Genomic DNA, 69439 nt, shown 5'->3' on the forward strand with positions numbered 1-69439 from the left:
ATTTTTCCTTAATTCAAACAATTTAACATAGTTTGTTTTATTTTTGCAAAAATATGTATTTTAGCTGGGACAAAAGAAACTCATTTTTATTTCTATCAATAGATTTTTCTTATCTCAATTTGACTTAATATCTATCCACAAAAAATATATATATATAAGGTCATTAGCGAAAACTTGAGGGATAGAAGTCATCAAATCAAACAAGCAATAAATGAAAAAAATATATTTTTTTAATTTAACATCAAACAGTCCAAATCAACATAGAGAGGAGTGTGGTTAGGGTTGTGTGTAGATTTTTTTAAAACAAGATGAGAGGGGTGTGGTTAGGCTTGGGGTAATTTTTTTACAAGATATATATATATTGCCGAGATGAACGGCTAGCCTGCTAAAGAAAGGCAGGGCGTGCACAAACTTTCATCGGGAGCAAATAGGGGTGGGGTGATTTTGTGCACACATGAGCATTAGGATCACTGCACACAACTACTACTCACACTCCAAAAAATATGTTCTCACCCACGATTCGAAACTCTTATTATTTATGAAAAACTCTAATAGAGACCCAACAATCAATAATTGATGACAAGATTTTTTTAAACAAGATGAGAGGAGTGTGGTTAGGCTTGGTCTTGAGAGACACAATAGAAATAAGAAAGGTCAATGTGGAAAATAAGGCCATTTGCAAGTTAAATTTCCTTCTCTTATGCGCATCATAATGTCGACTTTGAAATATACTAATATTATTGTTTGTCCTTATGTTATATAGAAAACAAAAGGGGGGAAAAATCTTGGCTTTCATTATCTTTCAAAATAATTGCTTTTGATTATTCAAGTTATTTTTGGTATCATGTACTACATGAATTAGGAATAAGACCAAATTAAAACAAAACCTTGAAAACCAAGTATTATCAACCACAGGGTTCCGTTTTGAACCCTTTATTTGATTCGTGAAGACTGTAACTCTAGTGCATTGGATGGTTTTGAAGATTTATGGATAAGGTTAAAACTATATTTGAGAAATTAATTTGATTACTTTTAAGAGAAAACCATTCATGTAAATATGTATTTTATTACCATTCCTACTATAGAATAGTTGCCATTTCATTTTTTTTTCTTTTAATAAAAATTTAAAGATTCACACCTGGTTCGACATAAAAAAATATTCCAGTCTGATTGGAATATTTTTTTACACCATATTCTCCCATTATAGCATAATTTTTTAATGTAAAATAAATACTCAAACAACCATTATGTTATAATTTTATAAAAATATTAAAATATACCAGATTGTACAGATTGTATAGATTATGGTATATTTCTGGGATTAGCCAAGCAGGCCCTCAAATTCAACTCATGGTTTGTTCATAATTTTTTTTTAAAAAAATTGTACTTCATTGGAATCTATAAGCAATTATATGATTTTCTAGGGTTATATGTGTAACTCTTCCTTGGTTTTCTAGGGTTGTATGATTTTCTAGAAATACATCCGTGAATATTGACATTTCCATCAATGTCCCTTTCAGTTTCCGTCTGGTTCTTATTTTCCAGTTTTCATTTTTTAAGACATACCTAACGCTAATTGTTATATTGTCAATTATGACTTCTTTGTTTATTTTTTTCCTACATAGTTTCTTTGTTTCTACTGTATCCTCCTTTTATTCCCCTAAATTATTCTAAGACATTATAAATTTCAAAAAATATAAAACTGAAACCTACAAACATTTTCTGCTTCAAAATATTAAAAAGAAAAAAAAGAAAAAATTCCAGTTGGAAAATTCCAATAATTCTACTATAACATACTGTGCTTAACTATTATTACTTAAATCAGACAAGTTTAAAAAAAAGGAAAATGAACCACATAAATGAACATTAGTTTCACCCATCATCAGATGCCTTATGTTTTATTATAACTTGGCATGGAACCATGGAAAATATATAAACAGGTATTTATAAAATTTTATTTTAAAAAAACTTCAATTTATACCTTGCAGTCTATTTAAAACAAGAAGTTATTCAAACAGGTAAAACAGGAAATATACTCACAAAGGGCTCAATGTAGGCCTCTGGAGAAATCCTTCATAAGAATAGCACCATCTCCTCTATTATGCAAACCAACATTCTGATCTAATCCAATTGAGGCTAAATCTGGAGATGAACTTGTATTAGTAGACAATAAATGCAGATGTTTCTTCAAATAGTGAATGATCAATATAGATCCTTCATGTTCAACACCATCTTCAAACTATCATTTTAATATATAAAGATCGAACATAATTACATAATCATGCACAAAAGAACAATTCCAACAGAGTATGGAAAAAAAAAAATGAGGGAAAGGCTTACATTTCAACGCGGATTCATGTTTGCTCTAGCAAGTGATCCCAATGTTTCCTGAGATTATCATATGCTATGGAACATGGTATGGCCTTTAGTTTAATCTTCCCTTGTTCTGAGAATTCCATCACAAGGCCTAATCGCATCACTGTATCCAATGCCTTATCAATAGGCATTTCAATCTGTAGATGGTTGATCTAAAATTTCAATTCACTACATATCAGAATAACTAGGCAAACTTATATTGCGTACCTTTTCCTTGAATTTAGCATACAAAAATTTCTCACATTCGTCTTTCACACCTTTAGCGCAGGATACCTGAAAAGTTTTGGACAGAGCATTACATGATGTGCCTCGATCTAGTAATCGTCAGTAATTAGCCACTAGGTGCATTGCTACAAATGAATTCTTGGATTAAAATCTGGGAAACATATGTTGTCTTTAACTGACTGAAGGCAATTGCTAATGTTCTTGAAGGAAAACACTTATGACCCTTCCATTTCACAGCAAGTGGAGGTGCTTGACTTCTCCCCATATGCGTCGGTCATTTTACAGTAAGTGAGGAAAGTAACACTTTCTCCACTTTTTTCTTCCTTCATTTTATTTAAGAGCCATATCAGTATTTTCATATCTGAGTGGGGGAGAGAGGGCAACATATATAATTTCATTTCCTCTCACTTCACCCAACCATCCCAATCACTTCGGTGATTTTTCACTTCATGTGAAATGATTTACCTGAAGTACAACTTCCCCACCACTTTGAACCACTTCTGCAAAATGGAACTTCCACCCATTCTTTACTTCTTGACACTCTCGAAGAAATGAACGGGCATTTATAGCAGGAAATACTTCAGAAACCTAAACCAAATAGTTGATTTACATCTCTTGATGAAACCTTCACTAGCGCATCAAGAGCAATTACCAATTTTTCTAGTCAAATTTCTATTTAATTTGCCATATGTTTCTTCCCGATAGCTTTCTTTGCCAACTAATAAATGGAAGAGCATAATAAAACTCAACAGGAAAGTCAAAAGGTCAACATTTCTAGAAATTGTTACAAATATTAAAAAACCAGAAAATGAAATACCTGATTGCTCTTAGAATGGAGTAAAACTGCATAAACCAAAATCGCTTCTTTATACTGTCAGGGAACAGAACAATTTTGATAACATCAACAACAAAGTTAAAGACAATCAAAACAAAATGGGGAAGTAACCCTTCATTTTGCATTACCTGTTGCTGTTGGGAAGCATCTAAAAGAAAGTATACTGATCCGAAACCACTTGCTAAAGTTTTTTCATAAAGAGTCCTGTTGACCAAAAGCTGAAGTAGGAGATAAACAATCAGATGATTGGAAGGACATATTCAGCAAACACAATGCATTAGATTTAAGGATAAAAACCTATGACACCAAAGCATAGATATCACACATCACCTATAACAGCAAGAAGATAAAAAGGTTTTTGTATTCTAATAGTCATATTGTGCTGAAGTCTAAAATAGAACTAATGAATCTTCCAACAACCAAGAATGATAATAGCCACCTACACAATAGCTGTCTTAGCCAGCATGAACATTATCTTTAGCTTTTATATGTTGATGCTAACTTACAATTGGCTCTCCATATGATGAGTCCTTCTTTTTTTTAAGACCTAAAAGCAGTCTATATATTATATCTGCTAGGATATTTGAACTTAACTTGATGGCAATGCTCTGAGAACACAAGCTAAAATAGTATTAATAAAATAAGTAGAATACCTCACTAGTTGATCACAAGATTGATTTTTTAAAACTTTTACTAGTTTACCATGGCTTTTGTTGCTTATGTATACATCTAGCAGATATCCAAGGAAAAGGAAAAATCCATAGCTAGGCTACATGCAATGGATGATCTCAAAATTGCCACCGAACTGTGGGAAAAGGAAAAGGTTAACATATTTATAATTAATGTCAGAACAAAATTTGAGTTGCATCATGCCTCCGCTACCACGGAGAATGAAAAAATCATGGTAGGTTATATAATGACAAGAATGAAAGTTTTTATATCAACTTAAAATATTTTGAAAAAGCTTGAATTATGTTGTAGTGTCTCAGTAATTTTTTTGCATTCTTCCTAATGGAAACACCATGCAGACATTAATGCATTTAACCACATTAAAAAAAAAATCAATAATTTCATTTGAAGAAGACAATATCATATCAAATTGGTAAACAACAACAATCTATGTGTACAGGGGAGAAAACCCGTGATTCTCTTGAAAAAGTGATCACTGACCAATATCACACAAAACTGACATGTGAGTAACCTTTTTGCAGAAGAGAATGGGACTATGGGAGGTAATGAAATGGTAATAAAAAATTATGAACTTGATCTTAGTTTGACTCACTTGGTAGCGATCCCAAGTTTGTTTGTAACCCAATGCCACACGAGTAACATAAATTAGAAGGGCACTTGTAGCAATCACATCAAGAAGAATAGCAGATCTGTAGCAACAAATAGCAAACTATGGATAAATTCTAGTAATAATAATATAATAGTGAAAAGAGTACTGCCAGAATCATTGTTAGCAAAAGGTACAAAAAAATAGCAACAAAGTGAGAATGAAGGGAGACAGTATGGCAACATGCATCTACCATATAGTCATGTACAATTAGGGTCATGCAGAGGTACATCTGAACCTCAACTAGTATTTTAGATTACTTTTCCATCAATTACTTTAATGGAATTCTATTTAATTAACAAAAGTGAGAAAATTAAAATTGCTCCAAAGAAAATTATAAATATAAACTAAACAAAATATGTTTCTGGTTGCTGCTAAATTTATCCCAAATTCTTGACGTAACAAAGCATAAGCAGCCATCAAGAGAATACAGTCAACATACTCCATCACTCAATATCGTAAAATATAGACAAACAGAACACATACGGAGATGAGAGAATGTTCTCAAATTTGTAGTTAACAAAGAATGCAAGTAAACCCAATAAGCTTGCAATATCCAACCGCACCTGTGTTCAGAGATTGATTAAGTCAGCAAAACTGTCAAACCATGCAAACAATGTTACCTCATAAAGGGACGATTGATCATAAAGGAAAAACTCTATGAACAAGTTTCAAGTATCCTTGTCAATATAGAGTTCTGTCTAGCAACCATCACATCTTTGCCTTCAGTGATTCTATGATGGACATGTGATGGCTAGATGCACCCATGAGACAAAGTTGCATTCCAAAGATTTGAGGTGCTAACTTCCAATTGATTAATTTACAAAATCTCTCCACAGAGGACTTCAAATAGAAAGGACCAATCACTACCCTTGAATTAAAATACATGATTTGATAATATAACAAAAAATAGTGACTATTGTTCTTGTAGAATTGTGATAGTATGTGCATTCTCCTATAGAGATGACAACATAGAAAGAAGAACATACAAAGCTACAAAAGGTTACCAGGTTTTCCCCCAAGACAATTTACATTTTCATTTCTTTTTTTCTTTTAGTGATGAGAGGAAACTGTCTTCTCTTATTTTTCCAAGCAAGAATACTCATGTGATGTCTCATGTCCAACAAGGCTCATTTAAATACAGAAAATTATGTCTGCATAATCCATGCTTGATTATAGTTTCTATTCTAGAGAGTAAAGTATGAGAGAAGAAATTAGTAGATTAGAAAATCACCCCATAGCAAAATAAAAATAAAAGCACAAACATAAAATATTGAGACATTAGTCTTTTAATGTATAAGACAATGTATATTAACAAGAACACGGAAAAAATCAAACAGAAACCATTATACTGGAAAATAAAAAGAACATACTGTATCTAGGATCCTGAAAGACAACTTTTTGTGAGGAAAAATGACCTGCAGAAGAATAATTTGAAGGAAAAATTTACATTGTAATTTAAAGTACTTAATCCATCCATTTAGCAAACAAAAAACAACAACAACAACAACATCAATAATATTAATAAATAACCAGCCTGCCATAGAATATTGAAATAAGACAGAAAAAAGATTTGTACAAGACCCAAATTCAAACGTACTTACCTGCAGCTCTGGAATAGGTATTCTCTCATATATCTTCATTTGCAACGGCAGACCCTCTAGTTGCCCGTTGTATTCATTTTGACTTGTTTCTTCAGTATAAAGAAGGATCAGTTCTTGAAAAGCAGGCTCCTGATTTATTACTAAAGTTGAAAGTCAAGAAATATGTGAATATATATGTCTAAAATGTTTAAATTAGCAGGAATAAGCAGAAAGAACACACTTCCTTGATACAAGGCAACTCTGAACAAAAGAAACTAATCAATAAATGAATGGAAGTAATTCAAGACAATATGCACACAAAGGGGTAAAAGAGAAGACTGTTTGCAAGAGATGAGTGAAAAGTAAAACTCACAGAAAACTAATAGAATGATCAAACATATATTTTCAATAAGAATCCACATAACCAACTTCATCAAATGTTGGATTATGGCTGGGTTCTTAATTTTGTTGTAGCAGGCATACATTTCATGCGGAACATAACTACCAAAACTAGTGTATAAAAAGCATGTTAAGTAAATCGGTAAGACATGCAGTACATACTATTCAAAAGAATAGGTGCTCTGATTTCTCAAAAAAAAAAAAAGACAACCAATAGATGCTCTCAAATTATTATCACAACCATAGTCAAACATTCACAGCTAAGACGAATTATATTTGTTAACAACTAAACAATAAATGAAGGCAAAAAATTCAAACAAGAGAAGGATGTCGAAGGAGTCTTACTTGAAGGATTGACTTGGAAAAGAGAATAGAAACAGCATTTTGGAACATTTTCCAAACATTTCCGCCACATGATTCTCTTGAAGCTGGTTCCCAAATGTTGCTAAGCGTTATTCTTGGCAAGAAAGTTTGCCTGATGACAACAACAACATAACCGTCCCAGTAACTATCAACATGTAAATACTTCGTTTGAACTAAACCCATCTAAGGAAAACAATATATAGATATATAATTATATAGATAGCACGCTTTAGCAACTAAATAGTTATCTTAATGAACAAAATTGTTGAACCCCAGAATTTTCCTGACAAACAAAATCAATAATATATATGCTGATAGGAGATTGAATTAAGAAAGAGAACAATTTGCTTATTTGGTATCGCAAATTGCTAATATAAAATCTTATCATAAACGATAAATTAGCATCATCAATCAGCATTTATCAGGTTAAATCTCTTTAATAAAAAAATTAAAAACTAACACCATGCCCAATGAGTGGTTGATCCCATAGTTATCAGACCCGGCCCGGGCATTGACCCGGTCAAGACTCTGGGTCATGGGTCAATTGGTTCAACCGTCGGGTCATTTGGGTCAATGCTGGGTTGATAAAAATATTTTAAAATATTATTTTTAAAATTATAAATTAGTTTTTAATTATATAATAATATATCATAATAATATCCATGAATTATTAGTTATCAAATAAACAATTTAATGGAAAAAATACAAAATAATTGTTAATCTTTGATTTGGAAGTAGTAGAAAAGAGGAAAAAAGCTCAAACTTCACATAATATCAATACATAACAATACTAATTCACAATAAAAGTTTAAATTTATCATCAAACTATCAAACCAAACTCAATCCAATATATAACCAAAGTTCAAAATTGAAATTACAAATCAAACTGGGTCAATTGGTCTGACCGCCGGGTCAATCAGTCCGACCGCTGGGTCAACCGGTCTAACCACCGGGTCAAAGCGGGTCAATGCGGGTCAGAACGGGTTGATTGCATAACCGGTCTAATTAAAGACCCGGACCGGTTGAAGCACCGGGTCACCGGGTCAACCGGTCCGACCGCCGGGCCGGTCCGGGTTTGATAACTATGGTTGATCCAAACCGCACCTGTCTTTCTACTGGTTAGAATTAAGGAATGTTGAGGCTGTGTTTGGTTGGTAAGTAAAGGTGCATGTCGTAAGTACTTTTGATTTAAAACAAAAGGTTAAGAGTGAAAGCTTTTATATAAGCTAACTCAATTAATATTATTCAAAATTAATATTTTAAAATAGTTGGTGGAATAAGTTAGAGGTGCTTGCTTGGAGAGAATAACTCACCAACCAAACCTTCCCTGAGGCTCAAAACACTACTAGTCCTGAAACAAGCTGGAAGCCCAGCTTGGCCCAAACTCCATCTGACTACACCCAGGTCCAATCCCAGCCAGAAATTTCAGTTTAAATTTCTTGGTCCTTGGAAAATAACAGAGAATGGAATTTTAAATGCATAATAATTACACGATGGAATGCAGAACTAACCTAAGATATGCTTCTGAATAGCTTGTTTCCTTTTTTAGATCAAGTGATGCCTCTGGCATTGAAGGAATAATTTCCATCCATGTAAGCAATTTCCTTATGAGTCTCCCACGAGGTCCAACAGATGACAAAAATCCTTCATAGCGGGCCACTGCCCTTTGTGCAGCAAGCCATATAGGAAGCTTACCATCTCCTATCTGCTCGGAATTCAGTTGATTTTTGGACCTACTTTCAACCATGAACTGAGTTCTCTCTAGTGAATACCGCTCTTTAAGCCAAAGCTTCACTTTGTCAATCCAGATTTGCATATCAGCCGCTTCACTAGAGCTTTTTAGTGCCTGTTGACATGTAATTAAATAAAAAATACTAAACCAAAAATGAAAAACCCTGCAGCACAAATTCGACATCTTCGATGACTCATCAAATTTGCTTTATCCGATTTATGCAATTCAAATAAATCATTAGATATGGGGAGAGTAATGGACCTCATTTATCCAACCTCCAATCTTTTTCAATGGCCTTGACAAACTGAAGAAGATACCTTGCAGAAGTTTTGATTGCAGAAAATCTAGTTTCTCAACAAGAAGCAAACCTTTTTGCCTTTCAGTGGCGTATCCACGTCTGATATATGAAACATTGATGTTAATAAAAACTATGCAAAACAAAGATGACTAAAATATGTTTGTCTGCATAGCTCTGAAACTTTAACGAGAATGATTGAATAACTTTTAGCAAACGACCAAATTAACAGCAGTTCACAACAGATCAAAGCAGCATATTCAAGCACAACAATAATCCTGGTCAAGAATTTTGTGATTGCAATATATCACAAAGATCCTTAACAGGCCTTATTAGAACTACTATAGATTAGGATTGTAAAAGTCAACCCTTTTTAACAATTTGAAAGCCTGTACTGCAATGTCTCCCACAGTCCTATTTTAATGCAATCGGAGAAACAAACTAGATATGTAGTTTAAGGAAAATTAGAAGTTTATCTTAACTTACATTTCCAATCTTATCCTTTCATGTGCTTGTTTTAGGAATAATTAGATCTGTATAAACATCATGTTGGAGTAAATAGAGGTCTTTTGATGAACAAAACTTCAGTTTATTACAATACTGACACGTATGTCTATTAAAAAGTGGGAGTGAGTAGTTGCCACCGTTGGCTATACATGACAAAGAGTTCAGCACAAAAACTAACCTGAAGATTATTGCATTAGATTTAGATGCTTTCTTCCAGTCAACATATATTGGCAATGTCAAGAGATAATCATTGTTTAGTGCATACGTCAACATCAAATCCTGAGCTGAGAGCTCTTCAAATTCAGCATCCTGTAGAAGTTTCATAAAAGCCTGCTGAAAGTCTGTGGCAAGTCTGCATGAATTAGCCACTGTGAGATTGAAGTGGCCAGCAGTGAAGTTGGAAAAATAACATAAAATTTCTATATATATAAAAAAAAATCTCATATTCACATATAAAAAGAACAAACATGATGGTTGTAGCAAAGTTAACAACAGATTAGGAAAAATTCTGTAAAAGATGTATTTCATTAAACATAGCAAATACAATTGGTTTGGATTAGGAAGTGTGTCTAAGATTTATTAAATAAATTATACTTGCATGACTACACAACAACAAAACCAACAAACCTGGATTCTGACAAAGTGGTATTGATCTCAGGGGGCTTTTTCGAAACAGTTTTTTCAATTCCAGGACATTACCCAAATATAGAGGCCTAAAATATTCCTCATTTCTTTGGCCATCCATTTTTTGATTTTCAGTACCCAGGGGAAAATACTGATTTACAGGCAATGATTCTTCTAATCCTGAAGAAGATAATCCAGCTGTGTCCTGCTTTTTAGTATCACTGAATGAGTAGTATGCTCGCATCTCCTCTAAGATAGCTTTATGCTCAGCATGAAGAATGGCATCCAAGCACCTGAACAACATTATTTAACTTTTGAGTTGTCGTAACAGACTGACATCAGCAGAAAGAAAGAGCACTAAATGATGGATGAAGGAGATGAAAATATTCTCTGAGGAAGCACACTATTTGCACATTAATGTCTCACTAAAATTAAGAATCAAGTAGAAAAATTCAAAAGTTCAACACTGATAGTTGGGGTTTCAGACTGTTATTAAAGAATATTAGAGCAGGACGTAAAGAATTTGTTTTTATAATTATTCACAGCCCTGCAACTCCAAGAACATCAAATCCTTTGTTTAAATCTTCAAGGAAGTATGCAATATGCAAGTTACCATTTCAATTAGAACAAAGAATCAAGCGGAAAAATCCATGACATCAATCCCAATAGCTTGGATTTCAGATTGAAGAACACATCTTCTTATCAAGAAATTCCTAATCATTCATAGTGCCCTGGAATTCCTAGAACATCAAATCTCTATTCATGATAAAAAGGTGAATAAATATAACTCACGAGGAGAGGCGAGCGAACTCATCGGCATCTTCCTTCGAATCAAACATCGAGAGAATGGAATCAAGAAGCTCGACCTTGGGAACAGAGATATACCTCTGTCTAGGCACATGGATTCCCGATATCCCCTTCTCCTCATCCGGCTTCCCTTCCTCTGTGGCAAGTCCCTGAGAATCCTTAATCGGAGTGAAACCCTCACTATCGTCCAGAGAAATCTGGCTCTGGGTCTCGTACCTAAGAGAACAAGGAAGAGTGGATGCGCGAGAAGGGGAGACGACGAGCAAGGGCTTGTTGAGACGGGCGAAGGAGGGGAAGCCATTGCTGGGAAGGATCTTGAAGGAAAGCATGGCCATGGTGGGCGAGGTCGTGGAGAGTGAGGAGCAACGAGGAATCAGAGATGAAGGAGTGGATCCCAAGCATCCAGCGCGCGCTCAGCGCTGAGAAAAGAGCCATAGATTTTTTTTTTATTTTTAAATTTTATTTATTTATATATATAAATTAGAAAAATATATATATAACGAGTGCTATACGATGAGTGTGCATAGATGAGTGTGCATAGAGACAGACGATCTGCATTCAGCGAGTCTTGAATTTGAAACTTTTGTATATACGCACACTGCACTGATGATCTGTATCTAATAAATCTTGAACTCGAGACTTATGTATATATCACTTTTGTTTTAAAAGTACCGCTGAGATATTAGTCGTCTAATAACGAGCGAAACGTCAACTGCGGAAGTTCCTAATTAGGGAGCACAGTGAGTATTAATTGGATTTTGTTTTGGGTTGATTAGTTATAATTTTGTTTATCAAGGTTATTATAGGCCTAATAAAAATATAGTTGAACGGTTAAAATTTGTTGAACTATTTGATTGAACGATTTCAGATTAAAATACTACGTATCTCACTTTTCACTAGCACAAGATATTCGTAGAAGATTGCTCCTCTTGATCTTAATAATATTTTTCAACTCCTTTCAAATCATGGTTGAGCCTTTAAGTCCACTCCATTCCGTCACTTTATTAAAAAAAACAAACAAACAATATAAAATTATATTTATAAGTTATTTTAAATTTAAAGGCTATTAATATCAATCAATATTTAATATTAATAAAAAAATAATTATTTTTAATTACTATTAATTGAATAAAATATCAAAATTTTCCTTCACCGATTCGCAAAATAATTTATTTTAACTAGAATAATAAATCCGTTGAAGAAAGAGCCAAATTTATATTTTCAAGGTAAATATTTGTAATTGATCGATAAAAATAATATTTCTTACTTTTATGTATTTTTTTTTTCAAAATTTATATTTCTTATCAAATAATAATAATAATAACAATATAAACAAAATGCTTTCTGGTCAAGCACACCGAGGTTGTTTCTCGTTGACAGTAAAAATAATGTAACAATGTTTTACATGTAAATGAAGAAATTCTATGTTTGGTTTAGTTGTCATAAGTGTGAAAGTTAGGCTTATAGAAGTGGTCCTAAGCATTTTCACCCACAAAATGATGTAAAACATATCCACGTTGTTGCACTTCTCCAAATCTTGGACTTTGTTTTACAACAGATTGGGCAGTAAAACCGAATCATGCATTTCTAGTCAATCAAAGAGTTGGTTGGTCAAAATAAAAATTAAAAATTTTAAAACAAATAAGGGATTTTAATTAATAATATATTCAAAATTACATGTAACTCTAAAATTCTAAATACAACAAAACAAACACCATTTAAATTGAAATACTGTAAATAATTTAGGTAAATAATAGATTAATAGATAATGAGGGTAATTTCACTATCTCACTTATATGGCAATTATATTTCTCCACTTATATCAAATCAAACAATAATGTGTATATATATATATATATATAAAAGGTACAACAAATTAAACAATAGTGTTATAATTTAGGATTTTATTAAAATCTTATATATGAAATATATGACTTTCATATATGTTGTAATTTCACTTATATTATACTTTATCCGATCTTAATTATCTGTTATTTTAAATATTTTGTTTTTATTTAAATTAGTCATGACTTTTAACAATTCTATAAACATTAATTATGATTTTTTCAACTTTACCATTTTATTTGACAAAGTTTCTTTAGGAAAAAATGTATATCATTGAGAACAAATAATCAAACATAAGTATAAAATATTCCCACCATATTATTTTTTTATTTAAATTTAAAAAATTTTAATAGCATTTTCTATTTGAGTTGAGGTTCAAAGCTGAGCCTTCACAAAAAAAACATTATTTTTATTTTTATTTAAATTTTATGAATTTTAATAGCACTTTCTATTTTAGTTAAGGTTTGAATCTGAGTTTTCACGAAGGACATGAATAATGTACACATAGATCGATATTAATAAATTAAGAAGTTGTTGGGTTTAAATTTTTCACTAAACTTTAATAAAAATGTCCTCATTTGATGGTGCAATTTGACAAGAAGATGTACTCATCCAACTTATTTTGGGTAGCACTTTTACCGGTAAACATGAGCGCTCTCACCAATTTCAAAAACTATACTTGGGATATTCAATTTTCACTGTATTTTGGAAGCATGATTCACATTTTGATTTTACTAAATTTTCAACCACCCACTTAAAACAAATATTATTGTACAATAATAAAGAAGAAATCATGGAAAAATATACAATAAAGTTATCATTTTAATTTATCTAATTGCAATATGCATGAAAGTGCAATAACTCAATTACAAAACATTTGTTCATTATAAAACATTTGTTCTTTTAATTGCTATTCACATTGAGGGTTGAAGACTCAAGATAAAAAATATATATATTGTTTGACAAGTGATATGTCATATTTAAATTTATTTATTTATCAAATTTTTTTAATTCACTTAACAGTAAATAATACTCCATAATAGCCTATTTGTCTATTGGCACGGGATCATTTGTGTAAAGATGCTTATCGCCTACTTGTAATAAAAAAAAACTAAAAGATTTTCATAAAAATCATATATATATATATATATATAGTCTTATATAACTTCATAATTAAAAATTATATAACTTCATAATTAAAAATCATTTTCCTTATTAATTTTATCAAAGTACAAATTTTTTTATTTTATAAATTTTCGTTTCTTTAAATGGAAAAATAGTTTAATTTTTAATAAATCGTTTAACCAACTTATATAAGTAAATAAAACCTATTAATAGGTAAATAAAAAATGAATATCATTTTTGTAAAGATATATAAATAATTTCTATTTTTTTCAGGATACTTAAGAAAAATAAAATTTGTTTTCAAGAGCTTATTTAGATTCTTCATCTAGTACTACCAATTTACACATATTAAAAAAATTAGGTGATAATGTCAATTAAAAAAAATTGTATGGACATTTCAAAATTATCCTTATTAAAAATCCATTAATATTCTAATAGTCTTTTTTTATCTATAGACTTTAACTATTATCTTTTATTCCCTCTTTCAAAAGTATCCTTATTAAAAATCCATTAATATTCTCTTAAAAAATATTTCCTCTTTCATTATTTTTTTGAAAACTATAAAAATATATTAAGAGTAAATTTGGAAAAAAAAAAATTAATCCTCTCTCCTCATTTTTACTTGTACAATTTAACAAAATTCATATGGATTAAAAAACTAGTTAAAATTAGTTAATAATCTAAAAATTTATAAAAAAATATAATTAATTTTCTAAAATTATTTTTATTTAAAATATAATTTAATATTATATGTAGTCGAATATAATTTATTGCAAAATAGAGAAGTACATAGAAATATAAAAATAAATTTTAAAAAATAATATTTAATACTTCATAAATTTTTTAAATAGATGGATTAAATAAAAAAGATAGGAAGCAATACTTCACAAATTTTTATGTGACGGTAAATTTAGAAAAAAAATAATAATACTAATTTACAATTTTTTTAAATAGACATATAAAAATAAAATGTAAATATGACAAGTGTAATTTCTAAAAACTATTTATTTGCATAGCTTTAATTCTAATTTAAAAAAAAAGTCAAAATATCAAAATGGTCCCTTTATTTTGTGTTTTTCATATTTTTAGCCCATCCAATATAAAAATCTATTTTTTTGGTCCTCGTATTTTTTATATTTTTGTCTTTTTGGTCTCTATAATTGATGAATCTGTCTTTATGGATTTGCATGGAAGTAAAAATGATGAAAATTAGAGGACTCAAAAAAAGAATGAAAAAATTATAAATACTAAAAATTAAAAAGCGGATTTTTATATTATAGATTAAAAAGACTGAAAAACAAAAAAATACAGGGATGATTTTAATATTTAAACCCTAAGAAAAACACCAAAAGCGGCGCCAAAGTTTGACTTTTCAACCCCATTAAAGCACTTCTCCTCTTTCCAAAGCAAAAATTAGTAAATTAATAAATTATCAATTTAATTAATTAATTAACTAATTAATTAAAAAAACACTTTTTTTTTCCCTATAAATAGCGCACCATGCTTCTCCAAAATACCTCCCACTTTTCATCTCGTGAGAACTCCACTTGGCTTGCACCCCACGCTTCTCCCTCTCCCTCTCTCTTTCTCTGCGATCTCTTTAGCAAACCCTAGAAATCTCTTGATCTATCAATGGAGAACCAACTCCTGGATTTCGTCTTAGTTCCCTTAGGGCTCATCGTCATGGCCGTCTACCACGCCTGGCTCCTCCACCGCATCATCCGCCATCCCATGAGAACCGTCATCGGGATCAACTCCATCAATCGCCGTCTTTGGGTTGAATCCATGATGCAGGTCTTGGATTTTTTGAATTTATTTGTTTTCTGTTTTTCTAATCTCTGTTTGTTTAGAGAATGATCTTTAGAAACTGAACATTTTTCTTCATGTTTTTTTGTGTTTTTTTAATCTTATTTTTTTTTTTTCCGCCATTTTCCACCGGTTTTTCTCTATTTTTCCTCAATCCCAACAAATTTCAATGGAGATAATTTCCAGCTTTTTTTCTCTATTTTCTGCGAAAATTATAAAAAATAAAAGGAAAAAAAAACAGAATAAATTTCTTATTTTTAAGGACTTTTTTGCAACTACCTTAAATATTTTTTTGGTACTTGTGAAAACCCTCTGAAAGTAACATTTCAGTCCCTGAATTGTCCAACATTTCAACAAAAAAAAAGTTTGCTTTAATTGCCATTTCTTAGCTTTATTTTGTAATTCAACTGTAAAAATTCCTATTGATCTTTTCTTTTCATCTTTTTTTTTTCTTATTGCTTAGAGTCTTGAATTCGAGATTTTTTAATTATTTTATATTTATTTTTATAATAACTTTAAATACAGCTAAATTATGAGCTCTTTGGTATTTTCTTTCAATTTTTCTAATTTTTAAATAAAATTTTATATTTTTTTAATCATATATACTGTATTCATAATTTTGTATGACTTCCTATTTTTATAGGTATTTTTCCCTCTATTTTAGAAATTTAGCAAATTATTTTTAAAATAATTCATGTTCGATAGCTACAAAGCAGCTCCTTTTCTTCATAATAATAATAATAATAATTATTATTATAATTCATTTTTTTTATATAAACATCACAAAAAAACCTATAAAAATATTCTCTATTTCTAGAAAACTCCCTGTATTTTCAAAAATTACAGAAACCGCCTTGAATTCCCAGTATATTTCATTACACTATTACATTCATTTCTATTACCTTTCTCAAAAAAGCTTTTATTAATTTTTTTTTATTTTTTTCTCTAAAGGACCAAGTGAAGAACGGCGTGCTCGCAGTGCAAACCCTAAGAAACAACATAATGGCATCAACGCTGCTCGCCTCCACAGCCATCATGTTAAGCTCGCTCATCGCCGTGCTGATGACCAGCGGCGTCACCGGCGGCAGTTGGCACGCGCAAGGCGACTTCGTGCTGGGCGAAGAATCCAGCTCTTTAGAGATCTCGATTAAGTTTTTCTCCATTCTTGTGTGCTTTCTTCTCGCTTTTCTCCTCAATGTTCAATCGATTAGGTATTACAGCCATGCGAGCATCCTCATCAACGTTCCAGCGAAGAATCGGCTGTCGAGCTCGGAGTACGTGAGCGCGGCGTTGAATCGGGGGAGCTATTTCTGGTCGCTGGGGCTGAGAGCTTTCTATTTCTCGTTTCCTCTTGTGCTGTGGATCTTCGGGCCGATTCCAATGGCGGCGTCGAGCTTCGTTCTCGTGGGTTTGCTCTACTTTTTGGATGTGTCTTCTGGCTGGGGAGAAGACGAAGATGGGGAGGTGTTTATGGTTGGAGGAGACTGCTGATCTTGACACGTGGCGTTTGATCGATCTTGAGATTCGGATTCAACTCTCGTTGAATTTTAACAAGTTTTTATGGTTTTAACTTTTATTAGTAATAATGTTTAATTTTGAAATTTAAAAAGAAAGAATTAAGTTTGGTATATATAAAAAAACCGTTTTCGTGATTTTTAAATGGGGTTTAATATAAAAAAATGTTTTATTTTGACACTCATTAATTTATTTTGTTGTGATTTTTTTTTTATAAATTGATGAAAAATATTTTTTTTTATTTTTTTTATTGTGCTTCAGAGATTTTAAATTTGAGTTAGATTATCATTTAGTTATGATTTGGTTCTTTTTTTGTTTGTGATTTTTATAAAAATAATTATTTATTGTTAAAGTCGGTAATACTCATTAGAGAACATTATACATACATATATATATATAATTAAATATGGTAAAAAATCAATTCATTGAGGTTTGGAATAAGTTGCCTATTATGAAAATGCTGGAAGGTACCAGAGAACAAAATAAAATGTAAATGAGTATGGAAGGCAAATTACACCACAATAATTTAAATATTTGTGACAGAAAAAGAGTGCAAAAAATATAATGGCAACACTGAAATCACTAGATACATAGTAACATAGTAATAAACCAAAAATCCAATCTTGATTATAAAGTAAATAATCATAAGATAAATAGAAAAAGTCAAAACAACATTTGATTGTAAATGCTGGAGCTTCCATATTGTTCCTCCTCGAGTATTAAAAATATATACATTATATATAAACATGCTCTTCTAAATTTTTTCAAAGTTCGTTTAAATAGAAAAACATTTTGTGATTTTTTTTTAAAGAATAGATTAACAAACATATTTTTCAATAAATTTTTATTAATAAGATGGAAGGGAAATATATATATATATATATATATATATAATAACCGAATTCATCCATCTAATTTTCTCTTCTTTTTTTTTTCTACTTAGAAATACTCCCAATTAGTCTCTCTATTTTTTGAAAATGAGCAAATCTAGTCCTTCTACTTTTAATCTTTCCAGAACGAAAAAAAATACAGAGATTAGTTGGGTTATTTTCAAATGTCAAAAGATTAAGTTGGCCCATTTCAAAAATTTGAAAGACTAATTTAGCACATTTTTGAGTAAAGAGACCAAAAAAGTTAATAGTCCCGTCGGTGACTACAACTATCACTTATCACTACTCCCCTCAGTTTCTTTTTATCTGTCGAATCTCACATACCAAAAAAAGTTAGTTATTTCACATAATTTAATAAAAAATTAGTTATCTTTCCGAAATTACCTCTAAATTATATTTTCACATCTCTCTCATATTAAATTTCAAAAAAAAGAATTGAATAGAGTGTTAGGGTAATTTTGGAAAAAAAAATAAATATTTTTTAATATTAAAAAATGACAGATAAAAGAGAAAATGGGTTTATCATAGATAAAAAGAAACATATGGATTTATGACAGATAAAAAGGAACGGAGGGAGTACTAATTTAGGCCAAAGGGCTTGAACCTGGTTTTTTGTTTGATTCGAACCGAACCGAACCGAACCGAACCCGGCCCGGCGCAAGAGACGCTGTATAAAAATAGGAAAGCGATAGCGATAGCATCATCTCCGAATCATCGAAGCTCTCGGGCAATGCGCGGCATCGCCTCCTTCCAGCGCTTCACGAGCCCTCGAGCTCTCCTCTTTCGACCTCCTTCTCCTCCTCCTCCTTATCATCATTCCCCATCGAAACCCTACTCTCCTCTCCTCGCCCAATCGTTGCTACCAAGTATCACTCGATTCAGAAGCTTGCAGACTGATGCCTCTCCAGTCATCGTCTCCGAGGACGATAGCTTCGGAAAGAAGCAGGTCATCAGTCTCACGCCGCAGCTCTATGACTACATCTTGTCCAATGTTCGCGAGCCTCCGGTAAACTCTGATTGTTTGGTTTTCTAGTGTTGGTTTTTTATGAGGGTTTTGGTTTTGGTTTTGTGCTCAAGAATTTGAGTCTCAGATCCTTCGTGAGCTCCGGGAAGAGACGGCGACCTTGAAAGGAAGCCAGATGCTGGTAATTTTGATCTTTTACTAGGTTTGTAGGGTTTTGGATTTGTTTGGATTGGAAATGATAAGAAAATGGTAGAATTTTGTTTGCTTATGTTTGGTTGAATTTTAAAAGAAAATGACAAATTGAGGAATTATGTGTTGTGGAATTGTGTTTTTTTCTTCCTTTTTTTTTGTGTGTCTTGTGTTTGCTTTGTTTTTAATCCAAACATTCTCACGTACATTCTTTGAGGGATCCAGATTGATGTAATCCTTTCTTTGTTTATTGTGCATTGTGCCCTCTTTAGTACTCTCTCCATTTCAAAAATACATATGTAAGTTTTAATAAAAAAATTTATTTGCAAAATAGTTGTCATTTTACAATATTAAAATAATATTTATTTATTTATTTATTTTTCAATTTTACTCATCTTTAATTTCTTAAATTATATAAATTAAGAGAGTAATATTTATAGTTCTAAGAATAAATACATGGTTTCAAGAGAGGGATAGTTTAGTAATTTGGTTGTTTTTTATATTAAAATTTAAATAATTTAATACTATCTTTAATTCTTGGGAGTACCAGACTACCGGTAGTTGATGCATAGTAAATACTCTCTTTGCTCCATTTTATATCTTATTTTAGAGAACTTATCAATTTAGAAAATTATAAAGTTTTAAATATTGTTTTTCTAAATTTAATGTACTTCTACAACTTTCAATAAATCCTTTTCAAATACACATTTTATTAAATTATATTTTAAATAAAGATATTCTTGAGAAATTAATGTTAATTTTATTTTATAAATTTTATATTACCAACTAATTTTAACCGATTTTCTTAATCCATAGTTAAAATGGATGAGTAAAAAAGATTTGAGGGAGTATTGTTTGCACAAAACTTGAATTTGTATTTCAAGAATGTAGACAGATTTTCTTGGAAATGTTTTCCTTATCAAAAACTAGCATGTGAACCCTCAACTATTTGAATTGCAGTTATGAACCTTGAAATTTATGTGTTTTTGCTATTAAAATGTTCTTCTAGTTTCTGAACCACACTGTAATTTATTCCTGAAACCGAACAGTAGTTCACTTTGGTACTTAAAGTAAGAGGAAAGCAAGCACTTTTAGTGCCTATTTAGTTTTTTTCTTTTAAACCAAAATGAGCAATTTTTGGGTTTAGTGATAAAAATGACTGGAGACTATAATTCATTAATATATGTACCAAAAGTGCACTTTCTTCTTGAGCTTTTATGTTATGTCCAACATGTAAAGCTTCTAGAGTCAACATTAGTAATGGGAAGAAATATCTGTAAGAAACGTACGCCAATCAAAATTTGATCCTTATAAATAAAATGTTATACTCTAGGAAATATCAACTAATATATGGACCCAAGATATCATATATTGCTGCACTGTATCTCTAGGAGTTGGAAACTGGAATTTTACATTGCTAGAGCTCCTTTTATTGCTATATAATTTTCTGGTGCAAGTGTAATTTAATCAAGAGCTATTTTATGTTAGGTTTCTCCTGATCAGGCCCAGCTGCTAGCAATGCTTGTTCAGATCCTTGGAGCAAATCGTTGCATTGAAGTTGGTGTTTTTACTGTAAGTGCTTTGTGAACTATGTTGACTGAATTTTTATTTCATGGATATGATAAATTTATTTCTAATTATTGAATTTTGTGTACTTAGGCACTGAATGTTTATCTCAGGAAATGAGGGGCATGGGGGGCCGAGTAATGATTTCTTATTCTGTTGATTTCATACCTTTATATGGAGTTTAATCTGACACAGATTATTAATCAGATGATTATGGTGCTGGTTTGTTTAATTGGCTTTGAATTAACATCAGTTTTTCTGTTGAAGCATTGGTAAAAATGTTTACTTATATGACATCCTTTTTACATTGAAAGCATGCCTCTTTCCAATTCTCTATTTTAATGTACCAAGGTTTGTATTTCCTACTTCAAGCTCTTGTTTTAATAATCAAAATGCGCACTAGAAGGTTTGTTAAGTTTGGATTATAAAACAGAATGACAAAAATTATCAATGTTGATAACTGAAATGTTGGCCTGCATAGGTTTTTAAGTCTGAAACTGATATTATGGATGATTTTTGACATAGTCTATGTTATATTATTTAATTTCATCTTACTTTTATGGCTTACTATTAAATTCGTCTGCACGTAATCTTTCTGAGAAGCTTGCTAAGATTAAGTTGTGTTGGTGAATACTTCTCATTACATCTATTTATCTGTCTGGCTTCCATCTAGGGGTACTCGTCTTTAGCTGTTGCACTAGTACTGCCGGAATCAGGTTATTTGGTTGCCTGTGAAAAAGACGCAAAATGTCTTGAAATTGCAAAGAAGTATTATGAGCTTGCTGCCGTGGCTCACAAGGTGAGATCTTGAATCACCTAAAGTTTTTAGGTTGGCCTTGATTTACTTTATGGTGCATTAATATTTATGAGTTACTGTGGTTAATTTCTCCCATATACTTTTCTATAAGACATATGTTGTAGCCGATACCTTGTTTCCTTTGTCCATTTCTTGAGTTTAAAAGGTGAATTACAAGAACATGATATTTCTTTAAATGTGCCGTCTCAGAAATGGTTAATATTGAATTGAGATACCTGCCTGTCACTTCACTCTTTGTAGTATGTCTCTTTTTATTTCCTTATCTTCCTTCTGCGTAGATTATAGCTTCTTGTTGACCTGCTTCTGTCACATGGCTATTGGAATAGGTGGATGTAAAACAGGCACTGGCAGCCGATACTCTACAATCTTTACTTGATAAAGGTGAAGGTTGCAGGTACTTCCAGTATATCACTGGTGGATTTGAGGATGATTGGATTATTTGTATTCATGCTTGCTAGCCATTTGTTTCTCATCTCTAAGTTAGATTTTCTCGACATTTGCATTTATCAATCTTTGCTTCTTAGAAAAAAACAGTTTGTAGTTTGACTAAGTTCTTCTCTATTCTTATGCATTTATTCAGCTATTTTGATGTATTCACATGAAGTATTGAAGTGAAAAATTGTTATATCTTTATCATATTATATTTAAAGTAGATGGCTGGCTATTGTTTTGAGATAGAGCTAGTATTGTTGTGTGTGTGCTCTTTCTTTAAGCATCAAAAAAGGTTGGGATATGATTCATTTTAAAGTAGACTGAAAAAGTGCATCCTTGAACCCTATTAAAAGCTATAGGACAGAGAATGACGTTAAATTTCACTATGATAGAATTCTGTTACTGAGACCGTGTGAACAGGTTTTGTGATTGCCATTTTTGTCAGAGAAGTTCCAATGGCTAGTCTGCAATTCTAGTATTTCAATTTAGGAAATGCTAATGAATCTATTTTGATGTTGTGCACTTCTTGATTAAACAAACCTGCCACTGTTACAGTGTAAAATGATACAGTTTTGCGAGTTCTGTCTATGCAACTAATTATGCTTCTTGACTACATAAAGCTTAGTTGGTCTGCTTTAAATTATTATCTGCTAGCTTAATTTCATAATCATACCTTTTTTTTTCAGTTATGATTTTGCATTCCTTGATGCTGACAAGCGAAAGTATGATGAATACTTCGAATATCTATTTCAACTGGTATGATCCAAACTCAGTCTAATTTTTTATTCTTTGCTATAGAAACTGATAAATCCTTTATATCCTTATGTTGCTTTCATGTCTTCAAGATGCATCTAATGTGTTTTGGAGTAAAATCAAGCAAATTCCTTCCTAGTTAACCTTTGTCTGATTTATGTGTCCATATGGTTAAAATTTTGATTCTTGTAATAAGAAAGCTGTCAGATATGATGTTGCTGTTTAAGACAGTAGCTTGCATGCAATCCACTTAGCTTAACCAGAACCCTGACTTTGCTTCACTTAGATCAGTGTTTTTATATTACATCTCTAAGGTTAATTTCCCTATTTGTAAATTTGGTTTAGCTTCTTTTACATATAATCATAAATGTTTTCTAATATTCTTATCCAAATTTAATTCTAGGTGAGAGTGGGTGGCGTAATTGTCATCGATAATGTTCTTTGGCATGGGAAAGTTGCCAACCCTAATGTAAGTAAGCCAGTGTTCTTTCATATTTGAGTGTTACAATGATCCATGCCCTGGGACTGACAATAGATAGTTCTTGTTTTTTTTTTTTAATCTTTAAATTTATTCATCAGGAAACAGACAAGAAGACCAATTCCTTGAGAAAGTTCAATCGGAAAATTTTCAAGGACGAACGCATAAGTACAAGTGTGGTATGAAATATCTATAATCATTCAGTAAACTTCCTTTGCGATATACATATTTAATCAGCGCATATATTTGTCATTGCAAAATATTACACAGGTACCAGTTGGTGATGGCATGACAATATGCCGTAAAAAATAATAGCACAAACTTAAATGAGCATTGCAGAGGCCAAACTGCTGATTGATATGGAACTAACAAGTGGTAAGAGAAATTATGAGCACAGAGGCAGGGTTTAAGGTCTGATAATGCTCACTGGTTTCTGGGCTTTTTCAGATTATTTGGTTTGTTATTATTACCTGAAGAGTTTTTTCAGGTTCGGAAAGGATTTATAAAGGATTTTGTTCTCTTGATTTTTTTTTTTTGGTTGGATTTGTGCATCCCAGCAGTACCGAATGGGGGATTTTTGGGATCTTTGTACTATGAAATGTAAAATTAGATTAAGAAAACAATTTTTTCAAGAATATGAAGTGGATTATGTGTGTGTGTGTGTATATATATATATATATTTTTAAGGTTATATGGAAACTAAAATATATAAATAAATTAGATTATAGAAAATGTATAAGATTCAAAAACAATATTTTTGGTTGAATTTCTATTATTTCAAAATAAATGTAAATATATATATCTGTTAATTAAAGATGACTTAATTGAGCGTTCTTCGAGTCCGCTGCATTTTTTTTAAAATAATAAGTTTTTAAATATTTAAATAAATATTATAAATAATTAATTCTTAAAAAAAAATCAATATAAACAAAAATTATATAGTTATAATTTCAAAACATTTATTATAATTAATATTTAGTTAAATTAACTTCAAATAAAACTCTTAAACAAATTCAAACCACAAGCACCTGACACCCATTATCTGACTGACCAACCAAACAATTCCAATCCAATAAAAAAACCCCATGCAAAATCATATTTCTATAACAAAGAACTAAGATAAATTGAGAAACACAACGGAATGCAATCCATTAAGTTTATTTCACCTCCGAATTGGCTGGGATGATACCAGTGTGCAAAAAACCAAAAAGAAAAAAAAGAGCAGAATACCCCTCCGTGTATCTTTACATTACATAACCACACCTCTCTGAATGTTTCTTTAACTGTTCTTATTGATACACAAGCATTAAATTGGTTGTTACAGTGGGAAACTTTTACAATGGCCATGATGCAAAGTGCTGAAGCTAAAAATACCACAAAATCATCATCAAATAACAAGAACTCAACCAACAACCCCAACAGAAATAAATAGAAAGACAAAAAAACAAAAGTGAGGTAAAGGAATCAGAATAGCACACTACCTCAAGGGGCTTTGAGCAAAGACCCCAAAGAATTTGGAAGCTCATTATGGAAAATTGTAATCAGATATCTTGCTGATCGTCTAATACAAGCTTCGTTCGTTCTGCCTGCAAGCCCCTCTGCTTCAAGAATACTCACTCCTTCCATGTTTCCAGTTCTTTAAAGTAAATACCTGGGCTTTGCTTGGGGTCAAGGCAGAATAAGGGTTGAAAATCAAATATATCAATGTGTAAATCATTTCAAAGCAGTCCAGCGAGCATGGCACCGGGATCGTTTGGATCAGCAACAGGTGGTGATTGTGGCTGTAATGGTGCTGGCGATGGTGTGGGTACCGGAGATGCTGTCGGAACACTGATCATGTATTCTTTGATCAACTCCTTCAACCTGTTTCAAACACATGTTTAGATTAGAGGTTTTCCTTTTCCTTCTTTTTTTGGGTTAAAAAGACTTACTCAAAAGTTAGAGCTGGATCCCCTGAGGCAATTGTTAACCGTAACTGACTTCTGTCGGATGGATCTGTTTCTATTCTAATCTGAATAATGGATTGAGTAAAAATACGTTAAGAGATGCAAAATGAACTATGACATATAAAATTGTTTGAGCAATAAAATAGAATATCTGGTATAGGAATTGTTGCGGTTTAAAGGAATTAAACTGCTTAAGCGCGTAAAGCCTTGGAATTAAAAACTCAATACCACTGATGAAACAAAATTATACTGCATAGAGAGTGATTACTAAACACACCTGTGAAACAATGTGTACGAGTGTATATAACATACACAGGGAATTATGACTGACAGACAATAAAATATTATGGAATATATATACACTTAAAACAAGTGTAAGTTGTAACATATTCACATCTAGACTTACCACCTGTATTAAAAGTAATTTTATACTTGATTTTGAATGTTAGCTTTCATGAACTTAGAGTTGTCAATTTTGCTTACCAAGCAAAGCATGGCTTTTGTACTATCTGAGAAGAAGGTTGTGCTTGCAACCAGGTTGTTGGGGTTTGTATCCTGTGATGGAAAATAAAATATGATAACCTTCATGAAAATCTGGGGAAAAATAAATGAGTAGAAGAAGAATTGCAAATTACCAGTCCTGAAGTAACAGCTAGTTGAAGGTTGGTGAACAAGTTGGCCAGTTCAGGAATAGGCATTGGTTTAACTCCCCTGACCTGCACAGAATCAACATGGTAAAGCCTTCACCGTATTCATTCCTTACCAATAAAATTCCCTATATATCACAATCACTGGCAAACATAAATCTTGTTCGCTAAGACAGTACAAAGATTATAAAAATTATTTATTTATTTATTTATTTAAGTATGGAATCTGATCTCTCCCTGCCATTCACAAATGAAGAGATAACGCAAAGAGCTTCTTGCCAGTTGGAGGTTCCCAACCATTCAATCTAGTTTTATAAACCTCCACACATGATATTTAGATAAGCTATTTCAATTTTCAAGTGCACAAGATAACTAGAACCACAACTTTTCCACTATGTCAGCAACTGTGCTACCAGAGAAGCTAGAATTATTGATAGACTTCAACTACTAATCCTGATCTTTAAAGGGGTTTTGACATAAGTAATATCTTACAATAACCACAATCCACATGCCATCAAAACAAACCAGTAAATTGAATGGCATCACTTCCATGATTTAAGGTAAGAGCGAATTATTGGCACATGATGGCCCACAATCTCTCCAGAAACTATCTGCCATGTCATGACCAACAACGCGGGTATGTTTAGAAAATGATGGGCCTGATATATCATAGGCAGCTTAAATATTTTCATCAAACTTTAGCTACTAAGTACAACCTATACAAGGCAATTGCTGGATCCCTAACCATAATCATCATCCAAGTCTCATGAAACATAAATCCAATAAGGTTCCACAGAGGCAAGAGAAAAAAGATTCTTATATCTATCAGTTTGACACAAAAAAGAAAGAAATGCAGAATTGGTTATTTCAATTTCATGAATCCTTAAACATCAGATATAAGAGAGCTAGTCCTGTTACACTCAAAGCAAAATCACAAGTACACAGATCTATTCTTTTCTTAGTTGTTTGATTGAAGCTCAATGAAAACAGATCCCATCTTTAGCTCAACCTAGATCAATATGCATTTGTCAGTGGATTAAAAATAATGGCTTTCAAGGAACAATGAGTAGCTTTAAGGACCACAGAAAAACTTTTCACAGTAAAACAAAATCACCATATCCTTCAAAATTTGTTTCCAAGTATAACCAAACAGGAAGGAAGCAGCAATTACCACTTCTTGAAGTTTCAAAGGTGGTCCAGACAATGACTTCCACTGGGGAAAAAATTCTTCAGCTGAGACTGATATTGGTTGTAGGAACTTGTTTAAGACAGCTGGTAAGCGTAACTTGATATTAACCTATACGTTGAACAGAGTGAACAAACATAAACAACTTGATGAGAAAAACCGCACTTGGAAAAAAAAGGAAATGCCAAAAGTGGAGTAACTACCGCTATAGTTCCAAATTTATAGGAGAAATCAAGAACAGCAACATCTCTGCTTGCTCGAAGATTTACAACTTCAAGTGGGCATTGCACCTAGACCATATCAGTAATGACTAAGATGAATTGGACCAAATTTGAAATCAATAACACTACCAGTTGGATAAATCAAAACCCAACCTGTGCTCTTGGAGGAATGGTTTCAGGTAGCATTGATAATTCCATTTTCAAATGCGCTGGTGGCAATATTAAAGCTCGCACTGAAACAAGCGGTGAAGTATTCTTGTTCCCTAAGAAAAGAACAAGTCGCCCATGATGTGCTCGCCATTCTGCTTTTAAGCCAATCTGGAAAGAAACCCATAAAAGAAACATAATAATTATAAAAAGGAAATGGAATGGCAAAAGTTATTCTGTTAATAACCAGCCACACCAAGAACAATCATATATAATCCCAGCAAGCATTACACTTCAACCAAATCAGAACAGATAAAAGTACACTCAGTAGCGAACCTGAATATATGGGTCCTCATAAAGCACCCCACTGTCTTTCAGGCACAGAGCATGAAACCTATCTGCAACATTGCCGATTGGCTGCAATAAATGAAACATAATTTCAACAAAGAACCTAAAATAAAACAAATAACTTCTAGACGGTCTAAACCAAAAGATGCTAAGATGGATGCAAGTTGTCCATGATTTCTCATGAAAATATAGCCAAACAAATCAAAATAAAATATAAACAAAACAACTGCAAATGGCTAGAAAACCAACACGCATATGGTATCAAGTACCAGGAGCTACGAAGAGAATTCAGTTTTAACATTAGTACCTGAACTGCATCTGAATCTTCAGTAGTACTCAAAGCCAAGGCATCTGCTGAATTTGGAGCAGCCTCATATCCAGAAATTGGATTTTGCTCTTCTGAAGGAGTTGGTCCTGGGGGACCTTCAATAGCAAGTGGTCCCAATAAATCACCAAGGAGGTCAGCAGATGGAACAGGTTGTGTATCAATTTTGTCAACAGTCCCATTAACTTTGGCCATTCCTTGATCAGGAGAACTTCCATCCTGCACATAATATTTAATTCTTCAGGTAAGAACCCAATAAGAATTTGCATCTACGATATTAAAAATCAGAGAAGTGCAAGTAACTTCACCAAATTTTGACTTGGCACTTTTACAGGTCCAGGTTGGCTGACTGGTACAGAGGCACTGGGAGGGTGTTGATCAGTTACTACCAGTGCATTTGACATCTGCTGTTGACTACGTAGCTTTATAGCACTTTGTTCTGCAGAGTCCACTTCAGTGTCTTCAGCTTTCTTCAGCAAAGCCGACTAGTTTTGGTAAACAGTAAATAAAGGTAGATTTAGTATGCATTTTAAAGAAAGTGATTGCAGACCATCAGAAATAAGCATAGACTATGTTCTTTTAGTGATTGTCAACTTCCTCTTTAAAATAATCAATGTGTAGTTATGCATAAAGATTTCATTGCAGGCTATGTACCTGCCGCTCTGGGAATTTGGGCATTTCAGCCAATATGTCCACCAAAGATGCGCCTTTCCTACTCAATGCAAAATATTCAACAGCTCTTTGTTGTATCTCAACATCAATATAGCTCTCATATCTGAGGAATATGTCAAATTACAGTCAAGAGTTATCAAATATGGCACAAATATCGAGACAATGAAAAGATATATATATATATATATATAGGGTGAACAGAAGTGAACAAGAGAATATCATCTCACTTCCTAAATATCGCCCAGACTTGTTCTTGTAATTCTGAATCTGGAGGCTGTGTATGCATCAAAATCTTCGCATATGTTGAAAGGAGAATAGCAACAGTAGGTGGCCTGGAAGCAGTTGTATTTATCCAAATAAAAATGAGAAATTAAGAAGAAACACACAGAAATGAGCAGAGATACACTAAAGCCTTTGATCTTACGATACTGTGGAGAGCTTGTCATTAATGATAGCAAATATTTCTTTTGGACTACACCCAGGTCTTCTGGCCAAAAGGTGGCTGTATTCTCCAAGAATATAAGCACTAACCTGTCAAACACGTTAAACATATAAGGTCAACATACAAAAGTAAGGCCGCAAAATACCACCAACTAGCAAGCAATGTAATCTAGAATGGAAGTTAGAGGACCCCATTGTATACTTCTAAAGATATAAAAGTTAAAAATAGAATCACACAAGGTGTGTCAAATCCAAAACTTTCACAAACAGGTAATGAACAAGAATGGGAAGTGGGTAGAATGAATTGTGTCAATTCTCAAGCAAATCATGGATTACGGATTGCATATCAAACCATTTCTTTCGTAAAAGTAATAAATGGCAACAGCAACAAATAAGGGGCAGCATTAAGGCCCTTTAGCATGTAGAAAAATCTCAAACCTGTAATTATGGGTTCAGATGTCCAAAAGGAACCAATGGAAGTATCAGAATAAAGATCTTGAATATCATATCGATCATCTGAACCAATTCAGTTCAGAATTGTCATATATATCCAGACCCCACAGCCCTACATACATTATTATCATCACTCCCAATAGTCCATTACAAAACGCACAATATCTTAAAACACTTCTATAGAACAAAAGAAAAGGTCTGCCTTCCTGTATATTGTTCTCATGCACTAACTATGACTCATATCGTATATATCACCTCCGTAGCATGCCCACGACAATTCAAACTCCAGAAAGTGAGGGGGAGATACAAGTTAAGCAAACTCTCGGGTTACCAAAAAATGCAAAGTGCCATGAAAGGTTCATAATCCTTGCAAATTAGAAAATCACAAGAACGATGTTGCGCTATGTTAAGATTAACATGAGATCAAGTTAGCATGCCATAAAAGCCAGGATATAGACATTCCCAGCAGTGTAACATATCAAAATATCAAAGAGAAAAGGGGGAAAATATGAGATTCAGATGAACACCTTGACCATGGTCTCATGCAAAGCAGGTTTGTCAAGGTAATCTCTTGCCTTCGCAGCTGCATATGGCTGACAGAGATACAAGTGTCAGAGAAAAGAAATGAAGAAACAGCAACAGAATAGTTGATGAGAATAAAGGAATTAAAAACAAAATGTTGATAAACACCTGCAAGTCCTCGTTGTTGGTCACAAATTGGACCACACGGTACCAAATGTCATCACTGACAAAATCCCCTGCTTTATCAATTAGCTGAAGATTAACATCAACATACCTATAAGGAAAAACAAATGTTACTGGACAGTTGGCTTGGATGAGAAATAGATCATGGAGAAGGATAATTGAGAATTTAACCATGGAGAAGGATAACTGAGAATTTAAATAAGCAGTCTATAAGAATCTATAAATGCAAAATGATAAATCATCTGTGATACAACAATTTTGTTTGCAGGGTGCTCACTTTTATGTAGCAAATCAAGTACAAGAGGTAAAAGCAATGCATCTCCAAATCGCTAGATTGAAGTGCATTAAAAGACCACCACCAGTTTCATAGTTCAAAAGCCTGGTTTTTAAAATCAGATGAGGCGTGCGCCTTGAGGCGCGCCTCAAGGCGAGGCGCAAGGGATCAGCCTCAAGGCGCACGCCTTGAGGTTGAAAACTGAGGCTTAAGCCTCACTGTCAAGAGGCGCACGCACTGAGGCGCACCGCCTCAGTGCGTGTGAGGCTTAAGCCTCAAAAATCTTGATTTTTGTAATATCATTTTAATTTTTAAAGCAAATAAAAAATATTTATATGTATATACTTTCATTAATAAAAACTTATATATGTAAAATTCAATAAAAAAAAACCTCATCAACACCTATGGTTTTGCAAGTAGAACGTACCAATTTAATTTTTTAATCTAGAGATTATGTAAAAATGATAATTTATCAAAATAAACTACAAATAAGATGAGTTGCAAATAAGATAAGTTAGAAATAAGATAAGATGGGTTACAAATAAGATAAGTTATAATTTTATTAATTTTTCTAAAAAATATTTATTTTATAAATAAAAATAATATATTTTAATTAGATAAGATAAGTTTGAAAAAATAATTTATTTTATAAATAAAAATAATATATTTGTTACTTTGTATTTGGTAGAAAATATTATTGTTGTTTTTTTTAAAAAAAAAAATTTGAGGCTTACGCCTCAAAACGCCTCGAGGCTTACGCCTTGCCTCACGGTTGAGAAGCGCCTCGAAACCCGCCTTGGGTTTTTAAAAACCTTGTTCAAAAGTGCAATAATTTTCTGAGCCTAAACGTCTAAAAGAATGCATAGCTACATACTCCAGCATCACGATATAAATTATTATGAGGCGAGGTGATCTTTAGAATATTAACTTCAACTTCATTCCATGAAACAATGTGTCAAGATCAAAAGATTAATATACCAATCAGGCTAACCATTAATTCACACAAGTCTATAAGTTAGGAATCCTAATTTGGACAAATTTCATAAAATCCCTAATGACAGAGACCAAAATTTAAGTTGCTCTCCTCATACACTTAGATAAATGCATATAAAAGAAAATCAAAGTAGTTTACCACTATTTAGCCATTTTTTTAATGTAACAGTATGGAACTCAGAGCTGAATAAATAAACAATAACAAAAACTAAAAATTAAAGAACTTCCAAAAATTAGTATCATTTTGCAGATATCCACATTGAAAACCTCCAATTTTGACCAAAATTTCAAACATTCATTTCAAGTGCAAACTTGCTTCCCTAGATGCAGTTCTTTCTAAGGGTGCAGCCCTCCAGAAGCTTTTCTATGTACAGTTCCCAATAAGCAATGCTCACTTCAACATCACCAAGCAATACATTTAAATTAATGAGCCAGACAATAAATAGTTTTTGCTGACAAGTTAGTAACCCACCACTCCTCAACATGGTAAGCAAAAGTAATACTTGGTTCACCTTTCTACATCACTTCGCCTTTCCAACAATGGATCAAGAGGGGCATATTGCAAATAATGATTATCACTTGCTTCGCATGTTGAAGATAGTGAAATTAGGTGAAGTATGGCAAGGAAATAAAAATGGATTGGCTGAATATTGTAACTACGGAAAAATACTAAGGAGAATTGCATGAGATTTGCATGCTCTATTGCAAGCTGATTATAGAAGATCTACACGTCTCATGGCCTAGTTACAGGGGATTTGCATGGAAGTCTCTGCTATAAAAAAGAGGGCAGCCCAGGGTGTTTGTTATACAGTCTTGTGAGTGTAGCTCTGTAATTCCAAGTACTAATGAAGTGGTTATCTTGTTTCATGGTAAAAGCTATTCTAGAGTTTTTACCTTGGGCTGACCTTGATAATGAGTTCCAACATAACAGCATATCAAGCTTTACACTGAAATTTCTTAGTTCTAAAGTTCTTTTCATCTTTTCAAGGTTACAAAGAATCTCTCAACTTATGTTTCTTTGTGGGCCCGGATAATATCCAATCCTATTCAGGTCCAAACAACAGTGTCTCAACAAGCAACCATAATGTTTCAGTACCAGAAATTAGGTATCACAGAATAGAGAATTTATAATCCCTTGCGGAAAATTATCCAGGCGAACTGCCAGTATTTTTCTTAGTTCTTCTCCATCTATCTATATCGATGTCTCCCCCTTTAAAGTTTCAATATTTTGCAAGATTGTCATTCATGTTTGCATCCATCAAAATAATTTTAAAACTTTTATTTGTCCTTTGAGATACTTCGATTCAAAACACCTCTCAAGTTGCAAACAACTGCATTTTATCTACGACATACATGGTCAAGTCATCTTGACCAATGATCTCTTATCTACTATTCAATTAAAAATACTCTTTATTCTACAAAAACTGCCTTCATTTCTAATTTGGCTTTTCTTTTATTGCTGCACCCATCTGAATGTCCTCATCTAAGCTAGACTCATTTTAAATATAATTTCTTTCTTAAACTAAACTGGGGAACAAACTCTTGGTATTATAATGTATTATAAAAAAGAAAAGAGAACAAAGTTAATTTACTGACAAGATGCTTTATACCAAATTCATGCAAATACATCTATGAAAAACTATGGAACTAAATTGTACTACAACAAGCTTAATAAGAAAGTGTTTTGCTTGTGAATATTGACAAAGGTTGTAAACTTACCAAGATAGGTCCGGCGCAAACTTCTCAGCAAGAATGGCAGCCTTTAGCGCCAACTCTTCACGCATGGCAAAATCTGCAGTGCTGAGATACTGAGAAAAAAACAGACATTTACCTCATTGTTAATAATGTGGCCAAGGATTGATACAACATATTTAAAGGCATAAATTTATATCCATCCAAGAAAGTGAATAAAATTAAGTCTGTCATTCAAACAAATTTTATCAGTACCTGTAGTAACTCCTCAACTATGTCTTTTGCATTTGTAATGTCACACATGGCGTAAAGTAAATCAAGTGCGCGTCTTCTAATGCTGCAGAGGAAAAATGAACACCATATAAGGCTTCCTATTATGAAATTCTGGCTCTCTTTTTTCTGGTAAAAGAAATCAAAGTATCTCAGTACCTAAACTTTACCTGATATCAGGATCCTTCAAGGAAGTAATAATCTGGGCTTGATGCCTTTTAATAATATCCTGCACATCTGCTACTAACAACATCCTAGTCATATTTTCCTGCATCAAGATAATGGAACATTTTATATAAAAATACCGATGATTTCATTGATTGCAAAGGGGGAAAAAGAGCATCTGTAGAATAAAACAAGTTTCCATCAGAACACATAATCTGTCTATCAATGAGTTATGTTATTAGGTGAAAGAAAAAGGAAAAAAAAATACCTGTCCTTTACTGCAAGAAACAAATTATCCGGGCACATAACTGGAAGCAAACAAGAAAGACACTAGGCATTTAATGATCACTTACTAGGCCAAGATAGCGGATATTTGGTTCTCGAACAGATATGAACTTCCCAAGCAAAGCCACACACTGAGACATCATCTCTTTTTCAGCATCGAGGTGCATAACCTGAAATATTACATAGAAAGTAGACAATATTTTCAGAAGGAAAAAAAAAATCTAGCCCTGTTTTGCAGCATCAAGGTTCAATGGCAGTTGCTTAAGATTTGAGACCTACAATAACCAGGACAAATGCAATCTGATATCCCATAACTGCCATAAGGTTCTGACAAACTCAAACTATGAAGCAATATATATATATATATATATATATGACGAGATGCAGTGATATTCGTGATAAGTGGCATGCTAGAAGAATGATATAATAATAATAATAAAAGGCGAAGGGGAGGGGGGGTTTGTGTGTGGGGGGCTGTCAATTGAGAAAACAAGAAAAAAGGCTTGTTGAACAAACTTGCTCATATTTGACCCTCGGCACTAAATATGCGTTGTATAAGCAACAACATTCCTATAGGAGATGGATATCTTATCAACTGAGAAATGAATTATGGCCAGTAACAAGATTTTATTTTGTTGTCTACCTGATAAAATTTGCTTAAACTAGAGCACAGAAGGAGTTACATAAACTCTTAATTATTCAGAACACTAGCTGTCAACAGAGATATATAGATAAAATTGTGTTGTGTGACAGACAAATAACATACCAAGTAACAGGCTCAACTACATGAATTTAAAGTTACTTTAGGTGGCAATTTTTAGGAACAAGCAAGGACATCTACCTAGGATCTATTACAATCCATGGTGGGATCACGATGAGCTATAAACATTTAGCTAAATTATCATATCCTTAAGCTACCGTATATAGATAAACTAATACAAAGAAAAACAAATTTAGCTATATTAAGAATACAACTAGCAGCATTATTGATGAAACTGGGAGTTATAAGGCATGGGGAATGACTAACATAGATCAGTTAGGTATGATCCTAGCAAATAGAAACTTCAAAAGAGAAAACTTGCTTCAATAGAAATCAGACTATCCTTACCTTCCAATAAATCTTTCAAACCCTATTCAACCTGAACAGACTAGATATTGTTTATGAAATTGGTATATATATTAATGTCTGTTCTGTCATCAATTCTCAAGATAGATATAATGGTGTAATGATGAGAAAGCATTACAGAGAAACAACCTCATCAATGTCAATCAACTTTAGATATCAATTAGTTAACATTTTTTTTCACAGCCACATGATCTCTACAATCCAAATGCACAAAAAATTGGCTAAGTGAGACACTTAAATGAATCATCAAGCAGAAATCTTGTTGTACAATACTACAATCAGAGATATCATGAAAAAGAACATATAGAATTGTAAATCCGTCTTTCATTCTTGCAACAGAAGATGCAGTATCTAAAGTGAACACAAATCTTTCATTAAACTTCATACTCACCAGAGCAAGAGCTTCAAAAAGAACAGCATGTGAAGCATTATTTTTGTTCACATTTTTTACCACATCAGTGCCCATTAAAATACGTTGTAGAACCTACAATTATAAAAAGTAGTACATCATTAAAAAGCTGAAAAGTCAAACTATCCTGTAAAATAATGATCCCATACCTCAAACAAAGATCTTCTAGTATTGGGGTCCTCAATAGTTGGGAAGTACTGAAGAGCTCTCATTGTCTTAACCTATAATACGAGACACATTTATTTATGTGTACTTAAGTACTCTGATGATTAAATCTACAAGTTAATTTAATTCTATTTCCAGAATAATACAAGCACGGAATATATTAACAAATTAAATTTTGTGTGGAAAAAGAAACCAATTTCATAAACAATATCTAGTATGTTTCAGTAGCTGGAAAACCTTATTACTAACTCAATCAAAATAATAATCCTTACAGTTCAGCAACAAACCCACCTAAGAGTTCAATTCAGTTTTTATTGAAAGAAATCATTTCCCAATTAAAATAAATAATAATAAAATACCTGAAGCCAAGGAGATGGAATTCCATAATAAGTGTACTCTTGTGGAACATCTTGGCTTCTTGCTAGCCTCTCAAGAATTTTAACACATTTTGGAAGGCAGTTCCAATATGCCTCAGTATTGTTAGAGACTAAAGCAATAAAAAGACTCATGACAGATGTCAAAACTCCCAAGTCACGCTCGTCAAGAAGTTGTGCCATCCGATCTGACCTGAAAAGGGCACAAGAAATGATGAGGACGAATGGATCAGGTATTCCACAAGCATAGAGTATTTGAAGAGGACTTACCATCCATCAATATTCACAACATCAGCATTTTTCCTATAGAGGCGCAGAAGACATAAACCAGCTTTCTTCCTTACAAGAGGTCTACAACTACTCGAAATCTAACAGCGAAAAGGCCAACTCCCATAAAATTCACAGATCAAAGACAAATATAAAATAAGTAGTTGTGTTTGTCTTACAAGAAGCCTTTGAACATCAGGAGCTAATGATTCAGCAAATTCTCTACCACCAATATTTCCTACCTGAAAAATAACAAAAGGAAAAAAGAAATCAGCATGAGTTTTGAAAACTTGGTTTAATTTTTCATAAAAGGAGCAACCTTTATAACTGCCACATATGTATTATTACTTAGCTTTAAGTACCAAACCTCTTTCACATAAAGAGCAAGGAAAAATGAAGAAATCCTTTCTTTCCAATTATAAGATCACTCATCCTTCTTAACCACCAGCTCCATGAAATTAATATCTTCATATAGTCTATGCCACATTAATACTTCCAAACATTAATTCGATTATGATACATAGGAGGATGAGATTTGTAATATGACTTCTGATTAAGTCCTATAGGGTCCACATCATGAACTTTTCTAAGGAGTATAAAACTTTTTTTTAGCCGAAGAGGATCTCCCTCTCACTCAATCCCCCACACTTAGAAAATTATATTAAATTAATTTAAAAACCTGCAATCTCTGTAATTCCATATTTGGCCTTACCTTTTGCCTAGATTTGAATATAAATTTGTAATCCTTTTAAAACCTTAAAAGGATTCTCCCACACACATCCAATAATCAAAACTGCCACATATCTCTTCAATATAATTTCACAACATCTATACAAATTCTCTTATTCACCTCCCAAATTAAGGAGAAATTACCACTGGCAAAGCGACTGTTAATGTCAAGCTTTTTAGCAATTTCATGTTTGCATTTCATGAATTTTATGTTTTGTTGTGGTTGATTTCTAGAGCCACTCTGCAACCTAGTACTGATCCAATCAGCAAGGTGGCAAATGTATTATGTGGCTTCGGCTAACTAAAAAGTAAATGACATATTGCAAGGGGCGGCTCTATTGGAGATTTAAGAGTTTTGAAGTAATGCATTCTAGTTAACAAGCATAACCCGTATCTCAAAAGGTGGCAAATGTATTATTTGACATTTGTTGAACTAAAATGCAGTGTTCAGCCCTTTATCTCAAAAGGATCATGGAACAGCATAAGACATATTTGTGATGATCAAGATCTGAAGGTAATCATATTATAGAATGAGAGAACATTACATGGCATATACCACAAATTAACCATTTCCTGTTATAATGCAGAGGGTAGCAGCATACCATAGTAAGTGCCAGGCATTGGAAGGTTTCATTGCGACCAATTATGTCATTGCGAACAGTATTTATAACCATCCGAAGAAAGTCATGGTTCTCATTAAGTAAGCTAGACGTCACAATATATCCAACCTGCATCATCATTGGTAAAACAATAAGCACAACTAAGAAAATATCCACCAGTCAGGTTGAAACAACATGAATAAATACGTCTTTGAAATACAATTTATTTTGGTTTTAAACTAGATTGACTTTTCAGATTCCTACCCATCAACAAAATTGATAAACAGGAATGCATGTATGAGTATCAAAACAAATTTCCTTGGTGAATTTGAGATCTTCATTATACAACATAGTAAACTACAATCGTGATTTGAGTTGTTTTAGAGTTCTTGGCACATTGGCAATGAGTTTATGGCAAAAAAAATAAAAATGTACTGGATGACATTGTTATCCAACTTATAATTAAAAAAAAAAATTTTGACTGATGGGATTGTTTTTCTTGTCCATGTCCAAATGGACATTTAGAGAACTATTTGCTGATACATGAGGAGAGCATATGACTCATTTTTCCATATTCTATATGTTGATGATGGCCTCTAGCTATCCATCCACTAAAAGATAACAAACATCCTGCTAAAAACTTTTTATTATCAGACAATTAACTGCAAAATGATGTGTGTGACTGTCCTTGATAAACCAATTTTTAGTGTTAACAATAGCACTGCAGTTTAGATACAAGAATTGTATTACCTGCTTTTCAGGATACTTTGGTGCAGAAATTAAAGAAATAGCCTCCATATGACCAAAATCCACATCATATCCCAGCATGTAGATGTAAAGCATTTTCCAGACATATTTCTTCTTCTCATAAGGTGACAAGGCCTATCAAAAGAGAAAATTTGTGCATCACCAAGAAGGAAGGATACTAGAGTATAGCAGGTTCTCTAAAAAGGGTATATAAAGAAAGACACACAAAAAGCACAAAAGTAAATATGCCTGAAACACTGAAGTAGAAGCAGAAACAAAAAACATATTCAGAAGAATAGTTGAACAGATGCAGAAAGATAAATGCAATAGACAAAAATATCACATATTCCTAAATACAAGCAAACAACATCTATCTTTGTCCTTTGACTTGAAGTTTCTCATTGAAACACACAAATCTAAACCATAAAAACAAAGCAATAAGGCCAGGCACAAGAAAAGAGAGGTCAATGACAACAAAACTTAGTTCTAGTACTTAACAACCAGTAATCGAGGAAAACATATTCTAAAAGCCTTTTTTTCATTTTGTCAAGTGTTAGATGATTTATCATTATCGCCAATGAAGATGTATAAATACAGCAAAAAAAAATTTATTGCGGTTTTAGTCTCCTATCTGTGTTTTAGCTTGTCAAAATATTTGAAAACAACGCCTGGAAATTTGGTAAAGTTTAAAAAACTTTGACACTAAAATTCTAAGCACCACCCAAGTAACGCTCAAGAACCAGGCTCAGTCACTATAGAAACTTCATGTTAATCCTTCCCAACACTGAAACATCATCAGGAAAACTATAATTTTTTTCACTACAAATGCATGATGTTGCAAGTTGCTAGTTTTCACATCCAAATATGTCCAAGTTAAGCTCAACCGAGCCCACATGGAAAATAATCCCAACCTATCTAGGAATTTTGGAAGGCTTATAACATGTCCCAAGTTAATAAATGAAATCAAAATCAGGAACTTTTTGGGATTCCTAGATGCTCCTGGTGTCAAACAAGTTGAAGAGCATGGTATATGAGATAATAGACAATCTTATTTCAACCTTTAAGATCAATTCAAAAGATAGGCATGAACTTCCATGAAAGATGTTCAATGAAGTTGCAACTTTAGATGCAGATATGTTTGGCCATGTATGGTCCTTCAAACAGTGAATTTGCTTTATGGTGTTCAACAGCATGGCAACTCAACTCTTCTGTGCACTTAAACTACAACTGGCAACGCTATGAATTGTTGGCATATTTACTCTGTTTTTCTTTTCTTGTAAAACTAAAATCTAGTGTGTTATTGAGCAATTGACATAACAATATTAACCACCAAATTAATTATTCCCCAAGCTTCAACATTTCACAGAGTTGACAGCATTCAGACACTTGCCACAACTGTGTAGTACGTAGCCATGAAAGCTATTACCAAAAGCGCCCAAACTTAAAAGAAACTATAGAACTTCACATCTTTCCATCCTTCCTATTGAATTAAGATTATTTCCAAAATCTTTCAAAGTTGTAAACGCAAGGTCAAACGAGTTACAAGTTATCTCAAGATAGTAAAATCAGCATACAGGTTTGAATTTCAATGGTTAATGGCTCCTAAATGCACCACAAGGACTCAGAAACTAGGTGAAGTCCTTCTCAAGCTAGGTCATGAATTATACTCCAACACAAAACCTATCAACAAAAAACTCATTGGGCACAACCATTTCTAACTCGATTCCTCAGCTCTACGCTCATCTCAGAGAAAACATCAGACTTTCAAACCCTAATAAAACTCCACTCATTTCCCAACATTCACGGATCAAATGAACGATCAAACTCAAAACAAAAAAAAAACCAAAGATCTAACAATTCTACAAACAAATAACATCAAATTGAAGAAACAAATCAGAAATCATAAAGCGCGCAATCAAGACCGACCTTCTCATTCTTGAATCGGGTACGGATATTGCCGAGCTCCTTGTCAACCCTGAGTCGCTCCTGCTCCTTATTCTGGCAGTTCCGCACATCACTGATGAACACCGAGAGTCCTCTCATCCCAGAGAGCGCCATCCAGTTAATCAAAACACCAGATCCGCCTCTTCGCTGCCGAGATCTACAACAAAGGTATCAGAACCCCACGGATCGCTCCTCCTCCGGGCTCCAGGGATCAAACCCTAGAGGCCGGTGGATCGAAGAAGAGGGAACGGCGAGGGAGAGACGAAGAGAAAGAGAGAGAGAGAGAGAGAGAACTGATGATGAAGAAGGCGAAGACGAAGGTTTCAGTGCCCAAATAATCGTTTTTTTCGCTTCGATTCTTCTTCGCTTTTTCTTCTTCCCGTTGCTTCTCTGTATCTTTTCTAAGTTTCCACTAATTTTTTTATTATTATTTTAAATTTATTGAAGTAAATGAATCAGTCTACTCTTTAATTTGAAAATTTTAATTATAAAAAAATATCTTGGAAATGAGCACATTTTGTGAATTTTAGTTTTAATGTATTAGTTTAATGATTATTTGGGTCATTGTTTTCTAATGATTTTTTTATTTTAAAAAAAAATAATTAATTTTTTAAATTGTTTTTTTTATTTGTGCATTGATTTTTGTTGAAATATTAATTTATGAGTATTGTTTTATCTTTTTAAATTTGTTGGCATAATAATGATATTTATTAAAGAACTTTAGTCCACCAATACGATGTGAAAAGTGGATGGAAAGGGAAAGTTTATATTATATGTATATATATATATATAATATTAAAATATTAGTAATTATAATTCATATATGTATAGTTAGTTCTTTATTCATTTATTTTTAAATTCTAACCCATGCTATTTAAAATAAATTAAATAAAAATTATAAAATTATTATATTAGATAAAAATCTATGTTTAGTGATAATAATAAATAATAACATTATATGTGTAGTGAAACTTGTATCAATTTTAAATTTTATATTTTAAATATTTTTTATTGAATTTATCAAATTAAAACTATCAAATTTTTTAAAAATATTAATGTAAAAAATAATATTATAATAAATAAAATGAAAACTAAAAGAAAATAATACCACTATCTTAAAAATCTCTAACAAAGACCTAATTCTTATCTCTAAATATCATATTTATCTCTAGATCATTTCCTGGTTGGATAGATTAGGCAATCTCCAACCCTATAGCAAATCTGGCGTTTTAACCCAGATTCGGCGCAGGATTAACTCCAATCCTGCGCCAAATCATTCGCCAAATTTGAGAAAAGCTACACTGTAGCAACACTATTTGTTTTTTTATTTATTTTTTAAAATTTTACTTTTGAGTTTATTTTTTTTCTTCAATCTTCAGTTTATTTTTGTTTTCATTTTTAATTTTCAATTTATTTTTTTTATATTTCAGTTTTAATTATCAGTTTAATTTTTTAATTTTTAATTTTTAATTTTATTATTTATCTTTATTATTTATCTTTTTTGGTTTTTAGTTTTAATTTTTAATTTTTTATCTTTTTTATTCTTTTCTTGTTTTTCAATTTTAATTTTTAGTTTATTTTTTCTTTTTTATTCTTTTTTATTTGTTTATAAAATTTATATATATAATTTTATATTTTAATTAAATAAATACAACTAAAGAAAGTTGTAGTAGATGGGTCTAATAATCTGGCATGTTATCGCCACTTCCACCGATATTTCCAAAAATATCATTAAACATGTTAGATCCAGAAGGGGGTGGTTGTTGAAAATGTCCTCTTTTTTGTAAAATTTCTTGTTGTTGTGCTTGTATACAAGCACAAATATTTGGATCAGCTATAGAATTCAAGTCTCGCATCAAAATTTTGTCTTCATATCTCATTTGTTGAAGAGCAAGATTTTTGTTTTGCATTTCTAAGAACATTTGTCTATCTGCATTAGTTTTCTCTAACATCTCCATAATCTTGGAGTTATCATCTTTTAAACGACTAATAGAAGATGCTACTATGCAAATGACGAAGATAATTAAAAGCTTGTGTGTTATTTTAGTTTTTAATAATGTGTTGTTTTCACTGATGGTGCTTGTTTGTATGTTATGTTTTTATTAAGTAATTAATGTAATTTAATGTTTGTATTTATATTTGTAGTTTATCAATCATATTTTATATTTAATAAATATTTATAAAAAATATAAAAAAAAAAATTATATTTTAAATAGGTATAATACTCGAATTGGTCCTTCTACTTTTCTCTCTCTTCCCTTTTGATCCCTCTAATAAAAAATGCACCCCACTAATCCCTCTACTCTTGAAAATAACCCAATTTAGTCTTTCTACCCTTAATCTATTCCCATCTAGTCCCTCTACTTTTGAAAAATACAACCAATAATTGGCTTATTTTAGAGTAAAAGGGATTAAATAGGACCATTTTCAAGAATAGAGGGATTACTTGGGAGCATTTCTGAGTAGAGGGACCAAAAGGAAAAAGAGAGAAAAGTAGAGGGACCAATTCGGGTATTATACCTTTTAAATAATATAATAATTAAATTCAATGGTTAAAATTGAAAAATTAAAGATGCTTAAATTTATTACTAGTATGAATATAAAAGTGTGAAGTGAGAAGAATATTCTTAGAATATTCTATTTTAGAGTTAAAAATAGAGATGGTGGTTGGAGAAACTTTTACTGTAGAAGCTGTATTTTTGTGTATTGAAGCGCCAAATATAGAGTTTTGGGTTGGAGATGGCCTTAGTGAGTTTTTTCTCTTTTTTCAATCTTTTCCAAATTTATGTTTTATTTGAGACTTATCTTGTTTTTTTTACATATCTAATTTAATTTGTTTCATTGATTGTTTTATTATTTTTTATGAAATTTTTTTATATTTGTTAAATATTTGTTTTGTTATTTGTTATTAAAATTTGTTATGAAAAATTTATTGTGCAAATTATTATAATAATTTGTAAAATATTTTTTATTAATTATTGTGAAAATTTTAATTGTTCATTAGATTACTAATTAAATTAGATTATGAATTTGCATTAAATTATTTTTTTATTATATTATTTGTTACTTGTTAGTTGAATTAATCGTTACATATGTAGATATAATAGATTTTTTTACACTTAACCCAAAATTTTTAGATGTATGTATATTTTATATAGATTATTATTATAATGTTATGTTTGAATTAATATAATTATTTAAATTATATATATATATATATTAAATTGAATTCAGCACCATTTAATTTTGTTTCTAGTTTCACCACTGTGAGAAATGCTTTGTTTATAAAACCTTCATTGCTTTGCTTGTGCTCCAAATGCACCAAAAGAATTCCTGGCTATAAACACGGATTTACAGGGTAATTCTCATACCAAACTAGTAGAGGCACATAGCTAAATATTCAACTACGGGTTATGCACACACCCCTGATTGTATATGCACTTATTGCATTTGTAAAATAAATTATATTAAAAGGATGCCACCCATAAAATTTTTTATTTTTTTAATAATACTAACCCTTTATGTAAGGTGGCCTTATCTCAAACATAGTAAGAGTACATATGTGATAAAAGCTTATATTTCGTGCTCCACACGGGTGCTCGTTCCTAACACTTGATTCGTCAAGTATGTAAAAAAAAAATATAATACCAAAAATATGGTAAGGAAATGTTTGCAAGCAACTAATTGAAATTATTTTTATACATAAAAATATCTATATTACTATATATATATATACATATATATATATATGGTTTTTAGACTATCAGTATTGTTACATTTAAACCCCCACAAAAAAGTAAAAATACAACTAGTCAGATGTCATAAACTGGTCATGCTAAACAAGAAGCATCATTGGCTAAATAAGAGCCAACCTATGTTGACTAAGGCCTTGTCTTGAAGAGCCTATTTAAGAAACAACATGTCAGAAGAGACAAAAATTACATAAAAAAGCTCATGAAAATGACTTGGTTCACATCCCTGGCCATTGTTGGAGCTAAACCCCAAGTTAATTTTATGCATTGGTATTAGTTCGGCAACAATTCACTCCATTTTATTTTGAAAAAATGCCCTTGGTTTAATTTTATAGAAAAATTGCTTGCGTACCCCTATAAAATCATGAAATTACTTAAATATCCTCATAAAAATACTATTTGCTTGCATACCCTCATAAAACTAACTTTTTTACTTATATATCCCTACCGTTAGTTACCGTTAGGGTTTATGGAATTAATCATACTTTCCACTTAACCCAACTTAATAAAATTAAATAATTACCCTTAACATCATCCAAGGTCATAATTTTTAATATGAAATTATTTGTTATTTTTTAGTATGAAATTACCCAATTACCCTTAACATCATCTAACTACCCTTAACATTATCCAAAATTACCCAATTACCCTTAACCATAGTATGAATTATGAAATTATTTGTTATATATTGTTACACGTTGTAATTTTTACCTATTTTTAGGTTGTGTTTGTAAAAAGCATGTGATAATCTAAAATGTTTTAGAGATGTTTGTAAAAACCTTAAATAATGAATTTACTCAAAAAATCATGATTTTAATAATTTTTAAAAATAATTAAAGCGTATATAAAAAAATTATATTGGTTATCTATAATTTAAATAATTTAAGTCTATAAAATATAATAAAAATTTTTGATGGGTATATTAACAAACTTATAATGGTCATTTGTTGAATGAAATGAGTAATGTCTACAAAATAAGAAGAAAAAAATTTCAAAGGGTATATAAGCAAACCCATTTTGGTAATTTACCCTTATTCCATCAATTGATTTAACACCATTAAGAGTCAACTTAACCATAGGGGCATAGAAGCAAATATAATTGATTTGTAGGGGTATACAAACAAATATCACTTTTATGGGAGTATTTAAGTAAATTCATGATTTTACAGGGGTATGCAAGTAAAAATCCCTAATTTTATCGGTTCTATTGTAAAAGATATATTATAAAAACTTTTATTACCCATAATTTAAAACTTATCGGATACAATAGTATATATAAAAAAAAAAAAAAATTTATGAGAGTGTAATTGCAACTTAATTTTTACATCTACTCAATCAATTTCGGATGGTATGCACACTTTTAATAAGTGATTGTCCATTTTATGAAAAATAAAAAATAAAAAATCACAATAATGTTATAAACAAATATTTTTAATGGATTGCTCTCATGATAGATTTCACCTGTAGCAGTAGGCATTCTATAGTAACTTCTAGATATTCTCTGTAGCAGCATGCAACTATGTGACTAGCCCCTCTATGTGGTCTTATGGCAGTAGCCCCAGTCACGTCTTATTCCACCAACCGGTAGTATTTTGGACCCAGTCGGATCGAATCGATCGCGGCCGTTCATTCAACTCTCTATGTACCTATAAATCTCCCTCATTTTGTATACTTTTGAAAAGATATAGAGAGAGAAAGAAAAAGAGAAATAAAAAAGAAGAAAGAAGAAGAAGAGCATTAACTGGGGTTTTGGTAAATACTCGCACTCTACTATGCTTATTACTATCTTTACATTTATAACATATATATTCTTAACAAATAAAAGTTTTTTATTTATTTTAAAATATTTATTTTTATAATTGCAAATGCAGTATACATGTATTAATTTCACTGGGCGGTGTATACATGCTAATAAATTATTATATTTTTACATATCCTTATTTTTTTAATATAAATGTGGTCAAGCCGCAACAAATTTTTTTTTTTTCAAATCATTACTATTTATGTATATGTTTCTCAATAAAAAAATCAATAAAAACTTTCATAAAAGATAAAAAAAAATATCTCTTGATTCATCCCCGTAAAACAAAAATGTAAGTATATATCTTCATCAAAATGTTTAATTAATCTTCATTAAATTTATTAATAACAAATTTTATAGAAGTATATAAGCAATTTTAAGTTTATGAATGTATATTTACAAATTACAATAATCCACTTTTATAGGCGTACACAAGTAATTAAAAAAAAAATCATTTGATTTTAGACTAAAGAGATTTCATATAAAAAAGAAAAAAACACTTAGTAGTGGTAGACATGTAATTATGATTTTCTAGAAATATTTATAAAATTAAACATTTACAAAGGGACAGGCACATGTACAAATTTCATTGTTTTTAATATTGTCAATACAAAAGTTTTTGTAAGTTTGAATACACTCATGCTTAGTCTGAAATCTCCCTCTTTTTTATTATTTTTTTTTTTCCTTTTTTCCCATCTGTTTAAATTTTCATTTTCTATCCAATTCCACGTTGATTTTTATAGATATTGTAATCAAGAGTTCTCGCCTCATTTTAATAAATTAATGCTTGGCGATAAGGTATTTGATTCGGATTTTGCTTCTAAATTCTTAGGCGCGCGCTCTTGTTTGTTTATCTCATAATTTTCATACTATTTTTCTAAATTAATTAATGAATAAAGAAGTTTTTTTTTTTTATTGGTATATGAAATGAAGATTTTTTATGTACTGCTTTCATTTATCAATTCATGCAAATATGAAGATGGATTGAGAAAATGTCATTTTGCATTATAAGTTGAAAAGTTTTTGTTGGATTGTTTTAGGCCCATGCAAGTAATTTGCTAAAAAAAATTAACAATCATTTGAGTTTAGACAAGAGATTTTTGTGCATCAGTTAGCGAGGGTAGACACGTAATTATGATTTTCTAGAAAAATTTACAATACTCCAAACACTCATGCACTTTCTAAATAAATTTTCTAAAATGCTCATTTATGTTTCTTAATTACTTTTAAATACACAGAATCACCAAATTAATTATATAATAAATATATGACATATATTACATGAGAAATATATAAATTCATATTGATAATAAATATTTCATATAAATATATAATATTTTTTTATAGCCGTGTGCTACCGCACCTGTGTCCTTAACTTTCAAAAATTATTGTGTCCGTGTTCTAGCTTAGTTCGTCACTTAGCAGGGGTTAACATATAATTATGTTTTTTTTTAAGAAAAATTTACAAATTTAAACATTTTCTAGGGGGTATATGCAAAATTCGTTGTTTTTAATTTTTTAACACAAAAGTTTTTTAGGTTTGAATTCACTCCCGCTTAGCTTGAAATCGAATCTCCCCCTTTTTTTTCTCCTTTCCATCCATTCAAATTTCATTTTCTATTCAATTTCCCTGTTGAATTTTACTCAGAGAGATCATAATCAAGAGTTCTTACCTTTTTTCAATCGATCAATTCTTGTTGAGAAGGTATTTGATTCATTTTTTCTTCTAGATTTTTAAATGCATGCTGATGTTCATTCATCCCATCATTTTCATGCTATTTCTCCAAATTAATTGACGAATATAGAGTTAGAGATTGGTATATGATCCACAAGAAATTGAAGGTTTTTTATATATTGCTATCATTTTATCTATTCAAGCACAAAGGTGAAGATGGATTCCAAAAAAATGTCATTTTGCATTAAGTTGAAAAAGTTTTTTTATTAGATTATTTTTAGGATTACTCATAATGAACATTGGATTCAGTTTTTCCTTCTTTTTGTGATGAATTTTGTCAATACTGCAGTTATTGTTAAGGTATCAAATGAGGTAGCAGAACTTTATCATTTGTGAGGCATGGTGTTTTACAATTTATATATGTCATTCAAATTACCGAGAATTTTTATCATATATAAGCACTATTGATTTTACCTTTTAATTGCATATCATATCAATATTCTTTGGCACTTTATTAGTGTGTTTTTACTGATAAATCTTAAAACTTGGGGTAGTTTGTAACAAACAGCAAGTTGGAGTTTGAGATTTTTTTTCTTTTTCTTTTTCATGTGTTTAATGAGTCTTGTTAATAATGGAATTACTTTAGCTGAGTAATGCCTATTCAGGTATTGAATGGATTGGAATATAGGCCATTTGGTGACACATAATAATTTGTGAGGTATGGTGCTTCTGATTATATATACCATTCAACGTACATAATATATATATATATAGGAGTACAATTCAATACTTTTTACAGTACATTGATTAGCATTACTCTTGATGCTCTTGATGCTATATCTATTTCTAAGGCTATCTATATTGTTGTGTGTGTATTCGAGCACATCTTAAACGTTTCAGCACTTAAAAAAAGCAAAAAAAAAAAAGGTTAAAGTTAGACAAGCGATCAACAACCACCAAAATGACTAAAAGTCTCTTTGAGATTTAGATGAGTATTAGATGCATAGCATGTGGCAAATAAGATAGGACTTAACAAAAATTGATGCACATCTTGGCACTTGCCTTTAATAATTTGACCATAGTAAGGATTTTCTTGTTGCAATTGTTAAAGTTGAGGCAATAATTGACATTGTGATTACGGAAAAGCAAGGTTGAGCGAACAAAATAAAGAATCATCTGCTATGCTTGTAGTGTTTAATTGCAGAGATTCTTTAAAACCTTCTTATCAATCCTGATGATAAATCTGTGGCCTGATAGATAATGTCAGAATTTAGACATTGCTTCAGTAATTGTATATAATTCTCGGGTATAAATTGATTTCTGTTGCATTCTCCCTGACATTTTCTTAGTAAAAAAAAGCAATGGGATGCTAATTTTGACTTAGAACAACACCAATTTCTACCTTCGAATCATCTGTTTCTAATATAAATGGTTAAGCGAGGTAATTCCAGGACAGGTGCAGAAGTCATTGCATTTTTGAGAAGCTTGAAAAATTGCTGAGCTTGCTCAGGCTAGTGAAAAAAATCGTATTTGTTTTTCCTTTGCCAGCCTTGTTCCCCTCACCCAATTCAGATACTGGCACATGCTCCTCTACTTAGTGAGAGCCTAATTTCATAGAGATTTTCCTAGGAACCATTTCAGTTATATATATATATATACATAAATGTATGTATATGTAGTGGATAAACCATATTCACTAAATCAAAGACAATAAAATCTTTTGCATATTCTGTCCTTGATTTCCTTTAGAATTGTCAAAGTGCAAGTTGAGTAGATGTGTTCATTTACTCCACGATTATAAGGTGGCTGAGTTTGTCAAAATGCTTATACTTTTGTCTTTGTGACATTTTGACACCGCATAGACAATATTCCTAAGTATCCTGATCATTCACTCAATAGATTTACATACGTTTTGAAGGAAGAATTATGCTATTATTATTGAAAATAAGTTATCTTGCATTGAAAGTCAAATTAATAGATTTTATAATTATTATGCATCCTCTCTAAGAAACAACACCTCTATTTCTGCAAGTTGAATTGGATGTTGACAGGTTTGTGATACCTGAATAAACTGTGAGCGTTCTTTTTTTATGATTTGCAAGTTTGATCCAGATCAGATCAGGAGTGCATGTTGGGATGATGGCCTGAAGAAAAAAATATGCATCAAAATTGGATTGGTGCTTGATTGCCAGCCTACCCATGTGCTATTTATTGAATGCTCTCTTGTTCATTTAACTGGATTTATAGCCAATAGTTTCAGATATCTGAAACCTTGTGATGAGTAACATGTTTGGGCTTTTGTTTCCCATAATTATGATGCATGTTATTATTGTGGTACTCTCAGTACTAAATGTTTGTGGGAATTTTAATTAAAGAAATGAGAGGTATTTTGAAACACTCATACTTTTTTTGACTTTTCAGGAATCAGTTGCAAAGATTACAGAGCTACACTTGAGTTTTGTTCAATTATGAATGGCAGTGTTATAGAGAAGACATGGATGGAGGTAAAAGAGTCCATGATTTCAGGTTATCATTATCATATCACCTCGTTTGCTAATTATTGAAATACATAAGTTAGAAATCTTGTTTTTTATTTAATAAAATGTGAAAAATATTTATATATGTGATCATTTTGTCCTTGCTTTGACTTCCACATCTAGTGCCCCAGCAAGTGGCAATTGCATGATTGAAGAACAAATACAGAGTGCATATTACACCAATTCTGAAAATATATGGTTCAATTGATAAAATCAAAATTTCTTAATGATTATACAAATACGGTGAATGGACAGATCTAGAATCAAATTTCTAGGTCAATAGTACTATTTTAATATTGTACATACTACTATAGAATATTATATAAATACTGCAACAGTACTGTTCATTCACCAATCATGAATTATTTGTGGGAGGATGTAGTTCCCTTCTTTTCTAGACTTGCATAGCAGGGGGATTTATTAATTCAATTTGGTTCCTTAAATACCTTTTAGGAGTGCACATGGTATGACTCTAATTGTTCCGTGTGACATCTAACTGAGTTAATAAATTTTTAAAAAATCGCTAAGTCACTATAACCGGTGCACTACCGTTTGTCCCATTGACACTCTTTTGTGGGCGGTGCTTGTCGCTTTTGTTAAAAAAACTTTTTAATGAATTAGTTTAAACTAAAATGAGGACAAACTAGAAGATTCAGATTGTAAGATTTTCAAAATATTTTTGGGCAATGATCTTTAATTTAGTTTAACACTGGTAAATTTAGCTTCTTCTTTACTTAAAGATGTTAATGGGGCGGGGATTCACTAGGGGATACATTCTTCGGCTTCGGCCCTGAAATTATACTCCTATATCTGAATCTGGCCTGAACCCGAATATGGGGATTTTTTTTCTGTCCCTATCCCTGTGGGGATTTTTCAAGTTCAAAGATTCTCCGGCCCCAATTAATAAATTAAGTTATTATTATTTTAAACAAAATATTTGCTACATATATCATAAAAATTTTTAATAATTGAGAAACTCAAAGGTTTACACAAAATACCAACATATACAATCACAAATAAATTATTTGCAAAATTTAAAAAATTTTAAAAATGCAATATAGTTAATATAAATTTAAGATTTTATTTATTTATTTACAATTATTTAATTTTTATACTAATGTTAATTTAATTATTAATAATTTGTTAAATAAATATATATGGTTTTTTTCAATTTTTATTTAGATATTTATAACATATAATATATATATATATATATATAATATTTAAATTAAATATTTAATATTTTAGAGTCGAGGTGGGACAGGACAGGGAAGATAGTCCCTGGCCCCAACCCTAGATCTGATCTAGACAGAAATTTTGTTTTTGACTCCGGTCCCGACCTCGGTCCCAACAATGCGGGAAATAGGGTTCTCCGTCATGGCCCTAACATCCCTATCTTCACTTTAACATGTTTATAATTTTGTCGTACACTAATGTTAAAGTTGGAGAGGATTTTATAGATTTAGATGTTGGTGATCTGGCTTTTTCATTGGTACATTGCTTCACTCTATTTTTATTCCAATAATTCATGCCACATTATTGGCCTCCTTCATTGTGTGTGTATGTGCTCTGCTCTGTGTGAGTGAAGACATATATAATATTTTACAACCTGTGGATCCACATGTCTAGCAAGGAACACATGCCCATTTATTACTAGCAACCCATGTTTTTCTCTCTATTTTTTACTTTTTATGTTTTTTGACAAAGGGATCTGCATCTTCTCAAGTCTAGATCTTCTTAATTATGATTTATATTTTCATACCTTAGTATTATTTTTATAAATAATCACTTATATTGGGCTTAATTAAATGCTTAAAAATAAAAGTCTTTATGTTTAGTTATGGCTATCAATTGATCAAGTTATTTATAACTAATTCTAGTGCAAGATTGAGTTTTTTTCTGTCATTTATATGGAAATTTGAGATTTATTTTTTTATTAATAGTATTAAATTAATTTTTGAAATTTAATTTGGTTTGATAGCTCGCGGAATATATGTATGTATCATGTATCTATGAAATGTAACATTGATTTATTTAAAATGTTATATAATCTAGGCAATTAAAATTTTTAAAAGTTTTTCAATTTTCTTCATAAATATCAAAATTCATATTAATATTTTGATATTTTAATGGTATGAATAATTATTTGCATGAGTTGAGTTGCTGTCCTTATGATAATACATGTGAATTTTGGCATGTTGGCCTGTCTGACTGTACATCAAGTCATGAGTGATTCATTCCATCCCCACATGTCAAACCTTGTTTTTCTTTTAATTTTTTTCTTGAATTATTTGTTGGTTGTTTTGTTATTGAGATTTACATCAACCATCATTGTTATTTTTTTTTTTTTAGTTATATCCGTACAGATTTATTAAATATACCACGCACTAGGGCTGTGCACGGTCCAAAACCGGACCGGTCCAAAACCTGACCTGGACCGAGTTAAACAGTTCTTTATTATCGAATCGGACCGGACTAAATATCGAGAAAACCTGACCGGTCCAAACTGCTTTTGGACCGGTCCCGGTCCGGTTTGGACCGTTTTTGGACTAATTTGAGTCCCAATCCGGTTCGATCCCGATTTTTTATGAATTAAAAATTAAATTAATAGAATGGTCATTTAATATATAGAGTTAAAAACAAACAATCGACCATTCATTAGATAGAAAATTTCATATATATATATAGAGAGAGAGAGTTTAAGGTAAAAATAATTAAACAGGGTAAACCGGTCCGGTTTGGACCGCGGTTCCAAAAACTGGAACCGGACCGGACCGGTCTGGAACCGGTTTCAAAACCGGACCGGACCGGTTAATAATGAAACCGGTTGGAACCGGACCGGCGGTTCAAAAAAAACCGGTCCGGTCCGGTTTACAGTTTAACCGGTTTTTTTGAACAGCCCTACCACGCACCATCACTTTGTGCATAAAACATCCTATAATGTTCATGTAGTGCCGATCTCTTCCATAAAAACGGAGTGCTTTAATTATTGGGTTAGCTCATTGTTAGTTAACAAGTTAAAAGTCTCAATTATAGTGTTTTTCATGAAATGATTTTTTAAAAAAAATAGGTATAATAAATATAAACATAAATCTTTATTTTTAAAAAAATATAGAAAAATAAATTAATGAAATATGAAAGTTTGTTAGTATTAATCATTGTTGATATTATTTTGAAGGATGTTGGAATTAATTCTTGTCCAAAGATTTTATTGTTATTAAATTTTTCATCAATCTGTACATAGTTTTCATTAAATCTATATAAATATGAAAAGGTTCTTGATTATCAATTTAATCTCTAAAAATATTATATTATTTACCATACTTATGATTTATATAAATATATATATATATATATATATATATATATATATATATATATATATTAGGAAACATTAAATTATTTGTTCACCATTTTTGTAATATTTTCTATTTCAGACCCTTCTAAAATTTCAATAACTATGCCCTAAAAAGTTCAATAGACAATATTATATCATGCCAGACAAAAGGAATGATATGACTAATATGGTCGGTTTGTGTATTTAACTCCAATATATATATATACATAAAAAAAGTTTTGACAATTACCAAATATATTTATATTTTTTATAATAATATAAAGTTTATTTTCACTATAATACAAATATAAAATTTTTAAAAAATAATTTAAAAATATTAAAAAAAAATTAATAATAACATCATGCACCGTTTTCTGTGTCTCCAAACTAAGAATCTAAACATAGGCCATTTCCTAATGCTTCGGGCAGCCGACCAATTGCAATCCTCCCCTCCAAAACCCGGGCCCACATATCCACGTCAGCATCGCCCTCTCGGGCCAGCACCACCTCCACGTCTCCTTCCATAAGAACACCTCTTCCAACCCCCATCAATGGCCATCTCCTCCTCCACCTCCTCCAATGGCGGACTACATCCCTCTCGCTTCCTCCCCTTCTTCTCCTCCCCCTGTCCGCCATCTAAAGCTCCTGTCATTCGCCCTCGCTACGGCACTTTTGACCCTCGTTGTCTTCCTCAATGTCCACAATCACTCCAACCACTCCCAGAACCCCATCCTCCATCCTTCCTCACCTCTTTCACGTGGACCCTCTCATGGCGTCTCCGAGAAGACTTCCGGCATCTCCAGCCTTCTCCATTCCACCCCTTTCTTCCCCTGGACCAACCACATGCTCCAATGGCAGCGCACCGCCTTCCATTTCCAACCCGAAAAGAACTGGATGAATGGTTCCTCTCCTTCCCCATTCCTCCTCCAAATCGAGATTTTCCTCTATTTTTTTTTTCTATAGATACTGATGATTTGATTGTTTGTGTTTTTTCTTTGGTTGTTTTGAATTTTCCATGGATCTAGATCCGAATGGTGAGTTCTTCTTCTCTCTTCTTCGTTGATGGTTTATTGATTGGTTTTTAGAGTTCTTGTTTGGATGGTAATGGTGGTGAGATTAATGGCAGGGCCGGTGTTCTACAAAGGATGGTACCATTTGTTCTACCAGTACAACCCTGATTCAGCGGTGTGGGGGAACATCACTTGGGGCCACGCCGTGTCGCGCGATCTCATCCGATGGCGACATCTCCCTCTCGCCATGGTTCGCGATCAATGGTACGACTCCGACGGCGTCTGGACCGGCTCCGCCACCATCCTCCCCGACGGCACTCTCATCATGCTCTACACCGGATCCACCAACGCCTCCGTACAGGTCCAAAACCTCGCCATCCCCACCGACCCCACAGATCCACTCCTTCTCGAGTGGACAAAATCAGATGCGAACCCCGTCCTCATCCCGCCGCCGGGAGTAGGCCCGAAGGATTTCCGGGATCCAACCACGGCGTGGTACGATGACGAGGCCGAAGCGTGGCGGTTCGTGATCGGAACGAAGGAGGACAAAGGGCACTCAGGGATCGCGCTGGTGTACCAAACGAAGGACTTCTTGAACTACGAGCTACTTCCGGGAAGGCTTCACGGGGTTGCGAGGACGGGGATGTGGGAGTGTGTCGACTTCTACCCCGTTGCGACAACGGCGGGGGTTGGTGGTTTGGATACATCAATCGTCGGCGAGAAGGTGAAGCATGTGCTGAAGGCGAGCATGGATGATGACAGGCATGATTACTACGCCATTGGAATGTATGAGAGCGAGAAGGTGAGATGGGTACCAGATGATCCGGAAGAGGACGTGGGCCTGGGTTTGAGGTACGATTGGGGCAAGTTCTACGCTTCAAAGACGTTCTTTGATCAACAAAGAGCGCGGCGAGTGCTCTGGGGATGGGTTGGTGAGACCGATAGTGAATTCGCTGATGCGCAAAAAGGTTGGGCTTCTCTCCAGGTACTCACAAGCCATTCACGCTTCTCTCTCTCTAATTATTTTTCTTTTTATCATTCTGCTTCTCCAGTTCTCCTGTGCATTGTGATGGTACTGGTAGACTTGTGAAATTAGTAAGCTATTTCTGATGGTTATAATAATTGATTTCTCAGATACAGTAGTATTTTTATTTTATTATTTAATTGAGATCTAGCGCATTAATTTTGCAATAAATGGTTTGCATTTTATTCCTTACAATACTTTAAAGATTGAGAGTTTGCATGATTTGTATTTTATTTCTGTTGATACTTTGAAAGATTGAGAGTTTGAATTATTTGTATTTCATTACTATTGATACTTGAAAGATTGCGAGTTTGAATCATGCTTATGACTTATAATTTTAAAACGGACTTATAATTTTAAAACGGATGGAGTATGCTAGATTATAATAAATTTGGAAATGATAATTATGAATTTTTTTAATTAGTATTTTTTTTAAAAAAAATTATGACTAGTTTTTGATTTTATAGAGGGACTTGAATACGAATTCTTTTGGATCTAATGGCTATTATTTATTTGATTAAACTTAGAAATTGATTTTCGAAACCTAGAGTTTTCGATTGAATAAATGAAATACGATCAACTGTTATTAGTAATATTTTATTTATGAATTTTGTTTTATTATTCATCTGTCTTTGATTTAATTATTTTGTTCGGAAAAAAATAGTTATTTGATGATAAATATAATACCTACTTCCTTGAAAAGTCTTTTTTTTTTTTCTTTCTGTTTTTTAGATTGAATAGGCTTAGATTTATTGTATTAGACATTATAAACAAATAATATTATTTAGAAAAATTCTGGAGGCTATTGAAAATTCATAGCGAGTCTCCGAAGAAGACTCCAGAAGCATGAATAACTTTAGGGAGAAGAGACAGATAAAAGAAGTGGCTTGAGGGAACTAAATTTATTGACAATACTTAGCTTTGGATTCAAATGTTAATCAAGAGCTATACGTGTCAAAACCGGCTTTTTATTCAAACCTGGAGAAGCAGGGTCTCTATCATAGTAAAGTAGTTTCTGGCAGGCCAATGCACCCCATTGCAACCTAACTATAATCTCATTTGGTTTGTAGTTGTGTTTGATTTGACTACTACATAGCCTTCCCCCCATGTGACCAGCCTTACGCATGCTTGATGTTGTGATGTTATCCTAAAAATATTGCTAACATAATTATTATTCCTAATGACTTGTGTGGTTGAGCTTTTGATTGAGCTTAAATAATGAAATTATTGGAGTATAACAGACAAAAGATACGTGGATGAGAGTGATAACAGGATATGATTGTTTTGGAGGAAATGTGATTGATTTTTCAGCTCATCTAGAAAGGTATTGGAGCTGAGTCAGAGCTGAGCTGGAGTGTTTGATAAGCTTACGAATTATTGAAATAATTTAGTATTAGTATGATAGCCTGAGTTAATGACATAATCTCACCTGCCTTTTTAATCTTGAGGTCAGTATTAAATTTTGAATTAGTAATGTTAAGAGTGAAGACTAAACCTTGTTCAAAAAGGTTTTGGATGAAAAGTAATACATTTTCCAGACATGAATGTTTGGGTGTGTGATGCTCCCTAAAGTCTGTCTTCACCAACTAAAACCTTCCCCATGCCCAACCAACCCTTTAAAATACATAGTATCTGTGGGGCCACCTCATCATCGATTTGGGGTTTAAATTATTGACCATTTTCTTGCCAATGATATGTAATACATTTGTGATTTGGGATTATATTCTTGTACAGTAATCATTCAACACATTATTATCTGCATATTTATTCCTTTTAGTTTACTGTTTAAAAAAATGCACCCATAATTACTGTAAGATCTTAGTATTCAGAATATTCTACATGACAGGGAATCCCTCGGACAGTGTTGCTTGATCTGAAGACAGGAAGCAACCTGTTGCAATGGCCAGTTAAGGAGGTGGAGAGCCTTAGAGCAAGTAGCCAAGAGTTTACCAACATCAATATCAGTTCTGGATCAGTTGTACCCCTTGATGTCCGATCAGCAACACAGGTAGTCCTTAACTTCCCTTTCATCTTGCATGTATTAATCTCATATCCAGGAATTAAAACAAGAGTCATATATTATTGCTTGCATACTCAGTTGGACATTGAGGCTGAGTTTGTGATAGATGCTGCTTCTTTGGCTGAGACATTAGAGGCTGATGTGGGATACAATTGCAGCACCAGTGGTGGAGCCACACACAGAGGTGCTCTGGGGCCATTTGGTTTGCTTGTTTTAGCTGATCCTAAGCTATCTGAACAAACTGCAGTATACTTTTACATTGCAAAAAAGCCTGATGGTGGTCTTCAAACTCACTTCTGCCATGACGAAATGAAGTATATATACTATGCCTTTTTATTCTTGTTTCATAGTTGTGTTGTTTCTTACTTGTTTGGAAGCTAAACATAACTCATATTAACATTCTATTAATTGCAGATCTTCCCACGCTAATGACATCTATAAGAGAGTGGTTGGCAACAAAGTCCCAGTGCTTGATGGTGAGACATTGTCAGTAAGGATACTGGTAAGTTGATGCTCCGGTGTTTACTGCAAAGCATTTGATTTACATTGCTCCATTTTTATCAATTTTTCCATGCTTGGTTTTATTCAGTCAAATTTTACAAGCAAGTTAGTGTACATATTGATTTAATCATGTTGCATATTAGTTCAAAACCTGTGTTAGTAATGAATAAATAGTTGCACATACTCATTAATGATCAAACTGGGTCTCAATGACTCAATGAACTTATGATGGTAATGAATGAACATCAATGTCAACTTTTTTGGTCACTCTGTATTCAACAAGACACAATGAAATTTTTTATGATACATTGTTGCTGTTTTTAGGTGGATCATTCAATTGTAGAGAGTTTTGCTCAAGGAGGGAGGACATGTATCACATCCAGAGTATATCCAACAGAAGCCATTTACAATTCTGCTCGAGTTTTCGTCTTCAACAACGCCACCGGCGCACGTGTGGCTGCCAAATCCATAAAGGTATGGCAGATGAATGCTGCAGAATTTGATGAATCTGCATTTTAAGAGTAAATCATATGATATGCATATACATGTATATTCATTCATGCTTTGAAATGGGTAATCTACCTTCATGATCTTTTTTTTTTTTTTGGGTGTATTTTTGCCTCATTGGCCTATTGTTGATCAGGTATCATTTTGTCTAGTGTGTCATTGTAGCTTGAAGAAACAACAGGTCCTAAGTCCTTGTATTATATATATATATATATATGTTATTATGGCCCCTTGATTATTAATTTATTATTTTATCATCTGGTGTTGTTGTGGGGTTTATTTTCTTCATGCTTTGTTTGTGCTGTTAGTTTCTTGAATGAACTGATATGTAACCATATATATTTATATATATATATATATTATTATTGTCCCTTGATTATTAATTTATTATTTTATCATCTGGTGTTGTTGTGGGGTTTATTTTCTTCATGCTTTGTTTGTGCTGTTAGTTTCTTGTTAAGTTTCAGCAAGAAAAAGGAACTACCACAGGTAAACATAGAATAACTTGTACATTCACAAATTGAATCAAAGGATAACCACTTAATAATCAGGAAACAAAGCTCTGGACATTATTAATGGTCTATTTAGTTCATCATGTAGAACAAGGACAATAGAATTTCACCCTTTATGCTTATTAGTTCCTCCTAATTTTAATTTTTTTTTTATACATCTTTTACTATATATATATATATATATATGAGTTTATCTTAAAAAAAAAAACTAACAGAAATACCTGATAAGAATCACCTAAATGGCTAAATCTTAAACATTAAAACAACAATTGCATGGGCTTACTTGTGGGGCTAAATCCAAACTGAAACTTCAACTTGGTTAATAATTTTTGACATCTATTATTATTATTATTATATATTAATAGATTGTAATTACTCTCCGATTAAAAAAAATCAGATATGTGAACGTGTATGAAATTAATACTCATATATATTATGTAATAAATATGATATTAATAGATCGAGAGGTAATTGATAACATATAATTTTTGATAAACTTTTTATGCCACTCGTTTTATTTTTAGTAGAAGTAAAAATAAATTTAATTTAAAAATAAGGAGTTTTTAAAGTGAAGGATTTTCCACTATTTCTGTCCAAATGAAGTAATGAACCCCTTCAGATAAAAGAGGGGGTTTAAATTGCAAAATGATATTTATTTTTACATAACAACCCAACAATTGCAAAAATTGATATTTAAGCATCCAAGTGTGTTTTTGCAAACTTGCAAAACCTCATGTTATTTTTTCATTAAAACCCGATGGTTCACCAAAATCAAATCCATGGAAAATTTCTTTCTCTTTCATTGTTTGATGATTATTTAAAGTTTATGTATATTCTTATCTTTTTACTTTGAAAGGCCCAAAAGACTTTTGAATAAAAAGGAAGGACCCACATGAAAATGGGAACACTCTGTTTTTGTCCAACCTTTAGACTGCTTCATCATCACCGGTTCTGCCACGCTCCCTAGTCCCTAGTATCCTACCCTACCACCATTTTCTCCCTAACTTCCCGCCGCTGCTTATTACTAATAATAATAATATTAATTATTATTATTATTATTATTATTATTAATTACATAATATAACATCATTGCACCATTGCTGCAATAGATGAGTGATATGATAATTAATTATGATAAAAAAGAACACGAGCTTTATGACTTCAAAAGTATTATTGAGAACTGAGTTATTAGATTAAAAAAAAACTTTTTTTTAATCTCCTAATTACTCTTGTATCAAATAATTTTAAGAAATTATCTTTTTCACTTAATTTCTTTATTTATTTGGATAAATTTTTTAGGAGGACACTGTGTTATGACCGATTTTCATTTTGATTATTGTGTTTCAATTTATATATTTTTTATTATCATGTATTGATTTCTTTTCACATTTTGTCACTCATGGATTTTTTGACAATTTTAACTGACGTGACAGCTGAAAATGCTATATTACATTATATAAAAGTGTTTTCATAGCCTAAATGAACCAGACACTTCAACCTTGTGTCCTTTTCAGCTTGGATGGAATCATCTTTAAAATAGTATGACATAAAGATCTCGGGTTATCATGCCGGGCTTAAAATTAATTCGAAAAGTCGCATTGACCATCCGTAAAAATCAATATATGATCGAATGATAAAAAATATACAAACTAAAACACAATGATCAAAATGAAAATCGATAATAACAGAGTGATTTCCTCAAAAATTTACCCTTGTTTATTTTTTTATTTTTTATGTATGAATATATAATGCTGTTCATTTTCCTCTCATGGTGGTTGGTTGTTTTATCTCTCTTCCTTTTTGTAACTATTATATATATATTTTTCCTTTGATCATATTATTAATATATGCGGTTTTATCCACCTTGAAAAAACATTATTTGAACTAGATCGTTTGGACTGTAATGACCTCACTAATGAAATAATTACATATATATATTACAAGTTTATTATTAATTTTGTGCAATTTTTTTTTAATATACTATTATTAATAGTTTAATAGAATATAAAAAATATCCCAATCAATGGTGGTAGGGATATAAAGAGATGTTAGAACACAAACACAAAAGGAATGAGCTAGCCGCTTTCATGTTTAGACACAAGTGTGATGGCTTAGACCCATACACAACTTGGAGGGAATAAGGCCGGGATAATTTTATAATACTACTTTAATTTAATTTGGATTTAAAAATAAAAAATATTTTAAAGATTTAATAAAATTGAAAACTTTATAGGAATTATAAATGAATTGAAGGACCTACTATAATTTTCTCTTTTATATTTAGTGAATAAAATTAAATATTTATGTGTATATTTTTGTGTGCCATATTTTTATTCTAAAAAATATATGAAATATACAAGTTAAAAAAAAACACATGTAAAATAAAAAAAATAACATATTAATAGTATATTTAAGAAGGATTCATGCTCGATTAAAGATTTTCATCATCATGTACTCACTGATTATCGATCCTTAATAGTAGCTGAAACGACTCAAATTGTGAAGTCCACTTTTATTTTTAAATTTAAAAATATTTTTTTAAAATATGCAAATAATAAATATGAGACCCACATATTTACTATGGATCACACTTTTATTAAAAAAACATATATATAAAAACAAGAAAAATAACATACTAAATTCAAATCCCTATTTTCCAAGATTCATTAAAAGAAATTCACAAAATACATACATAACCAATCCTAGTATTCTCTAGTCAACATGCACCCTTTTTATAATAACCAATGAATGAATGCTTGCAGATTGATTTCATCACAACCGTTCATTTTACCTCAAAACTCGTGTTCCCTAGACAAGCGTGCGGATCTTCAGATCTCCGGGGAAACATCTAGAAAAGTCCACGTTGGGGATTGTTCCCTTCCTTGTTTGCTCCAACGGTCACTTATTATTACTACATTTTAAATTCCATATCTTTCTTAATGTTTTCATTCATTTGTTTATATATAATTTTTGTAATTTTTTTCTTGTGTCGGTTGGCGGTTGTCACACTTAATATTTCAACTTTTTTTTTTCTCTACTTCTTGTTTTTTTTTCTTTATTTTTATTAGTTTAAATGCATTTCAATAAATTCAAATATTTTGATTTTTATTGTTTATTAAATGACAATGTCGGCTTACTCATTTAACTCATGTTTTTATATTTTCAGTGTGAAATTAATTATAAATTATATACTACCATATAAATATAAAAGTTTCAATTTTTTTTATATCTAAATAAAAATATATAAATAATTTTTTTGTACATAAATATTAAATTAGAACGTATGTTTTGTGTCATTACCGATAAGATAAATTTGAACTTTAACTCACACAAAGGCATAAAATATATTGACATATTAATTTCATATTCGTACACATTCCTGAGATGATTATATTTTATTAAAAAAAATAGAATATACTTCAACTGATTTTTTTAATCAGTGTAAATTAGATAAAATTAATAAATAAAAAAAAGGAGAACCATATAAAATGAAACTTTTACGCATAAATATTAAATTATTAAATTATAACGTATGTATTTCATGTCCTTTTTGATGAGGCAACACACACCCTGGCATGGTTTGTCCAAATTTAAAAAAAAAAAATTAAAATGTAAAGTACTTTGGTAATCAATAATATTAATAAACTTCTTTAATTTGAAATATTTATATTATTACTTTTTATGTAATGAATCCTTCAATTGATAAAATTGGAATATATGCTTGATAATCTAGAAGAAGAAATGGCATGTCTTTATCCCTCAACATAGAAGAAGGATCACAATTTTGGCAAGTTGTCGGCCATGTTCCTTTCATTTTTCCAACCCTCTCGTTTTCCAATTAATTAATTCATTGATATTATTATTATTATTATCCATATTAAAATGCTTGATTAACTTGGTTCAAATTAGAATGTGATGTGATGTGACTTTGAAGGTGCTCCACTGCCTCTCATACAAGCAAAGAACCACACAACCACCCACATATATATATATATTAGTGTTTTGTTTGTTGAATGGTAGCAAACACTTGTCGGAAAGAATCAAACTTCTTGATTGATAACCTAAAAACAATTCATCTTCAACCTACTTCCATACTGTTTATCCACATTTATTTTAATTACAGTCGTTGAATTATTATCTAACGATTATTTATTTTATATAAACACTGTACATAATTTATTATTTACAATACTATATGACACGGTAGGTAGAATGTGTTTTGATACTGTTCATAATAATCATAGCCATCGGATTATAATTTGTCGACTATGATTAATGTCCCTAGATTACTTATCATATATATACATATATTAATAGCATTATAAGATTAGTTATGAAAAAAAAAACGTAAATACCATGCAAATTATTAGATTTATTATTAAGAGTAAAATTTATTCTAAATTATATGTGACCTTATTCTTCAATTAAATTTTCTTTTGTGCAATCAACTAGAAATTTTTTTTATAAAATTATTTTAAAAAAATTGTTCTAATGATAGATGGTCAATGACATAATTAAGTGGTTTTAAATTTAAATTTTCATCTATATTAAAAATATTTATAAAAAAATTGAGCCAAACTTCAGTGGGGAATTGGTAACATCATAAAATTATATTATTTTATTTGGTAAAATTTAAAATTAATAACTGATAGTTAATTAATTAGGATTTAAATATAAATGATAAAAAGAAAGAAATAAATAAATTTATAATTATTTAATTTTATTCTAAACCCAGTCAAACAAATTACTCCATAATATAATAAAATAATATTATTTAATTGTGAACCGATAAAAAAACCGCGTTGTGTGGGGGCCCACATCTCCGCATGTGCTTGCCCGACAATCAGGCCTGATCAGCTGTCTTCCATCAAACACAAACACACAACTTTCAGTTGTACTTGGTTGACGTGGCACTCATAAAACAGCGTTTCACGGTGTTTCGTATTTGACAGCTAACAGCTGATCATTCTCGAAATCCTCAATCAGTGGCGCGAGCTGGCTTTTCGCTGGCACGCTCTACTTGTCTATTAGTGGCTTGCAAAGTTTTCACATATATCCCTCAAAAAGTTTATAATTATATAGCGTTTATGGTTATTATTATTAACAAATTTCTCATTAACTAAAATTTAATTTAGTTTTAATTCGTTTTTTTTTCCTGAAATGAATAAAATAATATTAGAATAAAAAACAAGTTGCAATGCAATTGGTTTTAACTATCTTGATAACAGAACAATTATTAGGATAAAATGCGTATTTTAGATAAATGTATAACGAATTATAAAACAAAAAAAACACTTTTTCTAATGACTAATTTATAATATAAGTTTTGTGAAGGGTGTAGTTACAAAAAGAAAAAAAAAACGACATAATTTTTTAAAAAACACTTGCTCATCCCGTTCACGTGTTTTTCCAGTTCATACCAACCAAAACCTCCAACGGCTACAAATCCAAGTCACACCGAAATTCTCATCTAGTACTTCAAAAAGTTTATAATTATAATTTGCCCCCTTTTCATAAAAAGATAATCCAATACCCCATAATCAAGGTTGTTTTCGTAATTATACCCAATATCTTTATTTGGTAAATAAATTAAGGACTCAATCCTCTCAAGATTCACTAAAAAATCATAACCGAATTGTTAACAATATATATATATATATATAATTTCCTAAAATTTTGCATTAAAATTTATTAGGCAATGGACCACAATCAATGACATTTTAGTAAGTTATTCACAGGAAATATAGTAAATTATGATTTACTCCTTTTATTCTTGAAAAGTAACCCAGAGGGATCATATCTGAGGGTGTTTTCGTAATTAGACCTGGTTTTCTTGATTTGGTAATTAAAGATTCAATCATGTTAAGGTACAGTGATAAATCACATCCAAATCCCTAAAAAATTTACTAATTAATTTCACTCACTTTCCTTAATAGCAAACCCTAGTCAGTACCATGCCAAATACTATTTTACTATTTTACACAAAATATAATGTAAAATTACAAAGAATATATACAACGAGGCACCATAATCAAGGGTAGTTTGGTAATATAATCTCAGTGTACGTGAAATTATGATTTGCCCCTCAACAAAGGAACAAGAATGAAGGGTGTTTTAGTAATTTCAGTAGATCATGCTTATTTTTGGGCATCGAGGGCTCAACTTCTCTGTTAAATTCTCATCCTCGTTTCCATTTTGTTAAGTTTTTGCGTTTTAGTCCCTCGTCTCTGTAAAAATATCAGTGTTTTTAGTAGATGGTCTCTTCTTCTTCTTCGTTTTCGCCGGCGTTCATGGCGGCGGCGACGGCTGCGGCGGCGCTGGTTTGCGGGCTTCCGGTGCTGATAGGGCAGTGCTTCGCCGGAGATCCATTCGCATTCTTTGACTGGAACGTGAGTACGACACTGCTTCTCCGCTTGGTGTTCCTCAGCAGGTGATCCTTTTGTGATGAGATGAAACCCTAGAAGAGTTTTGTTTTGGTTTCTCATGGAGTTTTGGAGTGGATTTTTGGCAGGTGATCCCAGGACAGCAGTTTCCTGGTCCCTGTGATGAATATCACCACCAACTGGAACGTTGTCAATGTGCTCAACTCCTACTGAATCATTGCTCATCACTTGGTAATGGTTTCTTTGCTTTGAATCTCTTTGAGGTTGGCTTTGATTTTTGATGGGTGAATGGGTGATTTTGGGCGAGGGATGGATCCAGCATCGGAAGAACTCATGGCGGATGGAGTTCTGGGAACGAACTGCCCCGATTCCGCCGGGATGGAACTGGATTCTTACCAATTTCAAGTGAAGGATCAGATTGGTAGCTTCTTCTACTTCTCCGTGTTCCAGCGTGCTGCCGGCGGCTTTTGGCGGCATCACTGTGAATAATCGTGCTGTGATCTGCGTTTCCCTTTAACCTGCCTGATGGGGATATTACGCTCTTCATTGAGATTGGTACACTAGGAACCATCACGGTAAAGTTCATCTTCCTGAATGGTTGAAGAAAAAGGCGCGATTCTTGTGTAGAAGTTCAACTGAGCTTTGTTTTGTGGATTTAAGGAAGACTCTTGATGATGGGAAGAAGTCTCGGGATGCGTGGACGGAGTTCTGATGAACGGAAAAGGACCGTATAGATATAATAACACTCTTGTTGCTGCTGGCATGACTATGAGACTATCAATGTGCGCCAGGTGATGCTTCTTCCATGATTTATCACTGAAAATGTTCTGTTTTTCTTATGTTTTGAATCAATTTGAGAGTATTGTTTTGGAAGAAAATTGATTAAGAACGCTTCTTTTCTTGTGATTTCTTCACAAACACTGTACTAAAATTCTTGACTTGTCTGATGATGATTGCGCACTTGGATCCGGGAAAAACATATCGAATCATTCGTGTTCAGATATTTGGCGTAGCTAGTTTGAACTGAGAATCCAGTCCCATAACATGCTTCTTGCTGGAGACTGAAGGGTCATACACTTGGCAACAGAATTACTCAACCTGAGACATTCATGTGAGGCAGTCATACTCTATCTTGGTCACAATGGATCAAAACACGCAAGTACCGACTACTATATCGTGGCGAGAGTGCTAGGGTTTTGTGAATGAGTCACCTGGACCAGAGTTACTGGGTCGCCATCTTGCATTACTCTAATTCAAAGGAAGGCATCTGGTCCTCTTCCTGACCCGCCTAATGATTTCCTATGACAGTCATTCAATGAACCAGGCCAAATCTATCAGGGTTTTTCGTACAACAACATGCCTGAAGCTAATTTAAATGTCTAAATTGTTATGTTGTCGGTTTCTTCTTCGAATGCTTTGTGAAAATTTTATACTAGATGATGTCTTTTCTTAGTGATGTACTTAAGAGATCACAATCTATCCTATCCTCTTTTTGTTCTTAGTAACCTGATTTCTCAAAAGAAAAACAAGAATAAGTGTCTAGTTCTTTTGGTTTATAACGGCGATGCAATGCTTATTGAACCTGATTTCTGAATTTAGCTGTATTTGCATAACATATAAATAAAGCAACCAAAGTTTTATACTTTCCATAATATTATAGATTAAACTCTAGGGATTTTGAGCCAGTTCTTCTAGAATCTCTGGGCCTAAAATCAAGATACTAGAACTATTAAAACATAAGACCTCTGAGGCTGACATCCTTTTTGGTGATTTTTCAGAATGAATACCTCGACTGGGCTGCTCGTCCCAACCCCTCAAGGATCATTCCATATGGTTGATTAATGTTACCCAATTTCTATTTTGCTGAGAAACATCACACCGGTGGTCATTAATGGAAAACGCCGAACCACCCTGAATGGAATCATATACTTCTCGCGTTCTCCCCTAAGACTTGCTGACCAATTTGAGGAAGCACCTTGATTTTCCCCACCATACACCCACTAGTGGAGCTCCTCGTATTGGATCATCTGTTATCAACGGTACTATAAGGGTTTTTGATGGAAATTGTTTTCAGAACAGCGACACGGGATGAGTTCAGTCATACCATATGGATGGTTATGCATTTTTGTTGTTGGGATAGCGTATACATGACATTTCTCTTGTAGGTTAAATCTTTTATCAATGTCTTGTATCTCTAAGCAAAATTTCTCCCGATCAATTGCAGTATGGGTTTTGGAGAATGGACTACTGCCAGCAGAGGTGACTATAATAAATGGGATGGTTGTCTCGCTTGCACTCGCAGGTCACCTTCCTCATGATTCCTTGAAATTCTTGTTGCCTTGTTAATTTATCATTGCTTGTGGTTTGCGTCTGGAATCATCTATTTACAAGTTTATAGGGATCTTAATTTACTTGTAAAAATATCTCGCCAAATGCTTGTCTTGGATTAAAATGATTTTCATCAATCATTTATTAGCTGCTTCCATGAGCTTTCTGTATAGATGGTTTTATGTCCATTGCTTTTATTTATCTGCTATTAGTTTCACATGCTTCGTTTCTATGATTTGCTAGATTACATGTACTACAGTTTTGCTTCAAGTTTCAAATTGTTGAAGTCAGAAGGAAAATATTATAGCGAAGTGTGTAGAATGCATCGTTGTATTAGTCTAGATTAATCTTAGTGAAACACTTTACAAAAGCAGGATTATCATTTGCATTCTCTGCATTGTAGTTCTTTAAGTTTTGCGTTTTGTTCGGCTGAGCTACACAAGGTGCAGGCTGAGTCTCTGCAAATTTGTGATGTGGCATTGATGTTGGCTATAATTCTACTGAGGATTTTAGCTTGCTTTAATGTTCATGCTGTAGATTTGCAAGCATTTCAGTCATGGTTTTTGCTTCTAATCAGTTATTGATTTTTCTGAAAATATAAAAGCTCAAAACTGGAATCTTTGCTTGAAAACCATGATTTTCTGATCATCAATTTTTGCATAAAAGTGTAACAGAATGTTCGTTAGTCAGAGGATGCCAACCAACTGAGAAAGTAAGCATTCAACCAAAGGTACTTGTCCATGTTTTCAGCTTCATAAGTATGGCACCAACGCCTCATACTCGATACTGCTTTCTGTCTTGACGGATATTTCCAAAACCATTACATGTATCAAAGAATCATTCCATTTTACTTGAAAGCCCAATGTCAGAGTTTAATTTATAGAATGGCTTTTTAGGATTATTTCACGCCATCATGTTTTTCCATAACTACATTCATGCACACATTAAGGGTGAGGTTTTGCTCTTATTTTGATGATGTTTCATTAATGTAGTATCATTCTCACTGATCAGGTTTTCCCGAACTTGGACTTGCAGTCACTCGTGTCCTTGACAATGTTGGCATCTGGAACATCCGTGCGAAAACCTCGACACAGCAGTACCTCGGTCAGGAGGTGTAAAGTGAGCAATCCAGAAGCTGCTGAGCTGTTGCCCCAGACAATATCTCGCTACTGTGGCCCCTGCTCAGTCAGCAGTAACAATATAGCGAGTTCCATCATCAATTCAACCCGACATTTCTGATTCATCTGCTGATACTAACATTCTCAAATTATTAATGTTTTCAGGGCTCAGACTCTGGGTACTAATTCATAAATCATATTGACGTCAGAAATTGCTGTTTTGTGAGCGAGATTGCTGATCATTGCTGCTCTTTGCTGTATTGGCTGTGATTCCATAAACAATTCCGCATTTTCGATAGCCTGATTATTGTTTAAGGCTTCCTCCAACAATACCATGTGTGA

The 69439-nt window shown here is 32.1% G+C and overlaps 5 protein-coding genes, 1 long non-coding RNA gene and 1 pseudogene across 7 annotated transcripts; 5 read left to right on the top strand and 2 right to left on the bottom strand.

Annotated features, from left to right (window-relative positions):
* Window positions 1-1830: 1830 nt before the first annotated feature.
* Window positions 1831-10418, bottom strand: LOC120272072. Of its 2 annotated transcripts, none has more exons than XM_039278811.1 (14): window positions 10279-10418; window positions 9830-10003; window positions 9111-9246; window positions 8629-8963; window positions 7100-7229; window positions 6377-6505; window positions 6146-6190; window positions 5259-5338; window positions 4719-4815; window positions 3565-3654; window positions 3419-3472; window positions 2584-2649; window positions 2341-2513; window positions 1831-2142 (listed from the first exon to the last, which is right to left on the bottom strand). In XM_039278811.1, the coding sequence occupies exons 2-13, from the start codon at window positions 9973-9975 to the stop codon at window positions 2355-2357; spliced, it is 1467 nt and encodes a 488-aa protein (XP_039134745.1). In that variant the 5' UTR covers window positions 9976-10003; window positions 10279-10418; the 3' UTR covers window positions 1831-2142; window positions 2341-2354. The 2 variants fall into 2 exon arrangements, with proteins under 2 accessions (XP_039134745.1, XP_039134746.1); XM_039278812.1 differs by having other exon boundaries at window positions 9830-9960; window positions 10279-10371.
* Window positions 10419-15599: 5181 nt separating this feature from the next.
* On the top strand, window positions 15600-17380 carry LOC120272629. Its single transcript, XM_039279499.1, has 2 exons — window positions 15600-15846; window positions 16810-17380. The coding sequence occupies exons 1-2, from the start codon at window positions 15685-15687 to the stop codon at window positions 17347-17349; spliced, it is 702 nt and encodes a 233-aa protein (XP_039135433.1). The 5' UTR covers window positions 15600-15684; the 3' UTR covers window positions 17350-17380.
* A 1591-nt stretch (window positions 17381-18971) lies between these two features.
* Window positions 18972-24099, top strand: LOC120271457 (probable caffeoyl-CoA O-methyltransferase At4g26220). Its single transcript, XM_039278137.1, has 9 exons — window positions 18972-19269; window positions 19355-19408; window positions 20905-20988; window positions 21656-21781; window positions 22126-22193; window positions 22918-22987; window positions 23388-23453; window positions 23564-23641; window positions 23733-24099. Exons 1-9 carry the CDS (start codon window positions 18994-18996, stop codon window positions 23772-23774), a joined length of 864 nt encoding a protein of 287 aa, XP_039134071.1. The 5' UTR covers window positions 18972-18993; the 3' UTR covers window positions 23775-24099.
* Window positions 24100-24705: 606 nt separating this feature from the next.
* LOC120272041 (AP-2 complex subunit alpha-1-like) lies at window positions 24706-40987 on the bottom strand. Its single transcript, XM_039278761.1, has 27 exons — window positions 40575-40987; window positions 38652-38783; window positions 37905-38030; window positions 36753-36815; window positions 36577-36674; window positions 36292-36499; window positions 35917-35988; window positions 35750-35842; window positions 34301-34402; window positions 33953-34050; window positions 33768-33849; window positions 33540-33628; window positions 30539-30644; window positions 30376-30441; window positions 29379-29485; window positions 29182-29286; window positions 28937-29057; window positions 28591-28767; window positions 28265-28501; window positions 27946-28026; window positions 27616-27780; window positions 27445-27531; window positions 27227-27352; window positions 26044-26124; window positions 25892-25963; window positions 25394-25473; window positions 24706-25325 (listed from the first exon to the last, which is right to left on the bottom strand). Exons 1-27 carry the CDS (start codon window positions 40704-40706, stop codon window positions 25181-25183), a joined length of 3051 nt encoding a protein of 1016 aa, XP_039134695.1. The 5' UTR covers window positions 40707-40987; the 3' UTR covers window positions 24706-25180.
* Window positions 40988-47734: 6747 nt separating this feature from the next.
* LOC120271856 lies at window positions 47735-50359 on the top strand. Its single transcript, XR_005540067.1, has 3 exons — window positions 47735-47850; window positions 48486-48538; window positions 50242-50359. It is a non-coding gene; the product is annotated as an uncharacterized LOC120271856 (long non-coding RNA).
* A 3880-nt stretch (window positions 50360-54239) lies between these two features.
* On the top strand, window positions 54240-59015 carry LOC120272128 (acid beta-fructofuranosidase-like). Its single transcript, XM_039278879.1, has 7 exons — window positions 54240-54595; window positions 54720-54728; window positions 54821-55689; window positions 57575-57736; window positions 57827-58062; window positions 58163-58250; window positions 58574-59015. The coding sequence occupies exons 1-7, from the start codon at window positions 54274-54276 to the stop codon at window positions 58766-58768; spliced, it is 1881 nt and encodes a 626-aa protein (XP_039134813.1). The 5' UTR covers window positions 54240-54273; the 3' UTR covers window positions 58769-59015.
* Window positions 59016-65466: 6451 nt separating this feature from the next.
* Window positions 65467-67026, top strand: LOC120272218 (annotated as a pseudogene).
* The last annotated feature ends 2413 nt before the right edge of the window (window positions 67027-69439 follow it).

Source organism: Dioscorea cayenensis, chromosome 11 (genome assembly GCF_009730915.1).
Source record: "Dioscorea cayenensis subsp. rotundata cultivar TDr96_F1 chromosome 11, TDr96_F1_v2_PseudoChromosome.rev07_lg8_w22 25.fasta, whole genome shotgun sequence".
Taxonomy (NCBI): domain Eukaryota; kingdom Viridiplantae; phylum Streptophyta; class Magnoliopsida; order Dioscoreales; family Dioscoreaceae; genus Dioscorea; species Dioscorea cayenensis.

Excerpts from the sequence above, each read along its gene's own strand:
- LOC120272072 (XM_039278811.1), bottom strand. The coding sequence starts at position 9,975 with ATGAAACTTCTACAGGATGCTGAATTTGAAGAGCTCTCAGCTCAGGAT. Across the intron at positions 3,655-4,718 it reads AAACTTGGGATCGCTACCAA|CTTTTGGTCAACAGGACTCT; the intron begins GTGAGTCAAACT and ends CTCCTACTTCAG. Across the intron at positions 2,650-3,418 it reads TCCATTCTAAGAGCAATCAG|GTATCCTGCGCTAAAGGTGT; the intron begins GTATTTCATTTT and ends AAAACTTTTCAG.
- LOC120272629 (XM_039279499.1), top strand. The coding sequence starts at position 15,685 with ATGGAGAACCAACTCCTGGATTTCGTCTTAGTTCCCTTAGGGCTCATC. Across the intron at positions 15,847-16,809 it reads GGGTTGAATCCATGATGCAG|GACCAAGTGAAGAACGGCGT; the intron begins GTCTTGGATTTT and ends TTTTCTCTAAAG.
- LOC120271457 (XM_039278137.1), top strand. The coding sequence starts at position 18,994 with ATGCGCGGCATCGCCTCCTTCCAGCGCTTCACGAGCCCTCGAGCTCTC. Across the intron at positions 21,782-22,125 it reads TTGCTGCCGTGGCTCACAAG|GTGGATGTAAAACAGGCACT; the intron begins GTGAGATCTTGA and ends CTATTGGAATAG. Across the intron at positions 22,988-23,387 it reads TCGAATATCTATTTCAACTG|GTGAGAGTGGGTGGCGTAAT; the intron begins GTATGATCCAAA and ends ATTTAATTCTAG.
- LOC120272041 (XM_039278761.1), bottom strand. The coding sequence starts at position 40,706 with ATGGCGCTCTCTGGGATGAGAGGACTCTCGGTGTTCATCAGTGATGTG. Across the intron at positions 29,486-30,375 it reads TGCATGAGACCATGGTCAAG|GTTAGTGCTTATATTCTTGG; the intron begins GTGTTCATCTGA and ends CGTGTTTGACAG. Across the intron at positions 27,532-27,615 it reads CCATTCCTCCAAGAGCACAG|GTGCAATGCCCACTTGAAGT; the intron begins GTTGGGTTTTGA and ends GATATGGTCTAG.
- LOC120272128 (XM_039278879.1), top strand. The coding sequence starts at position 54,274 with ATGGCGGACTACATCCCTCTCGCTTCCTCCCCTTCTTCTCCTCCCCCT. Across the intron at positions 55,690-57,574 it reads AAGGTTGGGCTTCTCTCCAG|GGAATCCCTCGGACAGTGTT; the intron begins GTACTCACAAGC and ends TCTACATGACAG. Across the intron at positions 58,063-58,162 it reads TTCTGCCATGACGAAATGAA|ATCTTCCCACGCTAATGACA; the intron begins GTATATATACTA and ends TATTAATTGCAG.